This window comes from Melopsittacus undulatus, assembly GCF_012275295.1.
Source record: "Melopsittacus undulatus isolate bMelUnd1 chromosome 29 unlocalized genomic scaffold, bMelUnd1.mat.Z SUPER_29_unloc_1, whole genome shotgun sequence".
Classification (NCBI taxonomy): domain Eukaryota; kingdom Metazoa; phylum Chordata; class Aves; order Psittaciformes; family Psittaculidae; genus Melopsittacus; species Melopsittacus undulatus.
This window is the reverse complement of record NW_022993941.1, coordinates 208750-280838: the sequence shown is the minus strand read 5'-3', so window position 1 is coordinate 280838 and position 72089 is coordinate 208750. Positions and strand designations below refer to the sequence as shown.

At 54.3% G+C, this 72089-nt stretch overlaps 4 protein-coding genes and 1 long non-coding RNA gene across 5 annotated transcripts in view; 2 read left to right on the top strand and 3 right to left on the bottom strand.

Annotated features, from left to right (window-relative positions):
- The window catches only part of LOC117438153 (serine protease 33-like), a 13600-nt gene extending 6044 nt beyond the window's left edge, over positions 1 to 7556 (top strand). The window contains exons 8-10 of the mRNA XM_034073616.1: positions 1481 to 1641; positions 6152 to 6427; positions 7539 to 7556. Coding sequence (XP_033929507.1) covers positions 1481 to 1641; positions 6152 to 6427; positions 7539 to 7556 — 455 coding nt within the window. The remainder of the gene's footprint in view (positions 1 to 1480; positions 1642 to 6151; positions 6428 to 7538) is intronic.
- Positions 7557 to 9911: 2355 nt separating this feature from the next.
- On the bottom strand, positions 9912 to 11521 carry LOC117438167 (uncharacterized). Its single transcript, XR_004550657.1, has 6 exons — positions 11454 to 11521; positions 11350 to 11384; positions 11179 to 11232; positions 10500 to 10538; positions 10363 to 10406; positions 9912 to 10050 (listed from the first exon to the last, which is right to left on the bottom strand). It is a non-coding gene; the product is annotated as an uncharacterized lncRNA (long non-coding RNA).
- An 8545-nt stretch (positions 11522 to 20066) lies between these two features.
- On the top strand, positions 20067 to 25633 carry LOC117438155 (elongin-B). The gene is made up of 4 exons (XM_034073618.1): positions 20067 to 20132; positions 22352 to 22486; positions 24190 to 24298; positions 25081 to 25633. The coding sequence occupies exons 1-4, from the start codon at positions 20130 to 20132 to the stop codon at positions 25191 to 25193; spliced, it is 360 nt and encodes a 119-aa protein (XP_033929509.1). The 5' UTR covers positions 20067 to 20129; the 3' UTR covers positions 25194 to 25633.
- A 912-nt stretch (positions 25634 to 26545) lies between these two features.
- Positions 26546 to 31952, bottom strand: QPRT (quinolinate phosphoribosyltransferase). The gene is made up of 4 exons (XM_034073615.1): positions 31947 to 31952; positions 29944 to 30489; positions 28356 to 28487; positions 26546 to 26885 (listed from the first exon to the last, which is right to left on the bottom strand). The coding sequence occupies exons 1-4, from the start codon at positions 31950 to 31952 to the stop codon at positions 26643 to 26645; spliced, it is 927 nt and encodes a 308-aa protein (XP_033929506.1). The 3' UTR covers positions 26546 to 26642.
- An 807-nt stretch (positions 31953 to 32759) lies between these two features.
- On the bottom strand, positions 32760 to 71238 carry ATP2A1 (ATPase sarcoplasmic/endoplasmic reticulum Ca2+ transporting 1). The gene is made up of 22 exons (XM_034073617.1): positions 71121 to 71238; positions 70534 to 70551; positions 69006 to 69088; positions 67357 to 67461; positions 66003 to 66141; positions 64764 to 64844; positions 64582 to 64667; positions 62649 to 62946; positions 60186 to 60352; positions 58670 to 58758; positions 57527 to 57629; positions 55135 to 55266; positions 52526 to 52651; positions 50654 to 50872; positions 47282 to 47617; positions 44726 to 44946; positions 42436 to 42638; positions 39188 to 39273; positions 36672 to 36805; positions 34317 to 34434; positions 33980 to 34097; positions 32760 to 32816 (listed from the first exon to the last, which is right to left on the bottom strand). The coding sequence occupies exons 1-22, from the start codon at positions 71236 to 71238 to the stop codon at positions 32779 to 32781; spliced, it is 3018 nt and encodes a 1005-aa protein (XP_033929508.1). The 3' UTR covers positions 32760 to 32778.
- Positions 71239 to 72089: the final 851 nt, after the last annotated feature.

Genomic DNA, 72089 nt, shown 5'->3' with positions numbered 1-72089 from the left:
GGTGGTCAATGGGGGTCAATGGGGTCAATGGGGATCAATGGGAGTCAATGGCAGTCAATGGGCATCAATGGGAGTCAATGGCAGTCAATGGGGATCAATGGGAGTCAATGGGCATCAATGGCAGTCAATGGGGATCAATGGGAGTCAATGGGCATCAATGGAAGTCAATGGGGATCAATGGAAGTCAATGGGGATCAATGGGTGTCAATGGGAATCAATGGGGGTCGATGGGGATCAATGGGTATCAATGGGGGTCAATGGGTGCCCCTCACCCCCCGTGTGCTGCCTGTCTGCCTGCCCCCCCCCGGGCACCCCTTCCCCCCCCCCGGCACCCGCTGCGTCACTACGGGCTGGGGGGAGAGCGGGGATGGAGGTAAGGGGGTAATGGGATCAATGGGGATCAATAGGTATTAATAGGGGTCAATGGGATCAATTGGGATCCATGGGGATCAATGGGGATCAATGGGGGTGAATGGGGGTCAATGGGTATCAATGGGCATCAATGGAAGTCAATGGGGATCAATGGGAGTCAATGGCAGTCAATGGGCATCAATGGAAGTCAATGGGGAACAATGGGAGTCAATGGCAGTCAATGGGCATCAATGGGAGTCAGTGGGTATCAATGGAAGTCAATGGCAGTCAATGGGCATCAATGGGAGTCAGTGGGTATCAATGGAAGTCAATGGCAGTCAATGGGCATCAATGGGAGTCAATGGGGATCAATGGGAGTCAATGGGTATCAATGGGCATCAATGGAAGTCAATGGGGATCAATGGGAGTCAATGGGTATCAATGGGCATCAATGGAAGTCAATGGGGATCAATGGGAGTCAATGGGTATCAATGGGCATCAATGGAAGTCAATGGGGATCAATGGGAGTCAATGGGTATCAATGGGCATCAATGGAAGTCAATGGGGATCAATGGGAGTCAATGGCAGTCAATGGGCATTAATGGGAGTCAATGGGCATCAATGGAAGTCAATGGGTATCAATGGGGATCAATGGGGATCAATGGGATCAAAGGGGATCAATGGGGATCTATGGGAATGAATGGGGGATGAAAGGGAATGAATGGGGGTCAATGGGGACCAATGTGGTCAATGGGGGATCAATGGGAATGAATGGGGGTCAATGGGGTCAATGGGGATCAATGGGGATCAATGGGGATCAATGGGAATGAATGGGGGTCAATGGGGATCAATGGTCAATGGGGGGGCACCCAAGCTCAATAGGGGTCACAGAACCCAATATAACCCAATGGGACCCCCATTGCCCCCATGGATCCCCACTGACCCCCATTGTCCCCCATTGATCCCCATTGCCCCCCATTGATCCCCATTGCCCCCCATTGATACCCATTGATCCCCATTGACTCTCATTGATCCCCATGGACCCCCATTGATCCCCATTGCCCCCCATTGATCCCCATTGATCCCCATTGATCCCCATTGATCCCATTGCCCCCATTGCCCCCCATAGAGTCCCCCCGGCGGCTGCAGGAGCTGGAGGTGCCGGTGCTGGCGCTCAGCACCTGCAGGCGTCTCTATGGTATCGATATGGGGCAGGCGCTGCCCCCAAGGCACATACAGGAGGACATGATCTGTGCTGGGTACCCCGAGGGGCGACGGGACACGTGCAAGGTACTGACCCATAGAGGGACCCATAGAGGGACCCATAGACTGACCCATAGAGGGACCCATAGACTGACCCATAGAGGGACCCATAGACTGACCCATAGACTGACCCATAGAGGGACCCATAGACTGACCCATAGACTGACCCATAGACTGACCCATAGACTGACCCATAGAGGGACCCATAGACTGACCCATAGACTGACCCATAGAGGGACCATAGACTGACCCATAGACTGACCCATAGAGGGACCCATAGACTGACCCATAGACTGACCCATAGACTGACCCATAGACTGACCCATAGAGGGACCCATAGACTGACCCATAGACTGACCCATAGACTGACCCATAGAGGGACCCATAGACTGACCCATAGAGGGACCCATAGACTGACCCATAGAGGGACCCATAGAGAGAGCCATAGACTGACCCATAGACTGACCCATAGAGGGACCCATAGACTGACCCATAGAGGGACCCATAGACTGACCCATAGACTGACCCATAGAGGGACCCATAGACTGACCCATAGACTGACCCATAGAGGAACCATAGACTGACCCATAGAGGGACCATAGACTGACCCATAGAGGGACCCATAGACTGACCCATAGACTGACCCATAGAGAGACCCATAGACTGACCCATAGACTGACCCATAGACTGACCCATAGAGGGACCCATAGACTGACCCATAGACTGACCCATAGACTGACCCATAGACTGACCCATAGAGGGACCCATAGAGGGACCCATAGACTGACCCATAGACTGACCCATAGAGGGACCCATAGACTGACCCATAGAGAGACCCATAGACTGACCCATAGACTGACCCATAGAGGGACCCATAGACTGACCCATAGAGAGACCCATAGACTGACCCATAGAGGGACCCATAGACTGACCCATAGACTGACCCATAGAGGGACCATAGACTGACCCATAGAGGGACCATAGACTGACCCATAGACTGACCCATAGAGAGACCCATAGACTGACCCATAGACTGACCCATAGACTGACCCATAGAGGGACCATAGACTGACCCATAGAGGGACCATAGACTGACCCATAGACTGACCCATAGAGGGACCCATAGACTGACCCATAGAGGGACCCATAGACTGACCCATAGACTGACCCATAGAGGGACCCATAGACTGACCCATAGACTGACCCATAGAGGGACCATATACTGACCCATAGAGGGACCATAGACTGACCCATAGACTGACCCATAGAGGGACCCATAGACTGACCCATAGACTGACCCATAGACTGACCCATAGAGGGACCCATAGATGGACCCATAGGGAGAACCATAGACTGACCCATAGAGAGACCCATAGACTGACCCATAGACTGACCCATAGAGGGACCATAGACTGACCCATAGACTGACCCATAGATGGACCCATAGACTGACCCATAGAGAGACCCATAGACTGACCCATAGACTGACCCATAGAGGGACCCATAGACTGACCCATAGACTGACCCATAGAGGGACCCATAGACTGACCCATAGAGGGACCATAGACTGACCCATAGACTGACCCATAGAGGGACCCATAGATGGACCCATAGAGAGAGCCATAGACTGACCCATAGACTGACCCATAGAGGGACCCATAGAGGGACCCATAGACTGACCCATAGACTGACCCATAGAGGGACCCATAGACTGACCCATAGAGGGACCCATAGACTGACCCATAGAGGGACCATAGACTGACCCATAGACTGACCCATAGAGGGACCCATAGAGGGACCATAGACTGACCCATAGACTGACCCATAGACTGACCCATAGAGGGACCCATAGATGGACCCATAGAGAGAGCCATAGACTGACCCATAGAGAGACCCATAGACTGACCCATAGAGGGACCCATAGACTGACCCATAGACTGACCCATAGAGGGACCCATAGATGGACCCATAGGGAGAACCATAGACTGACCCATAGAGGGACCCATAGATGGACCCATAGGGAGAACCATAGACTGACCCATAGAGAGACCCATAGACTGCCCCATAGATGGACCCATAGACTGACCCATAGAGAGACCCATAGACTGACCCATAGAGGGACCCATAGATGGACCCATAGGGAGAACCATAGACTGACCCATAGAGAGACCCATAGACTGACCCATAGATGGACACATAGACTGACCCATAGAGAGAGCCATAGACTGACCCATAGACTGACCCATAGAGAGACCCATAGAGGGACCCATAGAGAGACCCATAGAGAGACCCATAGATGGACCCATAGAGAGAGCAATAGAGGGTGCTATAGAGAGACCATAGAGAGACCCATAGCGAGACCCATAGATGGACCCATAGACTGACCCATAGAGAGAGCCATAGGGAGCCCCATAGAGAGAGCAATAGAGAGAACCATAAAGAGATCATAGAGACCATAGAGACACCATAGAGACTATAGAGAGATCATAGAGACCATAGAGAGACCATAGAGAGACCATAGAGAGGACCATAGAGAGGATCATAGAGAGGACCATAGAGAGGACCATAGAGAGGATCATAGAGAGGACCATGGAGGACCATAGAGAGGATCATAGAGAGACCATAGAGAGACCATAGAGAGGACCATAGAGAGAGCCATATAGCGCCCCCTATCTCCGTGCTCTATAGCATCCCAATGGTGCCCCATAGTGCCCTGTATCTCTTTGCCCCATAGTTTCCCATAGCTCCCAGCCCCATAGCACCCCATTGCTGCCCCATAGCTCCCAGCCCCATAGCTCCCAGCCCCATATCTCCCCATAGCTGCCCCATTGCTGCCCCATATCTCCCAGCCCCATAGCTCCTAGCCCCATAGCTCCCCATAGCACCCATATCTCTCCATAGCTCCCAGCCCCATTTCTGCCCCATATCTCCCCATAGCTGCCCCATATCACCCTATAGCTGCCCCATAGCGCCCCTATCTCTTTGCCCCATAGCACCCCCTATCTCCCACCCCATAGCTGCCCCATAGCACCCCTATCTCCCCCTACCTCCCAGCCCCATAGCACCCCATTTCTGCCCCATAGCTCCCAGCCCCATATCTCCCCATAGCTCCAAGCCCATAGCTCCCACCCCCATAGCTGCCCCATAGCACCCCTATATCTCCCCCCTATATATCTCCCCTAGGGTGACTCTGGGGGTCCCCTGGTCTGCCTGTCCGGTGGCCGCTGGGTCCTGGCCGGGATCGTCACCTGGGGCACCATAGCTCCCCATAGCTCCCAGCCCCATAGCTCCCTGCCCCATAGCTCCCAGTCCCATAGCTCCCAGCCCCATAGCTCCCAGCCCCATATCTCCCCATAGCTCCCAGCCCCCTATCTCCCAGCCCCATAGCTCCCAGCCCCATAGCACCCCATAGTGACCCATTGCTGCCCCATATCTCCCCATATCTGCCCCATAGCTGCTCCATATCTCCCCATATCTCCCCATATCTGCCCCATAGCTGCCCCACATCACCCCCTATATCTCCCCATAGGGTGACTCTGGGGGTCCCCTGGTCTGCCTGTCCGGTGGCCGCTGGGTCCTGGCCGGGATCGTCAGCTGGGGCACCATAGCTCCCCATAGCTCCCAGCCCCATAGCACCCCATTGCTGCCCCATAGCTGCCCCATTGCTGCCCCCTAGCGCCCTTATCTCTTTGCCCCATAGCACCCTTATCTCTTTGCCCCATAGCTCCCCATACCTCCTAGCCCCATAGCGCCCCATAGCACCCATATCTACCCATAGCTGCCCCATAGCACTCCATTGGCGCGCCATAGCACCCCATATCTCTTCGCCCCACAGCTCCCAGCCCCCTATCTGCCCCATATCTCCCCATTGCTGCCCCATATCTGCCCCATAGCTCCCCATAGCTCCCAGCCCCATTTCTGCCCCATAGTGACCCATTTCTGCCCCACATCTCCCCATTTCTGCCCCATATCTGCCCCATTGCTGCCCCATATCTGCCCCATATCTCCCCATAACTGCCCCATATCTGCCCCATATCCCCCCTATATCTCCCCCTATATCTCCCCATAGGGTGACTCTGGGGGTCCCCTCGTCTGCCTCTCCGGTGGCCGCTGGGTCCTGGCCGGGATCGTCACCTGGGGCACCATAGCGCCCCCTATGTCCCTGCTCTATAGCATCCCAATGGTGCCCCATAGCACCCCCTATCTCCCAGCCCCATAGCACCCCATTTCTGCCCCATAGCTCCCCCTATCTCTCAGACCCATAGCACCCCATAGCTCCCCATAGCTCCCAACCCCATAGCACCCCATAGTGACCCATATCTCCCCATTGCTGCCCCATTTCTGCCCCATATCTCCCCATTTTCTGCCCCATAGCACCCCCTATCTCCCAGCCCCATATCTCCCCATTGCTGCCCCATAGCTCCCAGCCCCATAGCACCCCATAGTGACCCATTGCTGCCCCATATCTCCCCATATCTGCCCCATAGCTGCCCCATAGCTGCCCCATAGCACCCTATATCTCCCTATATCTCCATAGGGTGACTCTGGGGGTCCCCTTGTCTGCCTGTCTGGGGGTCGCTGGGTCCTGGCCGGGATCGTCAGCTGGGGGGAGGGGTGCGCGGTCCCCAACCGCCCTGGGGTCTACACCCGCGTGACCTCCTACGCCCTCTGGATCCGGTCACGTGCTCCGGGCGTCACCTTCGTGGCCACGCCCCCCCCGCCGGCCGCGGCCAATGGGGGCGCGGGGGGCGGGGCCTGGGGGGGCGGGGCCTGGGGGGGCGTGGTCCTCGTGGTGGCGCTGGGGGTCGTGGGGGTGGGGGGAGGGGGGGGGAGGGGGTTAAAGGGGCAATGGGGGGTGATGGGGTCTTAAAGGGGCAATGGGGTCTTAAACTATCAATGGGGTCCTATGGGATCCAATGGGGTCTTAAAGGGGCAATGGGGTCTTAAACCATCAATGGGGTCCTATGGGATCCAATGGGGTCTTAAAGGGGCAATGGGGTCTTAAACCATCAATGGGGTCCTATGGGATCCAATGGGGTCTTAAAGGGGCAATGGGGTCTTAAACCATCAATGGGGTCCTATGGGAACCAATGGGGTCTTAAAGGGGCAATGGGGTCTTAAACCATCAATGGGGTCCTATGGGATCCAATGGGGTCTTAAAGGGGCAATGGGGTCTTAAACCATCAATGGGGTCCTATGGGATCCAATGGGGTCTTAAAGGGGCAATGGGGTCTTAAACCATCAATGGGGTCCTATGGGATCCAATGGGGTCTTAAAGGGGCAATGGGGTCTTAAACCATCAATGGGGTCCTATGGGATCCAATGGGGTCTTAAAGGGGCAATGGGGTCTTAAACCATCAATGGGGTCCTATGGGATCCAATGGGGTCTTAAAGGGGCAATGGGGTCTTAAACCATCAATGGGGTCCTATGGGATCCAATGGGGTCTTAAAGGGGCAATGGGCTCTTAAACCATCAATGGGGTCCTATGGGATCCAATGGGGTCTTAAAGGGGCAATGGGGTCTTAAACCATCAATGGGGTCCTATGGGATCCAATGGGGTCTTAAAGGGGCAATGGGGTCTTAAACCATCAATGGGGTCCTATGGGATCCAATGGGGTCTTAAAGGGGCAATGGGGTCTTAAACCATCAATGGGGTCCTATGGGATCCAATGGGGTCTTAAAGGGGCAATGGGGGCGTTGAATGGGTCAATGGGGGGGCATCAATGGGTCAATGGGGGGGTTAAAGGGGCAATGGGGGTATCAATGGGGCCTTAAAGGGGGCAATGGGGGAGGTACAGGGGTCAATGGGGGCCTTAAATCATCAATGGGTCAATGGGAGGCATCAATGGGGTCCTTAAAGGGGTCAATGGGGACCTTCAATGGGTCAATGAGGGGGTTAAAGGGGTCAATGGGGTCTTTAAAGGGGCAATGGAGGCCTTAAAGCATCAATGGGGCCTTGAATGGGTCAATGGGGGGTAAAGGGGTCAATGGGGGCATCAATGGGGTCTTAAAGGGGCAATGGGGGCCTTGAATGAGTCAATAGGAGGGGTAAAGGGGGGCAATGGAGGTACCAATGGGGTCTTAAAGGGGCAATGGGGGGGGTAAGGGGGCAATGGGGGCCTTGAATGGGTCAATGAGGGGGGTAAAGGGGGGCAATGGGGGCATCAATGGGGTCTTAAAGGGGCAATGGGGGCCTTGAATGGGTCAATGGGGGGGTAAAGGGGTCAATGGGGGGGTTAAAGGGGCAATGGAGGCCTTAAACCATCAATGGGGGGCATCAATGGGGTCCTTAAAGAGGTCAATGGGGTCTTTAAAGGGGTTAATGGGGGGGTTAAAAGGGGTCAATGGGGGCATCTATGGGTCAATGGGAGCCTTGAATGGGTCAATGGGGCCATAAAGGGTCAATGGGGGCATCAATGGGGCCTTAAAGGGGCAATGGGGGCATCAATGGGGTCCTTAAAGGGGCAATGGGGGCATCAATGGGGTCCTTAAAGGGGCAATGGCAACATTAAAGGTGTCAATGGGACCTTAAAGCATCAATGGAGCCCTCAGCAGCCAATGGGAGGCCTCCAACCCCTACGGGAGCCCCGCCCCCTGGCGGTGTGGCCCCGCCCCCCCCCCCCGGTCACGTGTCGGAAATGGCGGGAAATAAACGGCCAATCAGGAAACAGAGTGTGTGGGGGCGGGGCCTGGGGGCGGGGCCGGCGCTGATTGGATGAGGGAAGGGGGCGGGGCCGAGGGGAGGGGAACACCCCCCTCAGGAGACACGTGGTACACACAGAGCCTGCCCCATAGACCCATAGCCTGCCCCATAGCTCTGCCCTATAGCAATGCCCTATAGCTTAGAACCTGCCCCATAGCCTGCCCCATAGCTCTGCCCTATAGCAATGCCCTATAGCTTAGAACCTGCCCCATTACCTGCCCCATAGCACAGAACCTGCCCCATAGCCTGCCCCATAGCCTGCCCCATAGCACAGAACCTGCCCCATAGCAATGACCCATAGCACAGAACCTGCCCCATAGCACAGAACCTGCCCCATTACCTGCCCCATAGCCTGCCCCATAGCACAGAACCTGCCCCATAGCAATGACCCATAGCACAGAACCTGCCCCATAGCACAGAACCTGCCCCATTACCTGCCCCATAGCACAGAACCTGCCCCATTACCTGCCCCATAGCCTGCCCCATAGCACAGAACCTGCCCCATAGCCTGCCCCATAGCCTGCCCCATAGCACAGAACCTGCCCCATTACCTGCCCCATAGCACAGAACCTGCCCCATTACCTGCCCCATAGCCTGCCCCATAGCTCTGCCCTATAGCAATGCCCTATAGCTTAGAACCTGCCCCATAACCTGCCCCATAGCACAGAACCTGCCCCATTACCTGCCCCATAGCCTGCCCCATAGCACAGAACCTGCCCCATTACCTGCCCCATAGCCTGCCCCATAGCACAGAACCTGCCCCATTACCTGCCCCATAGCCTGCCCCATAGCACAGAACCTGCCCCATAGCAATGACCCATAGCATAGAAACTGCCCCATAGCACAGAGCCTGCCCCATAGCATAGAACCTGCCCCATAGCACAGAGCCTGCCCTATAGCTTAGAACCTGCCCCATAGCATAGAAGCTGCCCCATAGCAATGCCCAATAGCCTGTCCAATAGCATAGAACCTGCCCCATAACCTGCCCCATAGCATAGAACCTGCCCCATAACCTGCCCCATAGCATTGAACCTGCCCCATAACCTGCCCCATAGCATAGAACCTGCCCCATAACCTGCCCCATAGCACAGAACCTGCCCCATAACCTGCCCCATAGCATAGAACCTGCCCCATAACCTGCCCCATAGCACAGAACCTGCCCCATAGCAACGCCCATAGCCCTACCCCATATCAATGCCCCATAAGTGCCCCCTCCAGCGCCTGACTTGGGGTACAGCTTTATTCAGTGGGGCAGGGGAGGGATCTATGTGTGGGTCCCAAGTCTCAGGCCTATGGGGGGATCTATGGGTCCCAGCAAGGGACCTATGGATCCCTGTGGGTCCTATGGGGGGATCTATGGGTCCAGGAGATCTCTATGTGTCTCTATGTGTCTCTATGTGTCTCTATGTGTCTCTGTCTCTATGGGTCTCTATGTGTCTCTATGTGTCTCTATGTGTCTCTATGTGTCTCTATGTGTCTCTATGTGTCTCTATGTGTCTCTATGTGTCTCTATGGGTCCCTATGGGTCTCTATGGGTCTCTATGTGTCCCTATGGGTCCCTATGGGTCTCTATGGGTCCCTATGGGTCTCTATGGGTCTCTATGTGTCTCTATGGGTCTCTATGGGTCTCTATGGGTCTCTATGGGTCTCTATGGGGTCTCTCAGGCGCCGTCAGCTCACTTGGGGGTCACAATAAATAAGGGGGGTCCAATGGGGGGGCAGCTCCAGAGACCTATGGGGAGATGGGGGTCAGAGGGGGGCGGGGCTATGGGCAAGGGGCGGGGCTAAGGGGGAGGGGCTATGGGGGAGGGGCTATGGGGAAGGGGAGGGGCTATGGGAAGGGGGAGGGGCTATGGGGAAGGGGGAGGGGCTATGGGAAGGGGGAGGGGCTATGGGGAAGGGGGAGGGGCTATGGGGAAGGGGGAGGGGCTATGGGAAGGGGGAGGGGCTATGGGGAAGGGGGAGGGGCTATGGGGAAGGGGGAGGGGCTATGGGAAGGGGGAGGGGCTATGGGAAGGGGGAGGGGCCAAGGGGGTCACGTGACCTAGAAGTTCTCGTAGTCGCCGCCATTGTCGTCGTTGTCGCTCGCTGGGGGGAGGGGTCAGAGAGGTCACGTGATGGGGGAGGGGTCACGTGATGGGGGAGGGGTCACGTGGGGGGGAGGTCACGTGGGTCACTCACCGTCATCCACGTGGAGGTTGATGTACTCGAGGCTGCTGCCTATGGGGCAGAGAGAACATAGGGGCCTATGGGGTCTATGGGTCTCTATGGGGATCTATGGGGCTCTATGGGTCTCTATGGGGCTCTATGGGTCTCTATGGGTCTCTATGGGGCTCTATGGGGTCTCTATGGGGATCTATGGGGTCTCTATGGGGCTCTATGGGTCTCTATGGGTCTCTATGTGTCTCTATGGGTCTCTATGGGTCTCTATGGGGTCTCTATGGGGTCTCTATGGGGTCTCTATGGGGTCTCTATGGGTCTCTATGGGTCTCTATGTGTCTCTATGTGTCTCTATGGGTCTCTATGGGTCTCTATGGGGTCTCTATGGGGTCTCTATGGGGTCTCTATGGGTCTCTATGTGTCTCTATGGGTCTCTATGGGGATCTATGGGGTCTCTATGGGTCTCTATGTGTCTCTATGGGGTCTCTATGTGTCTCTATGGGTCTCTATGTGTCTCTATGTGTCTCTATGTGTCTCTATGGGTCTCTATGGGTCCCTATGTGTCTCTATAGGTCTCTATAGGTTTCTATAGGTCTCTATAGGTCTCTATAGGTCTCTATAGGTCTCTATGTGTCTCTATAGGTCTCTATAGGTCTCTATGGGTCTCTATAGGTCTCTATAGGTCTCTATAGGGTCTCACCTAAGGGGCTCCTGGCTCCATCCGGGACATTCTCGTAGTCGTCACGTGGCGGCGCTGTTGGGAAACGGTCACGTGACACCAATGGCGACCAATGGGCTCCAAAGGGGGCGGGGCCTCGATCATCAATGGGGGTCACGTGGTCGGGGGTTGGGTCACGTGGTCACCACCCACCTGCGTGGTCGCTCTCCACGTCCGGGATGACGTCACTGCGGGAGGGGGAGGGGTCAGCGGGGGTCACGTGACGGGGGGAGGGGGGAGGGGGTCACGTGACTCACACGTAGCCGGTGACGTAGGGGTCGTTGGTGTAATCGTCATCACGCTCCTCGGAGGGGGGAGGGGCTCGGGGAGGGGGGGGGGAGGGGGGAGCTGTGGGGGGGGGAGGGGCACATGGAGGCAACCCTGCCCCATAGAGACCCATAGAGACCCATAGAGACCCATAGAGACCCATAGAGACCCATAGAGACACATAGAGACACATAGAGACCCATAGAGACCCATAGAGACCCATAGAGACCCATAGAGACACATAGAGACCCATAGAGACCCATAGAGACCCATAGAGACCCATAGAGACCCATAGAGACCCATAGAGACCCCATAGATCCCCATAGAGCCCCATAGAGACCCATAGGGACCCATAGAGACCCATAGAGACCCATAGAGACACATAGAGACACATAGAGACCCATAGAGACACATAGAGACACATAGAGACCCATAGAGACCCATAGAGACACATAGAGACCCCATAGATCCCCATAGAGCCCCATAGAGACACATAGAGACACATAGAGACCCATAGAGACACATAGAGACACATAGAGACACATAGAGACCCATAGAGACACATAGAGACACATAGAGACACATAGAGACCCATAGAGACACATAGAGACACATAGAGACCCATAGAGACACATAGAGACCCATAGAGACACATAGAGACACATAGAGACACATAGAGACCCATAGAGACACATAGAGACCCATAGAGACCCATAGAGACCCATAGAGACACATAGAGACCCATAGAGACACATAGAGACACATAGAGACACATAGAGACCCATAGAGACACATAGGGACCCATAGAGACACATAGAGACCCCATAGATCCCCATAGAGCCCTATAGAGACCCATAGAGACCCATAGAGACCCATAGAGACACATAGAGACACATAGAGACACATAGAGCCCCATAGAGACCTATAGGGACCCATAGAGACCCATAGAGACCCATAGAGACCCATAGAGACCCATAGAGACCCCATAGATCCCCATAGAGCCCCATAGAGCCCCATAGAGACACATAGAGACACATAGAGACACATAGAGACCCATAGAGCCCCATAGAGACCTATAGGGACCCATAGAGACCCATAGAGACCCATAGAGACCCATAGAGACCCCATAGATCCCCATAGAGCCCCATAGAGACCCATAGGGACCCATAGAGACCCATAGAGACCCATAGAGACACATAGAGACCATAGAGACCCATAGAGACACATAGAGACACATAGAGACACATAGAGCCCCATAGAGACCTATAGGGACCCATAGAGACCCATAGAGACCCATAGAGACCCATAGAGACCCATAGAGACCCCATAGATCCCCATAGAGCCCCATAGAGACACATAGAGACACATAGAGACACATAGAGACACATAGAGACACATAGAGACCCATAGAGCCCCATAGAGACCTATAGGGACCCATAGAGACCCATAGAGACCCATAGAGACCCATAGAGACCCATAGAGACCCATAGGGACCCATAGAGACCCATAGAGACCCCATAGAGACCCCATAGATCCCCATAGAGACCCATAGAGACCCATAGAGACCCCATAGAGACCCATAGAGACCCATAGAGACCCATAGAGACCCATAGAGACCCCATAGAGACCCCATAGATCCCCATAGAGACCCATAGAGACCCATAGAGACCCCATAGATCCCCATAGAGCCCCATAGAGACCCATAGAGACCCATAGGGACCCATAGAGACCCATAGAGACCCATAGAGACCCATAGAGACCCATAGAGACCCATAGAGACCCCATAGAGACCCCATAGATCCCCATAGAGCCCCATAGAGCCCCATAGAGACCCCATAGAGACCCATAGAGACCCATAGAGACCCATAGGGACACATAGAGACACATAGAGACCCATAGAGACCCATAGAGACCCATAGAGACCCATAGAGACCCATAGAGACCCATAGGGACACATAGAGACACATAGAGACACATAGAGACCCATAGAGACCCCATAGAGACCCATAGAGACCCATAGAGACCCATAGGGACACATAGAGACACATAGAGACCCATAGAGACCCATAGAGACCCATAGGGACACATAGAGACCCATAGAGACACATAGAGACCCATAGAGACACATAGAGACCCATAGATCTCCCCTGCCCCATAGAGCCCCATTGCCCCACACGTCACCCACGGGATGGTCTCAGTCGGAGGCCCCCATTGGGGCGGCTGTGGGGGGGGACCTGTGGGGAGATGTGGGGCAGAGACAGGCGATGGGGCATGGATGGGATGTGGGGCAGAGCAGCCCTATGGGGCTGGGCTATGGGGCTGGGTTATGGGGCTGGGTTATGGGGCTGGGCTATGGGGCTGGGTTATGGGGCTGGGTTATGGGGCTGGGTTATGGGGCTGGGCTATGGGGCTGGGCTATGGGGCTGGGTTATGGGGATGGGTTATGGGGCTGGGCTATGGGGCTGGGTTATGGGGCTGGTTATGGGGCTGGGCTATGGGGCTGGGTTATGGGGCTGGGCTATGGGGCTGGGTTATGGGGCTGGGTTATGGGGCTGGGGTATGGGGCAGGTTATGGGGATGGGTTATGGGGCTGGGCTATGGGGCTGGGGTATGGGGCAGGTTATGGGGATGGGTTATGGGGCTGGGCTATGGGGCTGGGCTATGGGGCTGGGTTATGGGGCTGGGCTATGGGGCTGGGCTATGGGGCTGGGTTATGGGGCAGGTTATGGGGCTGGGTTATGGGGCTGGGTTATGGGGCTGGTTATGGGGCTGGTTATGGGGCTGGGTTATGGGGCTGGGTTATGGGGCTGGGTTATGGGGCTGGGCTATGGGGCTGGGCTATGGGGATGGGTTATGGGGCTGGGCTATGGGGCATGTTATGGGGCTGGGTTATGGGGCATGTTATGGGGCTGGGTTATGGGGCTGGGCTATGGGGCTGGGTTATGGGGCTGGTTATGGGGCTGGGTTATGGGGCTGGTTATGGGGCTGGTTATGGGGCTGGGTTATGGGGCTGGGTTATGGGGCTGGGCTATGGGGCTGGGTTATGGGGCTGGCTTATGGGGCTGGGCTATGGGGCTGGGTTATGGGGATGGGTTATGGGGCTGGGTTATGGGGCAGGTTATGGGGCTGGGTTATGGGGCTGGGCTATGGGGCTGGGCTATGGGGCTGGGTTATGGGGATGGGTTATGGGGCTGGGTTATGGGGCTGGTTATGGGGCAGGTTATGGGGCTGGGTTATGGGGTTGGGTTATGGGGCTGGGTTATGGGGCTGGTTATGGGGCTGGTTATGGGGCTGGGCTATGGGGCTGGGTTATGGGGCTGGTTATGGGGCTGGGTTATGGGGCTGGTTATGGGGCTGGGCTATGGGGCTGGGTTATGGGGCTGGGTTATGGGGCAGGTTATGGGGCTGGGTTATGGGGTTGGGTTATGGGGCTGGGTTATGGGGCTGGGTTATGGGGTTGGGTTACGGGGCTGGGTTATGGGGCTGGGTTATGGGGCTGGGTTATGGGGCTGGGCTATGGGGCTGGGTTATGGGGCAGGGCTATGGGGCTGGGTTATGGGGCTGGGTTATGGGGCTGGGTTATGGGGCTGGTTATGGGGCTGGTTATGGGGCAGGTTATGGGGCAGGTTATGGGGCTGGTTATGGGGCAGGTTATGGGGCTGGTTATGGGGCTGGTTATGGGGCTGGTTATGGGGCTGGGTTATGGGGCAGGTTATGGGGCAGGTTATGGGGCTGGGTTATGGGGCTGGGCTATGGGGCTGGGCTATGGGGCTGGGTTATGGGGCTGGGTTATGGGGCAGGTTATGGGGCTGGGTTATGGGGCTGGGTTATGGGGCTGGGTTATGGGGCAGGTTATGGGGCTGGGTTATGGGGCTGGGTTATGGGGCTGGGCTATGGGGCTGGGTTATGGGGCTGGGTTATGGGGCTGGGCTATGGGGATGGGTTATGGGGCTGGTTATGGGGCTGGTTATGGGGCAGGTTATGGGGGGGGAGGGGGGGTCCCGTTTGATGACGTCACTCACATCTCTGGGGGGGGAGGACCACGAAGGTTCCTGGGGGGCGGGGCCTGAGGGGGGGGAGGGGGGAGGGGTCAAAGGTCGCCCCCATCAGAGGCCCCGCCCCCCTCCCCCCCCGCCCCTCCCCCACTCACTTGTCCAGGTCCAGGGAGGCGCCGTGACCTGGGGGAGGGGCGGGGCTGAGAGTGACCTTTGAGTGACCCCCCAGCCCCATAGACCCCCCTGCCCCATAGATCCCAACCAGCCCCATAGATCCCAACCAGCCCCATAGATCCCCCCCAGCCCCATAGATCCCTCCCAGCCCCATAGATCCCCCCCAGCCCCATAGATCTGCCCCCGCCCCATAGATCCCCCCCTGCCCCATAGATCCCTCCCAGCCCCATAGATCCCAACCAGCCCCATAGATCCCCCCCAGCCCCATAGATCCCCCCCAGCCCCATAGATCCCCCCCAGCCCCATAGATCCCAACCAGCCCCATAGATCCCAACCAGCCCCATAGATCCCCCCCAGCCCCATAGATCCACTCCAGCCCCATAGATCCCTCCCAGCCCCATAGAACCCCCCCAGCCCCATAGATCCCTCCCAGCCCCATAGATCCCTCCCAGCCCCATAGATCCCCCCATCCCCATAGATCCCCCCAGCCCCATAGATCCCCCCCTGCCCCATAGATCCCCCCCAGCCCCATAGATACCACCCCATAGATCATTCCCAGCCCCATAGATCCCCCCCAGCCCCATAGACCCCCCAGCCCCATAGATCCCCCCCAGCCCCATAGATCCCCCCCTGCCCCATAGATCCCTCCCAGCCCCATAGATCCCAACCAGCCCCATAGATCCCTCCCAGCCCCATAGATCCCCCCCAGCCCCATAGACCCCCCCAGCCCCATAGATCCCCCCCTGCCCCATAGATCCCTCCCAGCCCCATAGATCCCAACCAGCCCCATAGATCCCTCCCAGCCCCATAGATCCCCCCTGCCCCATAGATCCCTCCCAGCCCCATAGATCCCAACCAGCCCCATAGATCCCCCTCCAGCCCATAGATCCCCCCCAGCCCCATAGATCCCTCCCAGCCCCATAGATCAGTCCCAGCCCCATAGAACCCCCCCAGCCCCATAGAACCCCCCCAGCCCCATAGATCCCTCCCAGCCCCATAGATCCCCCCCAGCCCCATAGATCCCTCCCAGCCCCATAGATCAGTCCCAGCCCCATAGATCAGTCCCAGCCCCATAGAACCCCCCCAGCCCCATAGAACCCCCCCAGCCCCATAGATCCCTCCCAGCCCCATAGATCCCTCCCAGCCCCATAGATCCCCCCCAGCCCCATAGATCCCTCCCAGCCCCATAGATCCCCCCCTGCCCCATAGATTCCCCCTGCCCCATAGATCCCCCCCAGCCCCACAAGTGCCCCTCACCATGGGGCCGGCGGCACCGGGTACAAATGGCTGCCAGCAGCAGTGTGGGGGGCAGCAGGATCAGGCCCCATAGGCTGCTATGGGGCCAAGGAGCCTCCATGGGGCCTGGGGGGGGGTTGGATGTGGGGCCGGATGTGTGGGGCCCAGTTCACACCCGCCCCACATGTGATGCGCTGCGGTTGGCAATGGGCCCTGCCCCCTAAGTGTGGGGCCAGAGGCTCCTGCCCCATAGGGCAGTGTCTGCCCCATAAGTAGGAGGGCCCCAGTGTCCGTGGGCACCAGAAGCACATCCCTGCCCCATAGATCTGCCCCTTAGAACCCCATAGATCAGCCCCATAGAGCCCCATAGATCACCCCATAGATCAGCCCCATAGATCAGCCCATAGAGCCCTATAGAGCCCCATAGAGCCCCATTGATCAGCCCATATATCAGCCCCATAGAGCCCCATAGATCACCCCACAGATCAGCCTCATAGAGCCCCATAGATTACCCCATAGATCAGCCCCATAGATCACTCCATAGAACCCCATAGAGCCCCATTGGTCAGCCCATATATCAGCCCAATAGAGCCCCATAGATCACCCCATAGAGCCCCATAGATCACCCCATAGAGCCCCATAGAGCCCCATAGATCACCCCATAGAGCCCCATAGATCACCCCATAGAGCCCCATAGAGCCCCATAGAGCCCCATTGATCACCCCATAGATCACCCCATAGAGCCCCATAGATCACCCCATAGAACCCCATTGATCACCCCATAGAACCCCATAGATCACCCCATAGATCACCCCATAGAGCCCCATAGATCACCCCATAGAGCCCCATAGATCACCCCATAGATCACCCCATTGATCACCCCATAGAGCCCCATAGATCAGCCCATAGAGCCCCATAGATCACCCCATAGATCACCCCATAGATCCCCATAGAGCCCCATTGATCACCCCATAGAGCCCCATAGATCAGCCCATAGAGCCCCATAGATCACCCCATAGATCACCCCATAGATCCCCATAGAGCCCCATAGATCACCCCATAGAACCCCATAGAGCCCCATAGAGCCCCATAGATCACCCCATAGATCACCCCATAGATCACCCCATAGAGCCCCATAGATCACCCCATAGATCACCCCACATCTGCTGCAGGCGCCTCCAGCCCCAAACCCTTCCCAGGGCCCCCCGGAAGCTGCGGCCGCTGCTGTGGGGCAGGAAATGGGGAGGGGGGGGAGGGGGGGGGCAGGATGTGGGGCAGGTATAGGGTCTATAGGGAAGGCTATGGGGCTATGGGGCTGGTTATGGGGCAGGCTATGGGTCTATGGGGCTGGTTATGGGGCAGATTATGGGTCTATGGGGCTGGCTATGGGGCAGATTATGGGTCTATGGGGCTGGTTATGGGGCAGATTATGGGTCTATGGGGCTGGTTATGGGGCAGGCTATGGGGCTATGGGGCTGGCTATGGGGCAGGCTATGGGTCTATGGGGTGGGTTATGGGGCAGGTTATGGGTCTATGGGGTGGGTTATGGGGCAGGTTATGGGTCTATAGGGCAGGTGTGTGGTATGTGGGCTATGGGGCAGGTAAAGGGGCTATGGGGCAGGCAATGGGGCTGGCTATAGGGCAGGTTATGGGTCTATGGGGTGGGTTATGGGGCAGGCTATGGGTCTATAGGGCAGGTATGGGGGCTATAGGGCAGGTATGGGGGCTATAGGGCAGGTATAGGAGCTACAGGGCTGGCTATGGGGCAGGATATGGGGCTATAGGGCAGGCTATGGGGCTGGCTATGGTCTTATAGGGCAGGTACGGGGACTATAGGGCAGGCTATGGGGTTGGCTATGGGGCTATTGGGCAGGCTATAGGGCAGGTTATGGGGCTGGCTATGAGGCTATGGGGCCGGTTGTGGGGCAGGCTATAGGGCTGGCTATGGGGCAGGTATAGGGGCTATAGTGCAGTCTATGGGGTTGTCTATAGGGCTGGCTATGGGGCTGGCTATGGGGCAGATTATAGGCCTATGGGGTTGGTTATGGGGCTGGTATAAAGGCTATAGGGCAGTCTATGGGGTAGTCTATGGGGCTGTCTATGGGGCTATAGTGCAGTCTATAGGGCAGTCTATAGGGCAGTCTATGGGGCAGTCTATGGGTCTATAGGGCAGTCTATAGGGCTGTCTATGGGGCTGTCTATGGGGCAGTCTATGGGTCTATAGGGCAGTCTATAGGGCTGTCTATGGGGCTGTCTATGGGGCAGTTTATGGGGCTATAGTGCAGTCTATAGGGCAGTCTATAGGGCAGTCTATGGGGCAGTCTATGGGTCTATAGGGCAGTCTATAGGGCTGTCTATGGGGCAGTCTATGGGGCAGTCTATGGGTCTATAGGGCAGTCTATAGGGCTGTCTATGGGGCTGTCTATGGGGCTGCCTATGGGGCTATAGGGCAGTCTATAGGGCAGTCTATAGGGCTGTCTATGGGGCAGTCTATGGGTCTATAGGGCAGTCTATAGGGCAGTCTATAGGGCAGTCTATAGGGCAGTCTATAGGGCTGTCTATAGGGCTGTCTATGGGGCAGTTTATGGGGCTATAGTGCAGTCTATAGGGCAGTCTATAGGGCAGTCTATGGGGCAGTCTATGGGTCTATAGGGCAGTCTATAGGGCTGTCTATGGGGCTGCCTATGGGGCAGTCTATGGGTCTATAGGGCAGTCTATGGGGCTGTCTATGGGGCTGTCTATGGGGCAGTCTATGGGTCTATAGGGCAGTCTATAGGGCTGTCTATGGGGCTGTCTATGGGGCTGCCTATGGGGCTATAGGGCAGTCTATAGGGCAGTCTATAGGGCTGTCTATGGGGCAGTCTATGGGGCTATGGGGCTGTCTATAGGGCTGTCTATGGGGCTGCCTATGGGTCTATAGGGCAGTCTATAGGGCAGTCTATAGGGCAGTCTATAGGGCAGTCTATGGGGCAGTCTATGGGGCTATAGGGCAGTCTATAGGGCAGACTATGGGGCTGTCTATGGGTCTATAGTGCAGTCTATAGGTCAGGCTATGGGGCACATATAGGATCTATAGGGCAGTCTATGTGCCTATACCACACTCTATACCCCCCCATAGCCCCGCCCCCTCCATCATGGCCGCGCCCACTCCCCCCGTCGCTCTCACCGCGCATGCGCGCTCCTCCCCCCGCCCCTCCCCTCCCCCCGCGGTGCATTGTGGGACCTCGGCGGACCCGGAGCGAGGCTGACGGCAGCGGAGCCATGGTGGGAACGGGGGAGGGGGGAGGGGGGGGGAGGGGGGAGGGGTCGATATATACCTATAGGCTATGGGTCTATAGGGGGAGGGGGGAGGGGGAGGGGGGGGGAGGGGTATAGAATGTGATATAGACCTATAGATTATGGGTCTATAGGGGGAGGGGGAGGGGGGGGGAGGGGGGTGGGGCAGAGGGGTCAATATAGACCCATAGACTATGGGTCTATAGGGGGAGGGGGGAGGGGATAGAATGAGATATAGACCTATAGATTATGGATCTATGGGGGGGGAGGGGGGGGGGAGGGGCATTGAATGCGATAGAGACCTATAGATTATGGGTCTATAGGGGGGGAGGGGAGGGGAGGGGGAGGGGGAGGGGAGGGGGGGGGAGGGGTATTGGACCCATAGACTATGGGTCTATAGGGGGAGGGGGCAGGGGGAGGGGCATAGAGTGTGATATAGACCTATAGATTATGGGTCTATAGGGGGAGGGGAAGGGGGGGGAGGGGCATAGAGTGTGATATGGACCCATAGAGTATGGGTCTATAGGGGGAGGGGGGGAGGGGCATAGAATGAGATAGAGACCCATAGACTATGGGGGGAGGGGAGGGGGGAGGGAGGGGGGAGGGGTATTAGACCCATAGACTATGGGTCTATAGGGGGGGAGGGGGAGGGGGAAGGGGGGTGGGGTATAGAATGTGATATAGACCTATAGATTATGGGTCTATGGGGGGGAGGGGGGAGAGGGGTATTAGACCCATAGACTATGGGTCTATAGGGGGAGGGGTATAGAATGCGATAGAGACCCATAGATTATGGGTCTATGGGGGGAGGGGGAGGGGAGGGGAGGGGGAGGGGTATTAGAGCCATAGAGTATGGGTCTATAGGGGAGGGGGGAGGGGGGAGGGGGGGGAGGGGGGAGGGGGATAGAATGTGATATAGACCTATAGATTATGGGTCTATAGGGGGGGGAGGGGGGGGGAGGGGGGAGGGGTATTAGACCCATAGACTATGGGTCTATAGGGGGAGGGGCATAGAGTGATATAGAGACCCATAGACTATGGGTCTATGGGGGGGGGGAGGGGGGAGGGGTATAGAATGTGATATAGACCCATAGACTATGGGTCTATAGGGAGGGGAGGGGGGAGGGGGGGGAGGGGTATTAGACCCATAGACTATAGGTCTATAGGGGGAGGGGGGGGGGGAGGGGCATAGAGTGTGATATAGACCTATAGATTAGGGGTCTATGGGGGGGAGGGGGGAACAGCCCAGACGCCATTACCGCCTCTCCCCCCTCCCCCCGGGGGTGGTGGGTCAGGGAGGCCACGCCCACTGGCGGTGGGGACACGCCCACTTATCGGATTAAGCCACGCCCCCTGTGGGGCTCCCGTTGACAGCCATTGAGACCCATAGAGACACATAGGGACCTATAGACCCCTTGAGGCCACGCCCCCTACCTAACAGCCACGCCTCTTCCCCTTAAGCCACGCCCCCTGCCAGCCTCCCATTGACATCCATAGACCCCAATAGAGACCCCCATACACCCACATAGACCCCCTATAGACCCCCATAGATTCCCCATAGATTCCCCATAGATCCCCTATAGACTCCACATAGACACCCTATAGAGCCCCCATATCCCCCCCATATCCCCCTCATAGACCCCCTATAGACCCCCATAGATCCCCCATAGTCCCACATAGACCCCCCATATTCCCCCCCATAGACCCCCATAGATTCCCCATAGACCCCCCATAGACCCCCATAGGACCCCCCCATAGACCCCTCTATAGACCCCATAGACCCCCCATAGACCCCCATAGGAACCACCATAGACCCCTCCATAGACCCCCATAGAGACCCCATAGGGACCCATAGACCCCCATAGACCCACATAGACCCCCCATATCTCCCCATAGACCCACATAGCCCCCCTTAGACCCCCTATATCCCCCCCATAGGGTTCCATAGACCCCCATAGAGACCCACAGGACCCACATAGACCCCCATATCCCCCCTGTAGACCCCCATAGGACCCCCCCATAGACCCCAATAGAGACCCCATAGAGACCCATAGAGCTTCATAGACCCCCATAGACCCCCATAGACCCTCCATAGACCCCATAGACCACAATAGAGACCCATAGAGACCCCATAGAGCCCCATAGAGACCCCATATCTGCCCCATATCTGCCCCATAGCTGCCCCATAGACCCCATTGTCCCCCCAGGACGTGTTCCTCATGATCCGCCGCCACAAAACCACCATCTTCACTGAGGCCAAAGAGTCCAGCACAGTCCTGGAGCTCAAGCGCATCGTGCACGGGATCCTCAAGCGCCCCCCTGAGGAGCAGCGGCTCTATAAGGTGCCTATGGGGCTCTATGGGGTGGATATGGGTCTCTATGGGGCAGCTATGGGGTGATATGGGGGGTATATGGGGCTCTATGGGGCAGATATGGGGCTCTATGGGGCAGCTATAGGGCGGATATGGGTCTGTATGGGGCAGATATGGGGTGATATGGGGGGGATATGGGGTTCTATGGGGCAGCTATGGGTCTCTATGGGGCAGATATGGGGTGCTATGGGGTGGATATGGGTCTCTATGGGGTGGATATGGGTCTCTATGGGTCTCTATGGGGCAGCTATGGGTCTCTATGGGGTGGATATGGGTCTCTATGGGGCAGATATGGGGCTCTATGGGGCGGATATGGGGCTCTATGGGGCGCTATGGGGGTCGAGCACGGTGCTGGAGCTCAAGCGCATCGTGCACGGGATCCTCAAGCGCCCCCCTGAGGAGCAGCGGCTCTATAAGGTGTCTATGGGGCTCTATGGGGCAGCTATGGGGCAGATATGGGTCTCTATGGGGCAGCTATGGGGTGATATGGGGGGTATATGGGGTTCTATGGGGCAGATATGGGGCTCTATGGGGCAGCTATAGGGCGGATATGGGTCTGTGTGGGGCAGATATGGGGTGATATGGGGGGGATATGGGGTTCTATGGGGCAGCTATGGGTCTCTATGGGGCAGATATGGGGTGCTATGGGGTGGATATGGGTCTCTATGGGGTGGATATGGGTCTCTATGGGGCAGCTATGGGTCTCTATGGGGTGGATATGGGTCTCTATGGGGCAGATATGGGGCTCTATGGGGCGCTATGGGGGTCGAGCACGGTGCTGGAGCTCAAGTGCATTGTGCACGGGATCCTCAAGCGCCCCCCTGAGGAGCAGCGGCTCCATAAGGTGGCTATGGGGCAGCTATGGGGCAGATATGGGTCTCTATGGGGCAGATATGGGGCTCTATGGGGCGGATATGGGGCTCTATGGGGCAGATATGGGGCTCTATGGGGCGGATATGGGGCTCTATGGGGCGCTATGGGGGTCGAGCACGGTGCTGGAGCTCAAGTGCATTGTGCACGGGATCCTCAAGCGCCCCCCTGAGGAGCAGCGGCTCTATAAGGTGTCTATGGGGCAGCTATGGGGTGGATATGGGGTTCTATGGGGCGCTATGAGGCAGCTATGGGGCAGATATGGGGTTCTATGGGGTGGATATGGGGCTCTATGGGGCGCTATGGGGCAGATATGGGGCGCTATGGGTCTCTATGGGGCAGATATGGGGCTCTGTGGGGCAGCTATGGGGCAGATATGGGGTGCTATGGGGCAGATATGGGTCTCTATGGGGCAGATATGGGGTGATATGGGGGGGATATGGGGTCCTATGGGGTCCTATGGGGCAGATATGGGGTTCTGTGGGGTGAAATGGGGTGAAAAAGGGGTTCTATGGGGCTCTATGGGGCTATATGGGGCGCTATGGGGGGGATATTGGGTCCTATGGGGCTCTAGGGTGGGTCTATGGGGAGCTATGGGGGCCTGTGGGGGGGTCTATGGGGTCCTATAGGGTTCTATGGGGGGATATGGGGGATCTATGGGGCTCTATGGGGGTTATGGGGCCCCATCCTTATAACTGTGCAGCCAGGAGAGGGGGCGTGGCCTCAGTCAGGGGGGCGTGTCCTCTGGGGGGGGGCGTGGCCTCCACCCCCTCTACCCCCATCTCTATGATCCCCCCCCCCAGGAGGACCAAGTCCTGGAGGACTCCCGGACCCTTGGGGACTGTGGGTTCACCAGCCAAACAGCCAGACCCCAAGCACCAGCTACAGTGGGGCTGGCACTGAGGACAGCAGGTGAGCCCCATAGAGACATATAGAGACCTATAGAGACACATAGAGACCCATAGAGACACATAGAGACCCATAGAGACACATAGAGACACATAGAGACACATAGAGACACATAGAGACCCATAGAGACACATAGAGACCCATAGAGACCCATAGAGACCCATAGAGACACATAGAGACCCATAGAGACCCATAGAGACACATAGAGACCTATAGAGACCCATAGAGACCATAGAGACACATAGAGACACATAGAGACACATAGAGACACATAGAGACACATAGAGACACATAGAGACACATAGAGACCCATAGAGACCCATAGAGACCCATAGAGACACATAGAGACACATAGAGACCCATAGAGACACATAGAGACCCATAGAGACCCATAGAGACCCATAGAGACCCATAGAGACACATAGAGACACATAGAGACCCATAGAGACACATAGAGACACATAGAGACCCATAGAGACACATAGAGACCCATAGAGACACATAGAGACACATAGAGACACATAGAGACCCATAGAGACCCATAGAGACCATAGAGACCCATAGAGACACATAGAGACACATAGAGACCCATAGATCCCCATCCTCCCCCCTCCCCCTCCCCTCATTGCCATTCCTCCCCCCCCCCCCATTTTGGCCTCAATTTGGGTGTTTTTGGGTCATTTTGGGTGTTTTTGGGCTCATTTTGGGGGTTTTCGGGGTCGCCGGACCCGTTTTTGGGGGTCCCGAGCCCGATTTTGGGCTGAATTCCTGTGTTTTTGGGTCAGAGGAGCCCTTCGAGCCCCTGCGCATCGACCCCTTCTCCTCCCCCCCCGAGCTCCCGGATGTGATGAAGCCACAGGACGCGCCCGGAGCCGCCCCCGAGGCCCCCCTGCCCTGAGGGGGTCACGTGACCGTCACGTGACCACCCCATGGGCGTCATGTGACCCTTCCTGTGTGTGGTATGGGTGTATTACATGGGTTACATACATGTACATGGGTGTTCTATGGGTGTTATATGGGGAACATGCCTGTTACATGTGATAACATGGGGTACATATATGAACATACGTGTTCTATGTGTGTTATATGGGTGGACATGTGTGTTACATGTGATAACATGGGGTACATACGTGAACATGTGGGTTATATGGGTGTTACATATGGGAACATGTGTGTTACATGCGATAACATGGGGTATATACATGAACATGGGTGTTGTATGTGTGTTATATGTGTGTTACATGTGATAATATGGATGTGTATGGACTATATGGGTGTCCTGTATGTGTTATGTATGGGAACATGTGTGTTACATGCGATAACATGGGGTACATACATGAACATGGGTGCTATATGGGTGTTATATGGGTGGACATGTGTGTTATGGGTGTGTTATATGGGGGATCATATGTGTTACATGCAATAACATGGATGTGTATGGGCTATATGGGTGTTCTGTATGTGTTATGTATGGGAACATGTGTGTTACATGTGATAACATGGGGTACATACATGAACACACATGTCCCATATGTGCTATATGGACAGTTACACACCTTACACTGCTCATTATGGGCTACATACATGAACACGTGTGTCTCATACATGTCCCATACGTGTCCCATATGTGTTCCCATGTGTTCCATACACAAACGTGTGTTCTATACGTGTCCCATACATCCCATAAACAAACACGTGTGTCCCATAGATGTCCCATACGTGTCCCCATGTGTCCCATACACCAACACACATATTCCATACATTAACATGTGCTTTACATACATGATCACACATGTTCCATTCATAACCATTGCCCCATTCATGTCTATGGGGGGGTTGTTCCCACGGGGAGGGGGCGTGGCCTCCATCGCCCCATTCATGCCTATGGGGGGGGTGGTTCCCACGGGGGGGGGGGGCGTGGCCTCCATAGCCCCATTCATACCTATGGGGGGGGTGGTCTCTATCGCCCCATTCATGCCTATGGGGGGGGTGGTTCCCACGGGGGGGGGGGCGGTTCCCACGGGGAGGGGGCGTGGCCTCCATAGCCCCATTCATGCCTATGGGGGGGGTGGTTCCCACGGGGAGGGGGCGTGGCCTCCATAGCCCCATTGATGCCTATGGGGGGGGTGGTTCCCACGGGGGGGGGGGGCGGTTCCCACGGGGAGGGGGCGTGGCCTCCATCGCCCCATTGATGCCTATGGGGGGGGTGGTCTCTATCGCCCCATTCATGCCTATGGGGGGGGTGGTCTCTATCGCCCCATTCATGCCTATGGGGGGGGTGGTTCCCACGGGGGGGGGGGCGGTTCCCACGGGGGAGGGGGCGTGGCCTCCGTAGCCCCATTCATGCCTATGGGGGGGGCTGTTCCCACGCCTCCATTGCCCCCCATTCATCCCCCCCTTGCTCGCTATGGGGCAGGACCTTGAGGGCGAAGTCCAGGGCAGGGGCGCTGTGGGTCAGGCAGCCCATGGAGACCACGTCGATGTGGGGCCCCAGGAAGTGGGGCAGGGAGCTCAGGGTGATGCCCCCACTGGCTTCAACCAGGACGTGGGGCCAGGAGGCCTTGACGGCGGCCGCGGCCTTGTGCAGGGCCTGCAATGGGACCCATAAGTGGTCAGTGGGACCCATAAGTGGTCAGTGGGGCCATAGGGGGCAATGGGACCCATAAGTGGTCAGTGGGGCCATAGGGGGGCAATGGGACCCATAAGTGGTCAGTGGGGCCATAGGGGGCAATGGGACCCATAAGTGGTCAATGGGGCCATAGGGGGCAATGGGACCCATAAGTGGTCAGTGGGACCCATAAGTGGTCAGTGGGGCCATAGGGGGCAATGGGACCCATAAGTGGTCAGTGGGGCCATAGGGGGCAATGGGACCCATAAGTGGTCAATGGGGCCATAGGGGGCAATGGGACCCATAAGTGGTCAGTGGGACCCATAAGGGGTCAATGGGGCTGTAAGGGGGCAATGGGGGGCGTAAGGGGGCAATGGGACCCATAGGTTCTTAATGACCCCATAGGCGCTCAATGGGCCCCATAAGTGGTCAGTAAGGGGGCAATGGGACCCATAAGTGGTCAGTGGGGCCCATAAGGGGGCAGTGGGGCCCATAAGGGGGCAATGGGGGGCGTAAGGGGGCAATGGGACCCATAAGGGGGCAATGGGGGGCATAAGGGGGCAATGGGCCCCATAGGTTCTCAATGATCCCATAGGCACTCAATGGGTGCCATAAGTGATCAATGGCCCCATAAGTGATCAATCAGCCCCAAATGTTCCCAATTGCACTATAGGCATTCAATGGGACACATAAGTGATCAATGGGCCCCATAAGTGATCAATGGGTCCCATAGGCACTCAATGAGCCCCATAAGTGATCAATGGGTCCCATAGGCACTCAATGAGCCCCATAAGTGATCAATGGGTCCCATAGGCACTCAATGGCCCCATAAGTGATCAATGGATCCCATAGGCACTCAATGGCCCCATAAGTGCTCAATGGCCCCATAAGTGATCAATGGGCCCCATAGGTTCTCAATGGCCCTATAGGCACTCAGTGGGACACATAAGTGATCAATGGGTCCCTTAGGCCCCCAATGGCCCCATAGGTGCTCAATGGGCCCCATAAGTGATCAATGGGTCCCTTAGGTCCCCAATGGCCCCATAGGCCCTCAATAGCCCCATAGGCCCTCAATGGGCCCCATAGGCACTCAATGGGCCCCATAGGCCCTCAATGGGCCCCATAGGCACTCAATGGGCCCCATAGGCCCTCAATAGCCCCATAGGCACTCAATGGGCCCCATAGGCACTCAATGGGCCCCATAGGCCCTCAATAGCCCCATAGGCCCTCAATGGGCCCCATAGGCCCTCAATGGGCCCCATAGGCACTCAATGGGCCCCATAGGCCCTCAATAGCCCCATAGGCCCTCAATGGGCCCCATAGGCCCTCAATGGGCCCCATAGGCACTCAATGGGCCCCATAGGCCCTCAATGGGCCCCATAGGCCCTCAATGGGCCCCATAGGCACTCATTGCCCCCATCCCCCCCCTGCCCCCCAAGTGTGGGTCAGCACCTCGGGGCTGAAGTTGTCCATGAGGACGATGTCGGCTCCGGCAGCAGCAGCAGCAACAGCAGCAGCCTCAGAACTGACCTCAATGGAGACTCGACGCCAGAAACCAGCAGCAGAGCGAGCGGCAGAGACCAGCTGGGAACCATAGAGACATAGAGAGACCATAGAGACCATAGAGACCATAGAGACCAGCTGGGAACCATAGAGAGACCATAGAGACCATAAAGAGACCATAGAGACCAGCTGGGAACCAGAGAGAGACCATAGAGACCATAGAGAGACCATAGAGACCAGCTGGGAACCATAGAGACCATAGAGACCAGCTGGGAACCATAGAGAGACCATAGAGAGACCATAGAGACCATAGAGACCAGCTGGGAACCAGAGAGACATAGAGAGACCAGAGAGACCATAGAGAGACATAGAGACCAGCTGGGAACCATAGAGAGACCATAGAGACCAGCTGGGAACCATAGAGACATAGAGAGACCATAGAGACCATAGAGAGACCATAGAGACCAGCTGGGAACCATAGAGACCATAGAGAGACCATAGAGAGACCATAGAGACCATAGAGACCAGCTGGGAACCATAGAGACCATAGAGACCAGCTGAGGCCCATAGAGAGACATAGAGAGACCATAGAGACCAGCTGGGAACCATAGAGACCATAGAGAGACCATAGAGACCATAGAGACCAGCTGGGAACCATAGAGACCATAGAGACACATAGAGACACATAGAGACACATAGAGACACATAGAGACACATAGAGACCCATAGAGACCATAGAGACACATAGAGACACATAGAGACACATAGAGACCCATAGAGACACATAGAGACCATAGAGACACATAGAGACACATAGAGACCCCATGGAGACACATAGAGACACATAGAGACACATAGAGACCATAGAGACCCATAGAGACACATAGAGACACATAGAGACACATAGAGACCATAGAGACACATAGAGACACATAGAGACACATAGAGACACATAGAGACCCATAGAGACCCATAGAGACACATAGAGACACATAGAGACACATAGAGACACATAGAGACCCATAGAGACCCATAGAGACACATAGAGACACATAGAGACACATAGAGACACATAGAGACACATAGAGACCATAGAGACCCATAGAGACCCATAGAGACACATAGAGACACATAGAGACACATAGAGACACATAGAGACACATAGAGACCCATAGAGACACATAGAGACACATAGAGACACATAGAGACACATAGAGACACATAGAGACACATAGAGACACATAGAGACACATAGAGACACATAGAGACCATAGAGACACATAGAGTCCCATAGAGCCCCATAAAGACCCCATAGATCCCCATAGAGACCTATAGATCCCCCCTAGAGACCCATAGATCCCTATAGATACCCATAGAGCCCCATTGAGACCCACAGATCCCTATATAGACTCATAGAGCCCCATACAGACACCATAGAGACCATAGATACCATAGAGTCCCATAGATCCCCATAGAACCCCCATAGAGACCATAGAGACACATAGATACCATAGAGACCATAGAGCGCCCCCCCCACCTCCTCCACGCCGCCCCCGTGCAGCACCACGTGATTATCCTTGACCAATAGCAGCGCGTCCGTCCCCCAGCGGTGCTCCTGGGCCCCGCCCACCATCAGCGCGTACTTCTCCGCCAACCGGAAGCCGGGGGTCGTCTTCCGGGTCCCGGCGACCAATCCGGTCCAGCCTTGTTGCCTCGCCACCCCATTGGCTGCCGCGGCCATAGAGGCGACGCCGCTGCAGCGGCCTAGGCAGTTGAGGGCCGGGCGCTCACCGGCGAGTAGGCCCCAGGCGGGACCATAGAGTTCGGCGACTACAGAGCGGCTTCCGGTGAGGGCGGAGCCTTCCGGGAGGAGGGGCCGGAAGTGACATCGGAGCTCCCGGAAGACGGCCTCGGCGAAGGGGAGGCCTGCGAGGACACCTGAGGCCTTGCTGAGGAGCTGGGCCCGAGCCGGGGCCTGGCCCGAGAGGGCAGAGGTGGGGTCAAAGGGCGTGGAGTCCTCCTGCAGCCAATGGAGGGCGAGGAGGCGGAGGGTGGGCGGGGGCAGGACCGGAAGTGGGCGGGGCTAAGGGGAGATAGAGAGGAGGCGAGATAGATAGGCAGTGCCGGAGGACTGGGAGTAGTGAGGCCTACAAGGCCTCTATCGGCGTCCCTATGGTAACAGAGTCCTCCAGAGCCGCTCTATCCCCGTCTCTATGGTAACAAAGTCCTCCAAGACCACTCTATCCCCGTCTCTATGGTGCCGGAGTCCTCCAGGGCCGCTCTAACCCCGTCTCTATGGTAACAGTCCTCCAGAGCCGCTCTATTTCCGTCTCTATGGTGCCGGAGTCCTCCACAGCCGCTCTAGCTACATGTCTATGGTGCTGGAGTCCTCCAAAGCCTCTCTATCCCACTCTATCCCCGTCTCTATGGTGCCATAGTCCTCCAAGGTTTCTAGGCCTCACCTCTATGATACTAGAGAACGCTCTACCCACTTCTCTATGGTGCCATAGTCCTCCAATGCCTCTCTATCCCCATCTCTATGGTAACAGTCCTCCAGGGCCGCTCTATCCCCCTATAGATGCATCTCTATGGTGCCAAGGTCCTCCAAGGTGTCTAGGCCTGACCTCTATGATACTAGTGGCCGCTCTAGCCACTTCTCTATGGTAACAGAGTCCTCCCAGGCCTCTCTGTGCCTCCTAAGCCCATCTCTATGGTGCCATAGTCCTCCAAGGCCTCTCTATGCCCCCCTAAGCCCATCTCTATGGTTCTATACTTGGGGGCAGGGGGCTAAAGGACCATAGAGATGGGTTAGAGAGGCACCAACCTATGGGTCCAGCCCCATAGACCCACCCCCCACCCCACATTCTGCCCCATAGAAGCCGCCAGCCCCATATCCAACCCCTATAGATCTCCCCCAGCCCCACAGACAACCCCTAATCCATGGGTCCAGCCCCATAGATCCCCCCATCCAGCCCCATAGAATGCGCCAGCCCCACATCTAGCCCCTATAGACTTCTCTCAGCCCCACAGACCCCCATAATTCATGGGTCCAGCCCCATAGATCCCCCCCAACCTATGGGTCCAGCCCCATACACCCCCCCTTTACCTCACACCCAGCCCCATAGACCCCTGTAATGTATGGGTCCAGCCCCATAGACCTCCCCCCAGCCCCATAGACCCCCCCCAATCTATGGGTCCAGCCCCATAGATCCCCCCCACTGCCCCCATTCAGCCCCATAGATGCCCCCAACCTATGGGTCCAGCCCCATACACCCCCCCTCTACCTCACATCCAGCCCCATAGACCCCCCCAATCTATGGGTCCAGCCCCATAGACGCCCCCAGTCTATGGGTCCAGCCCCATAGATCCCCCCCCCGCCCCCATCCAGCCCCATAGCGCTCCCCATCCCCTCCCCCCCCCATGTCCATAGGGGTCCAAAGTCCGCCCTCCATTGGCCACATCTCCCATTGCCCCTCCCCCCCCCATTGACCCCCAAGTGGGGCTGGACCCACATCTATGGGGCAGGAGGTTCCCACTCACCTCCATGGCAGCCACTTAGGGGGCAAATGAGCCCCTATGGGGGGGTTGGGGGGGGGTCTTGAGTAGGGGGGAGCCCCCCCCCCCAAGCTCCACCCCCTCGCTCTGATTGGCTGCCCCACAAGTGGCTCCGCCCCCCGTTAAAGACACAGGAGGCCGAGAGGGAGGGGGGGGGATTCCCTTTAATGGCAATAAATAAGCGACGCTGTGGGGTGCCCCATAGCGCTATGGGGCTGCCCCATAGCATTAGGGTGCCCCATAGGGCTTATGGGGTGCCCCATAGCAATAGGGTGCCCCATAGCATTGGGGTGCCCTATAGAGCTTAGGGGGTGCCCCATAGCATTAGGGTGCCCCATAGCAATAGGGTGCCCCATAGCATTGGGGTGCCCTATAGAGCTTAGGGGGTGCCCCATAGCATTAGGGTGCCCCATAGCACTTGGGTGTCCCATAGCATTAGGGTGCCCTATAGCGCTATGGGGCTGCCCCATAGCACTTGGGTGTCCCATAGCACTTAGGGGCTGCCCCATAGCATTAGGGTGCCCCATAGCACTTGGGTGTCCCATAGCATTAGGGTGCCCTATAGCGCTATGGGGCTGCCCCATAGCATTAGGTTGCCCCATAGCAGTAGGGTGCCCCATAGCATTGGGGTGCCCCATAGAGCCTAGGGGTTGCCCCATAGAGCCTAGGGGTTGCCCCATAGCACTAGGGTGCCCCATAGCACTAGGGTGCCCCATAGCACTAGGGTGCCCCATAGCACTAGGGTGCCCCATAGCTCTATGGGGCTGCCCCATAGCAAAGGGGGGGGTGGGGGGGGAGCCTTGGAGCAGTTTTGGGGTCACTTCTTCTTCTTGTGGGAGTCGACGACATCAGGTGCTGATTGGAGGAGAGGTGGTGACGTCACCACGTGACGTCATAGGTCACGGCCCGCCCCACAAGTGCCCCCCCCTTGAACCCATGGGGGGTCTATGGGTCCCTATGGGTCTCTATGGGTCCCTAAGGGTCCATATGGGTCTCTATGGGTCTCTATGGGGTGTCTATGGGTCTTTATGGGTCTCTATGGGTCCCTCTTGGTCCCTATGGGTCTCTATGGGTCTATATGGGGTCTCTATGGGGTGTCTATGGGGTGTCTGTGGGTCTCTATGGGGTGTCTATGGAGTGTCTATGGGGTGTCTATGGGTCTTTATGGGTCTCTATGGGTCCCTCTTGGTTCCTATGGGTCTCTATGGGGCCTATATGGGATCTCTATGGGGTCTCTATGGGTCTCTATGGGTCTCTATGGGTCGCTATGGGATCTCTATGTGTCTCTATGGGATCTCTATGGGTTGCTATGGGTCTCTATGGGTCTCTATGGGGTCCCTGTGGATCTCTATGGGTCTCTATGGGGTCTCTATGGGTCTCTATGGGGTCTCTATGGGTCCCTATTGGTCCCTATAGGTCTCTATGGGTCTCTATGTGTCTCTATGGGTCTCTATGTGTCTCTATGGGTCTCTATGTGTCTCTATGGGTCCCTATGTGTTTCTATGGGTCTCTATGTGTCTCTATGTGTCTCTATGGGGTCTCTATGTGTCTCTATGGGTCTCTATGGGTCTCTATGTGTCTCTATGGGGTCTCTATGTGTCTCTATGTGTCTCTATGTGTCTCTATGGGTCTCTATGGGTCTCTATGTGTCTCTATGGGTCTCTATGGGTCTCTATGTGTCTCTATGGGTCTCTATGGGGTCTCTATGTGTCTCTATAGGTCCCTATGGGTCTCTATGGGTCCCTATTGGTCCCTATAGGTCTCTATAGGTCTCTATAGGTCTCTATGTGTCTCTATGGGTCTCTATGGGTCTCTATGTGTCTCTATGTGTCTCTATGGGTCTCTATGGGTCTCTATGGGTCTCTATGGGTCCCTATGTGTCTCTATGGGTCTCTATGTGTCTCTATGGGTCTCTATGGGTCTCTATGGGTCTCTATGTGTCTCTATGGGTCTCTATGGGTCTCTATGGGTCTCTATGGGTCTCTATGGGTCTCTATGGGTCCCTATGGGTCCCTCACCCTCCAGGTAGTTCCTGGCGATGAACTTAAGGGCCTCGTCCAATAGGATGACAGGCAGGGAGATCTTCAGGACCATCAGCCAATGGGTGAAGGTCAATGGGGTCAGCTTGAAGATCATCTATGGGGCAGAGAGGGATGAGCCCCATGGCTGCCCCATGGCTGCCCCATAGCCCCTATGGGCCCCTATGGGGGGTAAGGGCAATGGGGAGACAGCCAATGGGAGAGAGGCAATGGGGGATTGACCAATGGGGATCACCCAACGCCCATCGCCCAGCACCCATTGACCAATGAGGAGGCAGCCCCGCCCCCGGCCCCGCCCCCGGCCCCGCCCCCTTACAGGCAGTGGGTCAATGTAGAGGATGACGAAGTGCAGGGACATGGAGAGACAAATGGAGCCCAAGAGCCAGATATTGACCCACGGAGGCATCCGAGCCAGGGACTGGTTCTCTGAGAGGCTGCAGTGGGGCAGGATGTGGGGCAGGATGTGGGGCAGGATGTGGGGCAGGATGTGGGGCAGGATGTGGGGTGGGATGTGGGGAGGGATGTGGGGCAGGATGTGGGGCAGGATGTGGGGCAGGATGTGGGGCAGGGTGTGGGGCTGGATGTGGGGCAGGATGTGGGGCAGGATGTGGGGCAGGGTGTGGGGCAGGGTGTGGGGCAGGATGTGGGGCAGGATGTGGGGCAGGATGTGGGGCAGGGTGTGGGGCTGGATGTGGGGCAGGATGTGGGGCAGGGTGTGGGGCAGGATGTGGGGCAGGATGTGGGGCAGGATGTGGGGCAGGATGTGGGGCAGGATGTGGGGCAGGATGTGCGGTGGGTGTGGGTCAGGATGTGGGGCAGGATGTGGGGCAGGATGTGGGGCAGGGTGTGGGGCAGGGTGTGGGGCAGGATGTGGGGCAGGATGTGGGGCAGGATGTGGGGCAGGATGTGGGGTGTGGGGCAGGATGTGGGGCAGGATGTGGGGCAGGATGTGGGGCAGGATGTGGGGCAGGGTGTGGGGTGTGGGGCAGGATGTGGGGCAGGGTGTGGGGCAGGGTGTGGGGCAGGGTGTGGGGCAGGATGTGGGGCAGGATGTGGGGCAGGGTGTGGGGCAGGGTGTGGGGCAGGATGTGGGGCAGGATGTGGGGCAGGGTGTGGGGCAGGATGTGGGGCAGGGTGTGGGGCAGGATGTGGGGCAGGGTGTGGGGTGTGGGGCAGGATGTGGGGCAGGGTGTGGGGCAGGGTGTGGGGCAGGATGTGGGGCAGGATGTGGGGCAGGATGTGGGGCAGGATGTGGGGCTGGATGTGGGGCAGGATGTGGGGCAGGATGTGGGGCAGGGTGTGGGGCAGGATGTGGGGCTGGATGTGGGGCAGGATGTGGGGCAGGATGTGGGGTGTGGGGCAGGATGTGGGGCAGGATGTGGGGCTGGATGTGGGGCAGGATGTGGGGCAGGGTGTGGGGCAGGATGTGGGGCAGGATGTGGGGCTGGATGTGGGGCAGGGTGTGGGGCAGGATGTGGGGCAGGGTGTGGGGCAGGATGTGGGGCAGGATGTGGGGCAGGGTGTGGGGTGTGGGGCAGGATGTGGGGCAGGGTGTGGGGCAGGGTGTGGGGTGTGGGGCAGGATGTGGGGCAGGATGTGGGGCAGGGTGTGGGGCAGGGTGTGGGGCAGGATGTGGGGCAGGATGTGGGGCTGGATGTGGGGCAGGGTGTGGGGCAGGGTGTGGGGCAGGATGTGGGGCAGGGTGTGGGGCAGGGTGTGGGGCAGGGTGTGGGGCAGGGTGTGGGGCAGGATGTGGGGCAGGATGTGGGGCAGGGTGTGGGGCAGGATGTGGGGCAGGGTGTGGGGCAGGGTGTGGGGCAGGGTGTGGGGCAGGTTGTGGGGTGTGGGGCAGGATGTGGGGCAGGATGTGGGGCAGGGTGTGGGGCACGGACCCACAGACCCACGGGTGGGGTCTATGGATCCAGTGATGGAGCCTATGGACCCATTGGAGGTCCCATTGACCCATTGAAGGACCCCATTAAAAAACCCCTTTGCCCCATTGAAGGTCCCATTGCCTCATTGAGGACCCCTCTGCCCCATTGAAAAACCCCATTACCCCATTTAAAGACCCCATTACCCCACTGGAGGTCCCTTTGCCCCATTGGAGGACCCCATTACCCCCTTGGAGGACCCAATTACCCCCTTGGAGGACCCCACAGCCCCATTGGAGGACCCCATTACCCCCTTGGAGGACCCAATTACCCCCTTGGAGGACCCCACAGCCCCATTGGAGGACCCCATTACCCCCTTGGAGGACCCAATTACCCCCTTGGAGGACCCCACAGCCCCATTGGAGGACCCCATTACCCCCTTGGAGGACCCCATTACCCCCTTGGAGGACCCCACAGCCCCACTGGAGGACCCCATTACCCCCTTGGAGGACCCCATTACCCCATTGAAGAACCCCATTACCACATTTAATGACCCCATTACCCCCTTGGAGGACCCCACAGCCCCTTGGAGGACCCACAGCCCCTTGGAGGACCTACAGCCCCTTGGAGGACCCACAGCCCCTTGGAGGACCCCCAGCCCCTTGGAGGACCCCATTACCCCCTTGGAGGACCCACAGCCCCTTGGAGGACCCACAGCCCCTTGGAGGACCCAATTACCCCCTTGGAGGACCCAATAACCCCCTTGGAGGACCTACACCCCCTTGGAGGACCCCGGGTACCTGTTGAGCGCGTTGCACATCTCTATGGTCACCAGCACAGACAGGGCCATGGTCATGGGCACTGGGGACTCGAAGATCTCACACTCCAGGCCCTCGAAGTCCACATTGTGCTCCCCACACTGCATGAAGTGGGTCTGGGGGGGCAATGGGGTCACTATGGGGTCACCATGGGGTGGGGTGGGGGGTAATGGGGTCACAATGGGGTAACCCATAGGCAATGGGGTCCCATTGATCAACCCATGGGCAGTGGGGCCCTATTGGGTAACCTATGGTCAATGGGGTCACCATGGGGTGGGGGGGGGGTAATGGGGTCACAATGGGGTAACCCATAGGCAATGGGGTCCCATTGATCAACCCATGGGCAGTGGGGCCCTATTGGGTAACCTATGGTCAATGGGGTCACCATGGGGTGGGGGGGGGGGTAATGGGGTCACAATGGGGTAACCCATAGGCAATGGGGTCCCATTGATCAACCCATAGGCAATGGGGTTCAGTCAATCAACCCATCGTCAATGGAGCCCCATTGATCAACCATGGGCAGTGGGGCCCTATTGGGTAACCTATGGTCAATGGGGTCACTATGGGGTCACCATGGGGTGGGGGGGGGGGGGTAATGGGGTCACTATGGGGTAACCCATAGGCAATGGGGTCCCATTGATCAACCCATAGGCAATGGGGTTCAATCGATCAACCCATCGTCAATGGAGCCCCATTGATCAACCATGGGCGGTGGGGCCCTATTGGGTAACCTATGGTCAATGGGGTCACCATGGGGTGGGGGGGGGGTAATGGGGTCACAATGGGGTAACCCATAGGCAATGGGGTCCCATTGATCAACCCATGGGCAATGGGGTTCAGTCAATCAACCCATCGTCAATGGAGCCCCATTGATCAACCATGGGCAGTGGGGCCCTATTGGGTAACCTATGGTCAATGGGGTCACTATGGGGTCACCATGGGGTGGGGGGGGGGGTAATGGGGTCACAATGGGGTAACCCATAGGCAATGGGGTCCCATTGATCAACCCATGGGCAATGGGGTTCAGTCAATCAACCCATCGTCAATGGAGCCCCATTGATCAACCATGGGCAGTGGGGCCCTATTGGGTAACCTATGGTCAATGGGGTCACTATGGGGTCACCATGGGGTGGGGAGGGGGGTAATGGGGTCACAATGGGGTAACCCATAGGCAATGGGGTCCCATTGATCAACCCATGGGCAATGGGGTTCAGTCAATCAACCCATCGTCAATGGAGCCCCATTGATCAACCATGGGCAGTGGGGCCCTATTGGGTAACCTATGGTCAATGGGGTCACTATGGGGTCACCATGGGGTGGGGGGGGGGGTAATGGGGTCACAATGGGGTAACCCATAGGCAATGGGGTCCCATTGATCAACCCATGGGCAATGGGGTTCAGTCAATCAACCCATCGTCAATGGAGCCCCATTGATCAACCATGGGCAGTGGGGCCCTATTGGGTAACCTATGGTCAATGGGGTCACTATGGGGTCACCATGGGGTGGGGGTGGGGGTAATGGGGTCACAATGGGGTAACCCATAGGCAATGGGGTCCCATTGATCAACCCATGGGCAATGGGGTTCAGTCAATCAACCCATCGTCAATGGAGCCCCATTGATCAACCATGGGCAGTGGGGCCCTATTGGGTAACCTATGGTCAATGGGGTCACTATGGGGTCACCATGGGGTGGGGAGGGGGGTAATGGGGTCACAATGGGGTAACCCATAGGCAATGGAGCCCCATTGATCAACCATGGGCAGTGGGGCCCTATTGGGTAACCTATGGTCAATGGGGTCACCATGGGGTGGGTAACACATGGGTAATGGGGTCCTATTGGGTAACCTATGGGCAGTGGGGCCCCATTGGGTAACCTATGGGCAATGGGGTCCCATTGCTCAACCCATGATCTATGGGGTCACCATAGGGTGGGTAACCTATGGGCAATGGGGTCCCATTGCTCAACCCATGATCTATGGGTTCCCATTGCTCACCCCATGGTCTATGGGGCCCCATTGCTCAACCCATGATCTATGGGTCCCCATTGGCCAACCCATGATCTATGGGGCTCCATTGGCCACCCCATGATCTATAGGGCCCCATTGCTCAACCCATGATCTATGGGTCCCCATTGGCCAACCCATGATCTATGGGTCCCCATTGGCCAACCCATGATCTATGGGTCCCCATTGGCCAACCCATGATCTATGGGTCCCCATTGGCCAACCCATGATCTATGGGTCCCTATTGGCCAACCCATGATCTATGGGTCCCCATTGCTCACCCCATGATCTATGGGGCTCCATTGGCCAACCCATGATCTATGGGTCCCCATTGGCCAACCCATGATCTATGGGTCCCCATTGGCCAACCCATGATCTATGGGTCCCCATTGGCCAACCCATGATCTATGGGTCCCCATTGGCCAACCCATGATCTATGGGTCCCCATTGCTCACCCCATGGTCTATGGGGCCCTATGGGGCTGTGGGTCTCACCAGTTGGTGGTAGCTGACATTGGGGCCGTCCTCAGCAAACAGGAACCACCAGGCGGCTGCACCGACGGTGGCGGCACCGACGTAACCTATGGGGAGAGGAGATAACATGGGGTCTATGGGGTGGGACTATGGGGTCTATGGGGTGGAACTATGGGGGTCTATGGGGAGACAACATGGGGTCTATGGGGTGGGACTATGGGGTCTATGGGGAGAACCATGGGGGTCTATGGGGTGGAACTATGGGGGTCTATGGGGAGACAACATGGGGTCTATGGGGTGGAACCATGGGGGTCTATGGGGTGGAACCATGGGGGGCTATGGGGAGAACCTATGGGGTCTATGGGGAGACAACATGGGGGTCTATGGGGTGAACCATGGGGTCTATGGGGAGAACCATGGGGTCTATGGGGTGGAACTATGGGGTCTATGGGGAGACAACATGGGGGTCTATGGGGAGAACCATGGGGTCTATGGGGAGAACCATGGGGTCTATGGGGAGAACCATGGGGGGCTATGGGGAGACAACATGGGGTCTATGGGGTGAACCATGGGGGGCTATGGGGAGACAACATGGGGGTCTATGGGGAGGACCATGGGGTCTATGGGGTGGAACTATGGGGTCTATGGGGAGAACCATGGGGTCTATGGGGAGACAACATGGGGGTCTATGGGGAGGACCATGGGGTCTATGGGGTGGAACTATGGGGTCTATGGGGAGACAACATGGGGTCTATGGGGTGGAACTATGGGGTCTATGGGGAGAACCATGGGGTCTATGGGGAGGACCATGGGGTCTATGGGGAGACAACATGGGGGTCTATGGGGAGGACCATGGGGTCTATGGGGAGGACCATGGGGTCTATGGGGAGAACCATGGGGGGCTATGGGGAGACAACATGGGGGTCTATGGGGAGGACCATGGGGTCTATGGGGTGGAACTATGGGGTCTATGGGGAGACAACATGGGGTCTATGGGGTGGAACTATGGGGTCTATGGGGAGACAACATGGGGTCTATGGGGAGACAACATGGGGTCTATGGGGAGGACCATGGGGGGCTATGGGGAGAACCTATGGGGTCTATGGGGAGACAACATGGGGTCTATGGGGAGAACCATGGGGGGCTATGGGGAGAACCTATGGGGTCTATGGGGAGACAACATGGGGGTCTATGGGGAGGACCATGGGGGTCTATGGGGTGAACCATGGGGGTCAATGGGGTGGAACTATGGGGTCAATGGGGTGGGACTATGGGGGTCTATGGGGAGACAACATGGGGGTCTACAAGGGATCATGATGGGCACCTCCAATGCTCTACAATGAGCACCTCCAACACCAACCAATGACCATCCATGATGCTCTATGGTGGACACCATGTCCAACACCCCCAATGACCACCTCCAATGACCACCTCCAACACCCTTCAATGACCATCTACAATGGTCTATGGTGAGCACCTCCAACACCCCCCAATGGCCACCTCCAATGACCATCTATGGTGGTCAATGACAACCACCTCCAACACCCTCCAATGACCACCCCCAATGCTCTCCAATGACCATCCATGATGCTCTATGATGGACATCATGTCCAACACCCCCCAATGACCACCTCCAATGACCATCTACAATGGTCTATGGTGAGCACCTCCAACACCCTCCAATGACCATCCATGATGGTCAATGACAACCACCTCCAACACCCCCCAATGGACACCTCCAATGGACACCCCCAATGGACACCCCCAATGGACACCTCCAACACCCCCCAATGACCACCTCCAATGGTCTATGGTGACCACCTCCAACACCCCCCAATGGACACCTCCAATGACCATCTATGGTGGTCTATGACAACCACCTCCAACACCCTCCAATGACCATCCATGATGCTCTATGGTGGACATCATGTCCAACACCCCCCAATGACCACCTCCAATGGACACCTCCAATGACCATCCATGATGCTCTATGATGAGCACCTCCAACACCCTCCAATGACCATCCATGATGCTCTATGGTGGACATCATGTCCAACACCCCCAATGACCACCTCCAATGGACACCTCCAATGACCATCCATGATGGTCTATGGTGGACATCATGTCCAACACCCCCAATGACCACCTCCAATGGACACCTCCAATGACCACCTCCAACACCCTTCAATGACCATCTACAATGGTCTATGGTGAGCACCTCCAACACCAACCAATGACCATCCATGATGGTCTATGGTGGACACCATGTCCAACACCTCCAATGGACACCCCCAATTGGTGTCCTGATGCTCTACAACAACCACCTCCAACACCCCCCAATGATCTCATCTCATGGCTCCCATCCCAATGACTGCCATCCCAGTCCCTCCCAGTGCCTCCCAGTGCCTCCCAGTGCTCACCCCCTATGGCCAGGTACCGGAAGAAGAGCCAGCCACTGATGAGGGGCTCCTTGGGGCTCCGGGTTAGTGCTCACCCCCAATGCCTCCCAGTGCCTCCCAGTGCCTCCCAGTGCCTCCCAGTGCTCACCCCCTATGGCCAGGTACCGGAAGAAGAGCCAGCCGCTGATGAGGGGCTCCTTGGGGCTCCAGGTTAGTGCTCACCCCCAATGTCTCCCAGTGCCTCCCAGTGCCTCCCAGTGCCTCCCAGTGCCTCCCAGTGCCTCCCAGTGCCTCCCAGTGCCTCCCAGTGCTCACCCCCCATGGCTCCCAGTGCCTCCCAGTGCCTCCCAGTGCCTCCCAGTGCCTCCCAGTGCCTCCCAGTGCTCACCCCCTATGGCCAGGTACCGGAAGAAGAGCCAGCCGCTGATGAGGGGCTCCTTGGGGCTCCGGGTTAGTGCTCACCCCCAATGCCTCCCAGTGCCTCCCAGTGCCATCCCAGTGCCTCCCAGTGCCTCCCAGTGCCTCCCAGTGCCTCCCAGTGCCTCCCAGTGCTCACCCCCTATGGCCAGGTACCGGAAGAAGAGCCAGCCGCTGATGAGGGGCTCCTTGGGGCTCCGGGTTAGTGCTCACCCCCAGTGCCTCCCAGTGCCTCCCAGTGCCTCCCAGTGCCTCCCAGTGCCTCCCAGTGCCTCCCAGTGCCTCCCAGTGCTCACCCCCTATGGCCAGGTACCGGAAGAAGAGCCAGCCGCTGATGAGGGGCTCCTTGGGGCTCCGGGTTAGTGCTCACCCCCAATGTCTCCCAGTGCCTCCCAGTGCCTCCCAGTGCCTCCCAGTGCCTCCCAGTGCCTCCCAGTGCCTCCCAGTGCTCACCCCCTATGGCCAGGTACCGGAAGAAGAGCCAGCCGCTGATGAGGGGCTCCTTGGGGCTCCGGGGGGGCTTGTCCATGATGTCCAGGTCGGGGGGGTTGAACCCCAATGCGGTTGCTGGTAACCCATCGGTCACCAGGTTAACCCATAGGAGCTGGACTGGGATTAGGGCCTCGGGGAGGCCCAGGGCGGCGGTCAGGAAGATGCTGGGGGGGCAATGGGGGATAATGGGATATAATGGGGGACAATGGGATACAATGGGATATACAGTGGGATACAATGGGGTATAATGGGATACAGTGGGATACAATGGGATAGAGTGGGATACAATGGGATAGAATGGGATACAATGGGATACAATGGGATACAATGGGATACAGTGGGATAGAATGGGATACAATGGGATACAATGGGGTGTAAGTGGGATACAGTGGGATACAATGGGGTATAGTGGGATAGAGTGGGATACAATGGGATACAATGGGATATAAGTGGGATAGAGTGGGATACAATGGGATACAATGGGATATAAGTGGGATAGAGTGGGATACAAGGGGTATAAGGGGGATAGAGTGGGATACAGTGGGATAGAGTGGGATATAATGGGATAGAGTGGGATAGGGTGGGATATAATGGGATATAATGGGGTATAATGGGGGACAATGGGATACAATGGGATATACAGTGGGATATACAATGGGATACAATGGGATATACAGTGGGGTATAATGGGATATAATGGGATAGAGTGGGATACAATGGGATACAGTGGGATACAGTGGGATACATTGGGATAGAGTGGGATACAGTGGGATATACAATGAGGTATAATGGGATAGAGTGGGATAGGGTGGGAAACAGCGGGGTATAATGGGATACAATGGGATATAATGGGATACAGTGGGATAGAGTGGGATATACAGTGGGATAGAGTATGATAGAGTGGGAAACAGTGGGGTATAATGGGATACAATGGGTTATAGTGGGATACAGTGGGATGAGGTGGGATAGAGTGGGATAGAATGGGATACAATGGAGTATAATGGGATACAATGGGATACAATGGGGTAGAGTGGGATAGGGTGGGATACAATGGGATACAGTGGGGTATAGTGGGATACAATGGGGTATAAGTGGGATAGAGTGGTTTATAGTGGTCTATAGTGGTCCATAGTGGTCTATAGAGATCCATAGTGGTCTATAGTGGTCTATAGTCATCTACGTCTCTACTGGTCTATCAAGGTCTCTACTGGTCCATAGTGGTCCAGATTGGTCTACAGAGTCCTATAGTAGTCCATACTGGTCTATACTGGTCCATACTGGTTTATACTGGTCCATAGTGTTCTATAGAGATCTATAGTCACCTACACCTCTACTGGTCTGTCGAGGTGTCTACTGGTCCATAGTGGTCCATACTGGTCTATACTGGTCCATACTGGTTTATACTGGTCCATACTGGTTTATAGAGATCTATAGTCATCTACATCTCTACTAGTCTATTGAGGTATCTACTGGTCCATACTGGTCCATACTGGTCTATACTGGTCCATACTGGTTTATACTGGTCCATACTGGTTTATACTGGTCCATACTGGTTTATAGAGATCTACTGGTCTATACTGGTCCATACTGGTCCATACTGGTCTATACTGGTCCATACTGGTCCATACTGGTTTATACTGGTCTATACTGGTTTATAGAGATCTATGGTCATCTACATCTCTACTGGTCTATAGAGGTCTCTACTGGTCCATACTGGTCTATACTGGTCCATACTGGTGCATACTGGTCTATACTGGTCCATACTGGTTTATACTGGTCCATATTGGTTTATAGAGATCTACTGGTCTATACTGGTCCATACTGGTCCATACTGGTTTATACTGGCCCATACTGGTTTATACTGGTTTATACTGGTCCATACTGGTTTATAGAGATCTATAGTCATCTACATCTCTACTGGTCTATAGAGGTCTCTACTGGTCCATACTGGTCTATACTGGTCCATACTGGTGCATACTGGTCTATACTGGTCCATACTGGTTTATACTGGTCCATAGTGTTCTATAGAGATCTACTGGTCTATACTGGTCCATACTGGTCCATACTGGTTTATACTGGCCCATACTGGTTTATACTGGTTTATACTGGTCCATACTGGTTTATAGAGATCTATAGTCATCTACATCTCTACTGGTCTATAGAGGTCTCTACTGGTCCATACTGGTCTATACTGGTCTATACTGGTCTATACTGGTTTATACTGGTCCATACTGGTTTATACTGTGCTCACCAGACGACCTCGCCCACGTTGGAGGAGATGAGGTACCGGATGAACTGCTTCATGTTGTTGTAGATGGCTCTGCCCTCCTCGACGGCCGCCACGATGGTGGAGAAGTTGTCATCCGCCAGCACCATCTCCGAGGCCGTCTTGGCCACGGCTGTGCCGGAGCCCATGGCGATGCCGATCTCGGCCTTCTTGAGGGCTGGGGCGTCGTTGACGCCGTCGCCGGTCTGGGATGGGGGAGAGGAGATGGGTATGGAATGGGTGGGGGTGGGTCTAGAATGGGTCTACAGTGGGCAAAAATGGGTCTAGAATGGGTGAAAATGGGTGAAAATGGGTCTAGAATGGGTGAAAATGGGTGAAAATGGGTCTAGAATGGGTGAAAATGGGCATAGAATGGGTGAAGATGGGTCTAGAATGGGTGAAAATGGGGCTAGAATGGGTGAAAATGGGTGAAAATGGGTCTAGAATGGGTGAAAATGGGCATAGAATGGGTGAAAATGGGGCTAGAATGGGTGAAAATGGGTCTAGAATGGGTGAAAATGGGGCTAGAATGGGTGAAAATGGGTGAAAATGGGTCTAGAATGGGTGAAAATGGGCATAGAATGGGTGGAGATGGGTCTAGAATGGGTCTAGAATGGGTGGAAATGGGTCTGGAATGGGTGTACAATGGGTGAAAATGGGTCTAGAATGGGTGGAAATGGGTCTGGAATGGGTGGAAATGGGTCTGGAATGGGTGTACAATGGGTGAAAATGGGTCTAGAATGGGTGGAAATGGGTCTGGAATGGGTCTAGAATGGAGGATGATGGATGGTGATGGGTCTAGAATGGGTAGAAATGGGTCTAGAATGGGTGGAGATGGGTCTAGAATGGGTCTACAATGGGTGGAAATGGGTCTAGAATGGGTGGTGATGGGTCTACAATGGGTAGAGATGGGTCTAGAATGGGTGGGATGGGTGCAGATCGGTCTACAATGGGTGGAGATGGGTCTATAATGGTCTAGAATGGGTGGAGATGGGTCTAGAATGGACAATGATGGGGGGTGATGGGTCTAGAATGGGTCTAGAATGGGCACAGATGGGTCTACCATGGAATGCAATGGGTCTACCATGGATAACAATGGCTCTATCATAGATAACAATGGCTCTACCATGGATAACAATGGCTCTATCATAGATAACAATGGCTCTACCATGGATAACGATGGCTCTATCATAGATAACAATGGCTCTACCATGGATAACAATGGCTCTATCATAGATAACAATGGCTCTACCATGGATAACGATGGCTCTACCATGGAACACAACTGATCTACCATGGATAACAATGGTTCCTTATGGATAACGACAGCTCTACCTTGGAATGCAATGGCTCTACCATGGATACTGATGGCTCTACCATGGATAACGATGGAACACAATGGCTCTACCATAGCTAACAATGTCTCTACCATAGATAACAATGGCTCTACCATGGATAACAATGGCTCTACCATAGATAACAATGGTTCTATCATAGATAGCAATGGCTCTACCATAGATAACAATGGCTCTACCATGGATAGATGGGTCTATCTAGATAATGGGTCTACCGTAGATAGCAATGGCTCTACCATGGAACACAATAGCTCTACTATGGCTAATGATGGATATACCATGGGTAACAATGGCTCCCCCATGGATAACTATGGCTCTACCATGGAATGCAATGGCTCTACCATAGACAACAATGGCTCTACCATGGATAACGATGCCTCTACCATGGAATGCAATGGCTCTACCATGGATAACAATGGCTCTACCATGGAATGCAACAGCTCTACCATGGAATGCAATGGATCTACCATGGATAACAATGGCTCTACCATGGATAATGATGCCTCTACCATGGAATGCAATGGATCTACCATGGATAACAATGGCTCTACCATGGATAATGATGTCTCCCCATTGATAACAATGGATCTACCATAGATAGCAATGGCTCTACCATGGAATGCAATGGCTCTACCATAGACAACAATGGCTCTACCATGGATAACGATGCCTCTACCATGGAATGCAATGGATCTACCATGGATAACAATGGCTCTACCATGGATAATGATGTCTCCCCATTGATAACAATGGATCTACCATAGATAGCAATGGCTCTACCATGGATAACAATGTCTCTACCATAGATAACAATGGCTCTACCATAGATAACAATGTCTCTACCATAGATAACAATGTCTCTACCATAGATAACAGTGGCTCTACCATAGATAACAGTGGCTCTACCATAGATAACAATGTCTCTACCATAGATAACGACAGCTCTACCATGGAATGCAATGTCTCTACCATAGATAACAATGGCTCTATCATGGATAACAATGGCTCTATCATGGTTAATGATGTCTCTACCATAGATAACAATGGCTCTACCATGGTTAATGATGGCTCTACCATAGATAACAATGGCTCTATCATGGTTAATGATGGCTCTACCATAGATAACAATGGCTCTATCATGGTTAATGATGGCTCTACCACCCCCCCCCCCCCATCCCCCCCTCACCATCGCCGTAATCTCATCAAACGACTGCAGGAACTCCACAATCTTGGACTTGTGCGTCGGTTCCACCCTGGCAAAGCAGCAGGCTCTACGACAGGCCTCCCTCTGCTCCGTGGGGGGCAGGTCATCGAACTCCCTGCCCGTGTAGGCCCTGCCGGACACCTCCTCGTCCTCGCCGAAGATGCCGATGCGCCGGCAGATGGCGATGGCCGTGCCCTTGTTGTCACCCGTGATCATGATGACGCGGATGCCGGCGTCGCGGCACAGCCGGATGGAGCCCATCACCTCCTTGCGGGGGGGGTCCAGCATGCCCACGCAGCCCACGAAGGTCAGGTCCACCTGGGGGGGGGGGAGACAGGGTTGATGACATGAGACACATTAATGTATGGATGTATATGGTTGATATGGCACCAAAACCTCATTGAGATGACATCAACCATCGTTGATGACCCAAAACCCATCAATATATGGATATCTATGGTCCATATGGATCTAAGTCCCCATTGAAGACCCAAATCCATCAATAGATGGGTGTCTATGGTTGATATGGCATCAAAACCCCATTGAGATGGTGTCAATCATCATTGATGACCCCAAATCCATCAATAGATGGGTGTCTATGGTTGATACAGCACCAAAACCTCATTGAGATGGTGTCAACCATCATTGATGACCCCAAATCCATCAATAGATGGGTGTCTATGGTTGATACGGCACCAAAACCCCACTGAGATGGTGTCAACCATCATTGATGACCCCAAAGCAATTAATATATGGATATATATGGTATATATGGCACCAAAACCCCATTGAGATGGCATCAATCATCATTGATGACCCCAAATCCATCAATAGATGGGTGTCTATGGTTGATACGGCACCAAAACCCCACTGAGATGGTGTCAACCGTCATTGATGACCCCAAAGCAATTAATATATGGATATATATGGTATATACGGCACCAAAACCCCATTGAGATGGCATCAATCATCATTGATGACCCAAATCCATCAATAGATGGATATCTATGGTCCATATGGATCTAAGTCCCCATTGAAGACCCAAATCCATCAATAGATGGGTGTCTATGGTTGATGTGGGTCCAAAATCCCATTGAGGTGGCATCAACCATTGTTGATGACCCAAAACCCATTAATATATGGATATATATGGTTGATATGGCATCAAAACCCCATTGAGATGGCATCAACCATCGTTGAAGACCCAAAGCTCATTAATATCATGGTATCTATGGTCCATATGGCACCAAAACCCCATAGGGATGGCATCAACCATCATTGAAGACCCAAAAACCATCAATAGATGGATATATGTGGTATATATGGCACCAAGAACCCCATTGAGATGGCAACAACCATCATTGAAGACCCATAACCCATTAATATATGGATATCTATGGTCGATGTGGCATCAAAACCCCATTGAGATGGCATCAAACATCGTTGAAGATCCAAAAACCATCAATACATGGATATCTATGTCCCATATGGGTCCATATCCCCATATCGCCCTATGGCAGCCCCATATCTCCCTATAGGACCCCTTATAACCCTATATCCCCCTATAGGACCCATACCTCATAGTCCACGAACTTGGCCGAGTCCTCCAGCACCATGTCCTCATTGATGACCCAACCCCACCAATACATGGATCTCTATGTCCCATACGGGTCTATACCCCCATATCTCTCTATAGGACCCCCATATCTCCCTATAGGACCCCCACATCTCCCTATATGACCCATACCTCATAGTCAACGAACTTGGCCGAGTCCTCCAGCACCAAGACACCATTGAGATGCCATCAACCATCATTGACGACCCAAACCCACCCATACATGGATACCTATGTTCCATAGGGGTCCATATCCCCATATCTCCCTATAGGACCCCCATATATCTCCCTATAGGACCCCCATATCCCCATATAACCCTATAGGACCCCCATATCTCCCTATATGCCCCATACCTCATAGTCAACGAACTTGGCCGAGTCCTCCAGCACCATGTCCTCATTGATGACCCAACCCCACCAGTATATGTCTGTCTATGGTCGATATCCCTATATGCCCCTATGTCAGCCCCATATCTACCTATGGGACCCCCATATCCCCATATCTCCCTATGTCAGCCCCATATCTCCCTGTGGGACCCCCATATCCCCATATCTCCCTGTAGGACCCCCATATCTCCCTATAGGACCCCCATAGCCCCATATCTCCCTATAGGACCCCCATATATCCCTATAGGACCCCCATACATCCCTATATGCCCCATACCTCATAGTCCACGAACTTGGCCGAGTCCTCCAGCACCATGTCCTCATTGATGACCCAACCCCACCAATATATGTCTATGTCCCACATGGGTCTATAGCCCCATATCCCCCTATAGGACCCCCATATCTCCCTATAGGACCCCTATACATCCCTATATGCCCCATACCTCATAGTCAATGAACTTGGCCGAGTCCTCCAGCACCATGTCCTCATTGATGACCCAACCCCACCAATATATGTCTATGTCCCACATGGGTCTATAGCCCCATATCCCCCTATAGGACCCCCATATCTCCCTATAGGACCCCCATACATCCCTATATGCCCCATACCTCATAGTCAATGAACTTGGCCGAGTCCTCCAGCACCAACATCCCATTGATGACCCAAAACCCATCAATACATGGATATCTATGGTTGATATGGGTCCATATCCCCATATCCCCCTATAGGACCCCCATATAACCCTATAGGACCCCCATACATCCCTATATGCCCCATACCTCATAGTCAATGAACTTGGCCGAGTCCTCCAGCACCATGTCCTCATTGTGACCCAATCCCACCCATACATGGATCTCTATGTCCCATACGGGTCTATAGCTCCATATATCCCTATAGGACCCCCATACATCCCTATATGCCCCATACCTCATAGTCAACGAACTTGGCCGAGTCCTCCAGCACCATGTCCTCATTGATGACCCAACCCCACCCATACATGGATACCTATGTCCCATATGGGTCCATATCCCCATATCCCCCTCTGTCAGCCCCATATCTCCCTATTAGGACCCCTTATAACCCCATATCTCCCTATAGGACCCCTTATAACCCCATATCTCCCTATTAGGACCCCTTATAACCCCATATCTCCCTATAGGACCCCTTATAACCCCATATCTCCCTATTAGGACCCCTTATAACCCCATATCTCCCTATAGGACCCCTTATAACCCCATATCTCCCTATTAGGACCCCTTATAACCCCATATCTCCCTATAGGACCCCTTATAACCCCATATCTCCCTATTAGGACCCCTTATAACCCCATACATCCCTATATGCCCCATACCTCATAGTCAATGAACTTGGCCGAGTCCTCCAGCACCATGTCCTCCCTCTTGGGGGGGGTGTCCCTTGTGGCCAGCGCCAGGCACCTCAGGGTGTCCCTGCCCGTGCCCCACTCCTTGATTAGGGTCAGGATGCGCTCCTTGACCGCGGCGCTCAGCGGGACCCGCGCCGTGCCCACGCGCACGTAGCTGCAGCGGTCAATGACACCCTCCGGGGCACCCTATAGGGGATATAGGGTATATAGGGTATGGTATATATGGGTTATATGGGATATAGGGGATATGGGATATATGGGATATATGGGGTATATGGGGCGCTCAGCGGGACCCGCGCCGTGCCCACGCGCACGTAGCTGCAGCGGTCAATCACACCCTCCGGGGCACCCTATAGGGGATATAGGGTATATAGGGTATGGTATATATGGGTTATATGGGATATAGGGGATATGGGATATATGGGGTATATGGGGCGCTCAGCGGGACCCGCGCCGTGCCCACGCGCACGTAGCTGCAGCGGTCAATGACGCCCTCGGGGGCGCCCTATAGGGGATATAGGGTATAGGGTTATATAGGGTATATGGGATATAGGGTATAGGTTATATGGGGTATAGGGTATGGGATATATGGGGCGCTCAGCGGGACCCGCGCCGTGCCCACGCGCACGTAGCTGCAGCGGTCAATGACACCCTCCGGGGCACCCTATAGGGGATATAGGGTATGATATATATGGGTTATATGGGGTATAGGGGGTATAGGGTATGGGTTATATGGGATATAGGGGATATGGGATATATGGGGTATATGGGGCGCTCAGCGGGACCCGCGCCGTGCCCACGCGCACGTAGCTGCAGCGGTCAATGACACCCTCGGGGGCGCCCTATAGGGGATATAGGGTATGATATATATGGGTTATATGGGGTATATGGGGTATATGGGGTATATGGGGTATGGGGGGTATAGGGGATATGGGGTATATGGGGCGCTCAGCGGGACCCGCGCCGTGCCCACGCACACGTAGCTGCAGCGGTCAATGACGCCCTCCGGGGCGCCCTATAGGGGATATAGGGTATAGGGTTATATAGGGTATATGGGATATAGGGTATAGGTTATATGGGGTATAGGGTATGGGATATATGGGGCGCTCAGCGGGACCCGCGCCGTGCCCACGCGCACGTAGCTGCAGCGGTCAATGACGCCCTCGGGGGCGCCCTATAGGGGATATAGGGGATATAGGGTATAGAGGGTATGGGATATAGGGGATATAGGTGATATAGGGTATGGGATATATGGGGGATATATGGGATATATGGGGTATATAGGATATAGGGGATATGGGATATATAGAATATATAGAATATATGGGATATATAGGATATATGGGATATATGGGATACATGGAATATATGGAATATGGCATATTATGGAATATATGGGATATATAGAATATGGGATATTATGGGGTATATGTGATATATGGGACATTATGGGATATAGGATATATGGGATATATGGGATATGGCATATATGGGATATATGGGATATATAATATATATGAGATATATGGAATATGGCATATTATAGGATATATGGGATATATAAGATATATGGGATATAGAATATAGGATATACAGGAGATATGGCATATATAGGATATATGGGATACAGCATATATGGGACATATGGGATATATTGGATATGGGATATTATGGGATATATGGTGTATGGAATATATGGGATAAGGGGTATACAGAATATATGGGATATGGGACATATGGGGTATGGGTTATATGGGATATATGGGGTATATGGGATATGGGACATATGGGGTATGGGTTATATGGGATATATGGGGTATTATGGGATGCGGGTCCCACCTTGACGAACATCTTGTTGCCCACGGCTGCACGTGAGGCCTTGGCTGGGGAGCAGTAAACAGACATGGACTTCCTGTCCCGAGAGAACTCCAGGGTGAACTCCTTCTTCATCAGCTGCTTGATCACCTGAGGGGGGTAATGGGGTCAATGGGGTCTGTGGGGTCTGTGGGGTAATGGGGGCTATAGGGTCTGTGGGGTCTGTGGGGTCTGTGGGGGCAATGGGGGCTATGGGGGCTATAGGGTCTGTGGGGTCTGTGGGGTCTGTGGGGGCAATGGGGGCTATGGGGGCTATAGGGTCTGTGGGGTCTGTGGGGTCTGTGGGGTCTGTGGGGTCTGTGGGGGCAATGGGGGCTATGGGGGCTATAGGGTCTGTGGGGTCTGTGGGGGCTATGGGGGCTATGGGGTCTGTGGGGTCTATGGGGGCTATAGGGTCTGTGGGGTCTGTGGGGGCTATGGGGGCTATGGGGTCTGTGGGGTCTGTGGGGTCTGTGGGGTCTGTGGGGTCTGTGGGGTCTGTGGGGGCAATGGGGGCTATGGGGGCTATAGGGTCTGTGGGGTCTGTGGGGGCTATGGGGGCTATGGGGTCTGTGGGGTCTGTGGGGGCTATAGGGTCTGTGGGGTCTATGGGGTCTATGGGGGCTATAGGGTCTGTGGGGTCTATGGGGCAATGGGGGCTATAGGGTCTGTGGGGTCTGTGGGGGCTATGGGGGCTATAGGGTCTGTGGGGTCTGTGGGGGCAATGGGGGCTATAGGGTCTGTGGGGTCTGTGGGGTCTATGGGGGTAATGGGGGCTATGGGGTCTGTGGGGTCATGGGGGCAATGGGGGCTATAGGGTCTGTGGGGGCAATGGGGGCTATAGGGTCAGTGGGGTCTATAGGGTCTGTGGGGTCTGTGGGGGCAATGGGGGCTATAGGGTCTGTGGGGTCTGTGGGGTCTGTGGGGGCAATGGGGGCTATGGGGTCTGTGGGGGCAATGGGGGCTATAGGGTCTGTGGGGTCTGTGGGGGCAATGGGGTCTGTGGGGTCTGTGGGGTCTGTGGGGGCAATGGGGGCTATGGGGTCTGTGGGGTCTATAGGGTCTGTGGGGTCTATAGGGTCTGTGGGGTCTGTGGGGGCAATGGGGGCTATAGGGTCTGTGGGGTCTGTGGGGGCAATGGGGGCTATAGGGTCTGTGGGGTCTGTGGGGGCAATGGGGGCTATAGGGTCTGTGGGGGCTGTGGGGGCAATGGGGGCTATAGGGTCTGTGGGGTCTGTGGGGGCTATGGGGGCTATAGGGTCTGTGGGGGCAATGGGGGCTATAGGGTCTGTGGGGTCTGTGGGGTCTAGGGGGTCTGTGGGGGCAATGGGGGCTATAGGGTCTGTGGGGTCAATGGGGGCTATAGGGTCTGTGGGGTCAATGGGGTCTGTGGGGTCTATGGGGGCAATGGGGGCTATAGGGTCTATGGGGTCTATGGGGTCTGTGGGGTCTGTGGGGGCAATGGGGGCTATAGGGTCTATAGGGTCTGTGGGGTCAATGGGGGCTATAGGGTCTGTGGGGTCTATGGGGGCTATAGGGTCTGTGGGGTCTGTGGGGGCAATGGGGGCTATAGGGTCTGTGGGGTCTGTGGGGGCAATGGGGGCTATAGAATCAATGGGAGTAATGGGGTCTATGGGGTAATGGGGGTAATGGGGGTAATGGGGTAATGGGGGTAATGGGGTAATGGGAATGGGGGTAATGGGGGTAATGGGGGAATGGGGGGAATGGGGGTAATGGGGGAATGGGGGGAATGGTGTAATGGGGTCAATGGGGTAATGGGGGTCAATGGGGTAATGGGGGTAATGGGATCTATGGCACCCAATGGGATCAATCTATAGGGTTCCATAAGGCTCCTATAGGGTTCTATAGGGTTGTATAGGGCTCTATAGGACTCCTATAGAGTTCCTATAGGGTTCTATAGGGCTCCTATAGGGTTCTATAAGGCTGCTATAGGGTCCTATAGGATTCCTATAGGGCTCTTGGGGTTTCTATGGTCTCTATGGGTCTCTATGAATCTCTATGGGTCCCTGTGAGGTATCTATGGTTCCCTATGTATCTCTATGTATCTCTATGGGTCTCTATGAATCTCTATGGGTCTCTATAGATCTCTATGGGTCTCTATAGATCTCTATGGGGTTCCTATGGGTCTCTATGGTATCTCTATGGGATCTCTATGGGTTTCTATGGGTTGCTATGGGGTCCCTATGCATCTCTATGGTTCCCTATGGATCTCTATGTGTCTCTATGTGTCTCTATGTATCTCTATGTGTCCCTATGTATCTCTATGTATCTCTATAGGGTCTCTATGTGTCTCTATGGTTCCCTATGGATCTCTATGTGTCTCTATGTGTCTCTATGTGTCTCTATGTATCTCTATGTGTCTCTATGTGTCTCTATGTGTCTCTATGTGTCTCTATGGGTCTCTATGTGTCTCTGTGTGTCTCTATGTGTCTCTATGTGTCCCTATGGGATCTCTATGGGTTTCTATGTATCTCTATAGGGTCTCTATGTGTCCCCATGTATCCCTATAGGGTCTCTATAGGGTCTCTATAGGGTCTCTATAGGGTCTCTATAGGGCTCCATGTATGACTCACCCCATTGCAGGCATTGGCTCTCTCCACCTTGGACAAGCCCCTGACGTCCGTGTTGAACACGTTCATCTTCTCCACCAGGCAGGTCAGAGCTGTCTCTGTGGCCTCCCCGACCTTCTCATACACCCCCTTGGACTGGGGCATTATGGGATGTCAGTGGGGCAGGGGGGGGGAGATGTGGGGCAGGTGTGGGTCAGTCTATGGGGTGTGTGTGGGTCAATCTATGGGTCAGTCTATGGGGCGTGTGTGGGTCAATGTATGGGTCAGTCTATGGGGTGTGTGTGGGTCAATCTATGGGGCAGTCTATGGGGTGTGTGTGGGTCAATCTATGGGTCAGTCTATGGGGCGTGTGTGGGTCAATCTATGGGTCAGTCTATGGGGCGTGTGTGGGTCAATCTATGGGTCAGTCTATGGGGCGTGTGTGGGTCAATGTATGGGTCAGTCTATGGGGCGTGTGTGGGTCAATGTATGGGTCAGTCTATGGGGCGTGTGTGGGTCAATCTATGGGTCAGTCTATGGGGTGTGTGTGGGTCAATGTATGGGTCAGTCTATGGGGTGTGTGTGGGTCAATCTATGGGTCAGTCTATGGGGCGTGTGTGGGTCAATCTATGGGTCAGTCTATGGGGCGTGTGTGGGTCAATGTATGGGTCAGTCTATGGGGTGTGTGTGGGTCAATCTATGGGTCAGTCTATGGGGCGTGTGTGGGTCAATCTATGGGTCAGTCTATGGGGTGTGTGTGGGTCAGTCTATGGGTCAGTCTATGGGGCGTGTGTGGGTCAATGTATGGGTCAGTCTATGGGGCGTGTGTGGGTCAATGTATGGGGCGCATGTGGGTCAGTCTATGGGGCAGGTGTGGGTGAATCTATGGGTCAGTCTATGGGGTGCATGTGGGTCAATGTATGGGGTGTGTATGGGGCAGGTGTGGGTCAGTCTATGGGTCAGTCTATGAGTCAGTCTATAGGGCAGGTGTGGGTCAATCTATGGGTCAGTCTATGGGGCAGGTGTGGGTCAATCTATGGGTCAATCTATGGGGCAGGTGTGGGTCAGTCTATGGGGCAGGTGTGGGTCAGTCTATGTGTCAGTCTATGGGGTGTATGTGTCAGTCTATGGGGCAGTGTGTGGGTCAATCTATGGGTCAATCTATGGGGTGTATGTGTCAGTCTATGGGGCAGGTGTGGGTCAATCTATGGGTCAGTCTATGGGTCAGTCTATGTGTCAGTCTATGGGTCAATCTATGGGTCAGTCTATGGGGTGTGTGGGTCAGTCTATGGGGTGTGTATGGGTCAGTCTATGGGTCAGTCTATGGGTCAGTCTATGGGTCAATCTATGGGTCACTCTATGGGTCAGTCTATGGGTCAATCTATGGGTCAGTCTATGGGTCAATCTATGGGTCAATCTATGGGTCAGTCTATGGGGTGTGTGTATTAGCCTATGGGGTGTGTATGGGTCAATCTATGGGTCAGTCTATGGGTCAGTCTATGGGGTGTGTGGGTCAGTCTATGGGTCAGTCTATGGGTCAATCTATGGGGCAGGTGTGTGTCAGTCTATGGGTCACTCTATGGGTCAGTCTATGGGTCAATCTATGGGTCAGTCTATGGGTCAATCTATGGGTCAGTCTATGGGGTGTGTGGGTCAGTCTATGGGTCAGTCTATGGGTCAATCTATGGGGCAGGTGTGTGTCAGTCTATGGGTCACTCTATGGGTCAGTCTATGGGTCAATCTATGGGTCAGTCTATGGGTCAATCTATGGGTCAGTCTATGGGGTGTGTGGGTCAGTCTATGGGTCAGTCTATGGGTCAGTCTATGGGGTGTATGGGTCAGTCTATGGGTCAGTCTATGGGTCAGTCTATGGGTCAGTCTATGGGTCAGTCTATGGGGTGTGTGGGTCAGTCTATGGGTCAATCTATGGGTCAGTCTATGGGGTGTATGGGTCAGTCTATGGGTCAGTCTATGGGTCAGTCTATGGGGTGTGTGGGTCAGTCTATGGGGCAGGTGTGGGTCAGTCTATGGGTCAGTCTATGGGGTGTGTGTGTCAGTCTATGGGTCAATCTATGGGTCAGTCTATGGGTCAGTCTATGGGTCAATCTATGGGTCAATCTATGGGTCAGTCTATGGGTCAGTCTATGGGTCAATCTATGGGTCAATCTATGGGTCAGTCTATGGGTCAGTCTATGGGGCAGGTGTGGGTCAGTCTATGGGTCAGTCTATGGGTCAATCTATGGGTCAATCTATGGGTCAATCTATGGGTCAGTCTATGGGTCAGTCTATGGGTCAGTCTATGGGGTGTGTATGGGTCAGTCTATGGGTCAGTCTATGGGTCAGTCTATGGGGTGTGTGGGTCAGTCTATGGGTCAGTCTATGGGTCAGTCTATGGGTCAGTCTATGGGGCACTGACCTCATTGTAGTCCAGGGATGAGTCATTGCACAGGGCACAGATCGTCGCCAGCTCCACCAACCCATCGAACTGTCCTGCCTTGACCGGCCGGTCCTGCTTCAGCCTGGGTATTATGGGATGGCAGCGGTCACATGGGGGGGGGAATGGGGTAATGGGGTAATGGGGTCAATGGGGGTAATGGGGTAATGGGGTAATGGGGGTAATGGGGGATAATAGGGGGTAATGGGGGTAATAAGGGGGTAATGGGGGCATTATGGGGTAATAGGGGTAATATGGGCATTATGGGGTAATGGGGGTAATAGGGGGTGATGGGGGGCAATAGGGGGTATTATTGGGTAATGGGGGGTAATGGGGGTAATAGGGGGTGATGGGGGGCAATAGAGGGTGTTATGGGGTAATGGGGCATAATAGGGGGTGTTATGGGGTAATAGGGGGTAATGGGGGTAATAGGGGTAATGGGGTAATGGGGGTAATGGGGGTAATAGGGGGTGATGGGGGGCAATAGGGGGTATTATGGGGTAATGGGGGTAATAGGGGTAATATAGGGGTATTATGGGGTCATGGGGGTAATAGGGGGCAATGGTTGTAATAAGGAGTATTATGGGGCAATAGAGGGCATTATGGGGTAATAGGGGGTAATGGAGTAATAGGGAGTATTATGGGGTAATAAGGGGTAACGGGGGGTAATGGAGGTAATAGGGGGTAATGGGGGTATTATGGGTTATGATGGGGTGATATGGGGATATATGGGGGAATATGGGGTATTATGGGATGTCATGGGGTATTATGGGGCAATATGGGCTATTATGGGGTAATAAGTGGTGATAGGGGTTATTATGGGGTATCATAGGGTAATATGGGGTGTATATAGGTTATTATGGGTATTCTGGGTTATTATGGGGTGTATATGGGGTATTATGGGCTGTATATGGGTTATTATGGGATATTATGGGGTGTATATGGGTTATTATGGGGTGTATATGGGTTCCTATGGGTTATTATGGGGTGTATATGGGGTATTATGGGGTGTCTATGGGTTCCTATGGGTTATTATGGGGTGTATATGGGGTATTATGGGGTGTCTATGGGTTCCTATGGGTTATTATGGGGTGTGCAGGGGTATTATGGGATGGCAGCACTGACACTTCGCCCTCGGGTGCGTAGGTGGAGCCGGTGATGGAGAACTCATTGAGGGAGCAGACGTCACCATCCACCTTGTCCACAATGAACATCTGGGGGGGCAGGGACAGTGGGACCCCATGGAACTCAATGGGACTCAATGGAGACCAATGGGACCCCATGGAACCCAATGGGACTCAATGGGACCCCATGGAACACAATGGGACTCAATGGAGACCAATGGGACCCCATGGGACTCAATGGGACTCAATGGGACCCCATGGAACACAATGGGACTCAATGGAGACCAATGGGACCCCATGGAACCCAATGGGACTCAATGGGACCCCATGGAACACAATGGGACTCAATGGAGACCAATGGGACCCCATGGAACCCAATAGGACTCAATGGAACCCAATGGCACCCAACACACCCAATGGCACCTAAGGGACTCTATGGCACCCAATGGCACCCAACACACCCAATGGCACCCACTGGCACCCAATGACACTCAATATCCCCCAATGGAAGTCAATGACACCCAATGGCACCCAATGGGACCTAAGGGACCCAATGGCACCCAACACACCCAATGGCCCCAATGGCACCCAATGACACTCAATGGCACTCAATGGCACCCAACACACCCAATGGCACCCAATGGCACCTAAAGGACTCTATGGCACTCAATGGCACCCAATGGCCCCCAATGGCACCCAATGGCACCCAACACACCCAATAGCCCCCAGTGGCACCCAGTGGAACTCAATGGAACTCAATGGCCCCCAGTGGCCCCCATGACACCCAATGGAAGTCAATGGCACCCAATGGCCCCAATGACCCCCAATGGAAGTCAATGGCACCCAATGGCCCCAATGACACTCAATGGCACCCAATGGCACCTAAAGGACTCAATGGCACCCAATGACACCCAACACACCCAATGGCCCCAGTGACACCCAATGTAAGTCAATGTCCCCCAGTGTCCCCAGTGCCCCCAGTGCCCCCAGTATAAACCAGTATAAACCAGTATAAACCAGTGCCCACCTTGCAGACAGACATCTGGTTGGTGGTCAGGGTGCCAGTCTTGTCGGAGCAGATGACTGAGGTGCAGCCCAATGGCCCCAGTGCCCCCCAGTGCCCCCAGTATAAACCAGTATAAACCAGTGTAAACCAGTATAAACCAGTATAAACCAGTATAAACCAGTATAAACCAGTATAAAGCAGTGCCCACCTTGCAGACAGACATCTGGTTGGTGGTCAGGGTGCCAGTCTTGTCGGAGCAGATGACTGAGGTGCAGCCCAATGTCCCCAGTGCCCCCAGTATAAACCAGTATAAACCAGTATAAACCAGTATAAACCAGTATAAAGCAGTGCCCACCTTGCAGACAGACATCTGGTTGGTGGTCAGGGTGCCAGTCTTGTCGGAGCAGATGACTGAGGTGCAGCCCAATGGCCCCAACACACCCAATGTCCCCCAGTGCCCCCAGTATAAACCAGTATAAAGCAGTATAAAGCAGTATAAAGCAGTGCCCACCTTGCAGACAGACATCTGGTTGGTGGTCAGGGTGCCAGTCTTGTCGGAGCAGATGACTGATGTACATCCCAAGGTCTCCACCGAGGGCAGGCTCCTGACTATGGCGTTCTTCTTGGCCATGCGGCGTGTGCCCAGGGCCAGGCAGGTGGTGATGACAGCAGGGAGGCCTGGGGGAGGGGAAGGAGGGCTTGAATAGACCCAAAATGGGCAGAAATAGACCCAAAATGGGCACGAAATGGGCACAAATGGACCCAAAATGGGCAGAAATAGACACAAAATGGGCAGAAATAGACACAAAATGGGCAGAAAGACACAAATGGACCCAAAATGGGCAGAAATAGACACAAAATGGGCAGAAATAGACACAAAATGGGCAGAAATGGGCACAAAATGGGCAGAAATAGACACAAAATGGGCAGAAATAGACCCAAAATGGGCAGAAATAGACACAAAATGGGCAGAAATAGACACAAAATGGGCAGAAATGGGCACAAAATGGGCAGAAATGGGCACAAATAGACCCAAAATGGGCACAAATGGACCCAAAAAGGGCTAAAATGGACCCAAAATGGGCAGAAATGGGCACGGAATGGGCACGAATGGACCCAAAATGGGCACAAATAGACCCAAAATGGGCAGAAATGGGCACAAAATGGGCACAAATAGACCCAAAAAGGGCTAAAATGGACCCAAAATGGGCAGAAATGGGCAGAAATGGGCACGAATGGACCCAAAATGGGCAGAAATAGACCCAAAAAGGGCTAAAATGGACCCCAAATGGGCAGAAATAGACCCAGAATGGGCAGAAATGGGCACAAAATAGGCACAAATGGGCACAAATGGACCAGGAACTCAAGTACCCCATAGGACCCCCATTATCAACCCAACATCCCCCATTATCAACTCAACATCCCCCATTATCAACCCAACATCCCCCATTATCAACCCAACATCCCCCATTATCGACTCAACAACCCCATTATCGACTCAATGCCCCTATAGGACCCCCATTATCAACTCAACCTCCCTCATTATCGACTCAATGCCCCCATAGAAGCCCCATTATCGACTCATTGCCCCCATAGGACCCCCATTATCGACTCAACCTCCCCCATTATCAACTCAATGTCCCCATTATCGACTCAAAGACCCCATAGGACCCCCATTATCAAGTCAACCTGCCCCATTATTGACTCAACAACCCCATTATCAACTCAATGTCCCCATTATCGACTTAACAACCCCATTATCAACTCAACGTCCCCCATTATCAATTCAATGCCTCCCATTATGGACTCAATGCCCCTATAGGACCCCTATTATCGACTCAAGCACCCCATTACTCCATTCCCACCCCATTATCCCCATTCCCACCCCATTACCCCCATATCCCACCCCATAGGACCCCATTACCCCATTCCCACCCTCAGGAATGGCCGCCACCGCCAGCGCCACGGCTATCTTGAAGTAGTAGATGGCTCCTCTGATCCAGGACCCCATTACCCCATTATCCCCATTACCCCATTATCCCCATTATCCCCATTCCCACCCCATTATCAACTCAACATCCCCCATTATCGACTCAAAGACCCCATAGAAGCCCCATTATCGACTCAATGCCCCCATAGGACCCCCATTATCAACTCAACCTCCCCCATTATCGACTCAAAGACCCCATAGGACCCCCATTATCAACTCAAAGACCCCATAGGACCCCCATTATCAACTTAAGCACCCTATTATCGACTCAATGCCCCCATAGGACCCCCATTATCGACTCAAAGACCCCATAGGACCCCCATTATCAAGTCAACCTACCCCATTATCGACTCAACCTTCCCCATTATCAACTCAATGCCCCCATAAGACCTCCATTATCGACTCAACCTCCCCCATTATCAACTCAACAACCCCATTATCGACTCAATGTCCCCATTATCACCTCAACCTCCCCCATTATCAAATCAATGCCTCCGTAGAAGCCCCATTATCGACTCAAGCACCCCATTATCAACTCAAAGACCCCATAGGACCCCCATTATCAACTCAAAGACCCCATAGGACCCCCATTATCAACTTAAGCACCCTATTATCGACTCAATGCCCCCATAGGACCCCCATTATCAACTCAAAGACCCCATAGGACCCCCATTATCGACTCAATGTCCCCCATTATCGACTCAATGCTCCCCATTATCAACTCAACCTCCCCCATTATCAACTCAATAACCCCATTATCAACTCAATGTCCCCATTATGGACTCAATGTCCCCATTATCAACTCAAGTACCCCATTATCGACTCTATGCTCCCCATTATCAACTCAATGCCTCCCATTATCGACTCAAAGACCCCATAGGACCCCCATTATCCCCATTATCCCACCCCATTCCCAGTCTATTACCCCATTACCCCCATTCCCACCCCATTACACCCCATTACACCCCATTACCCCATTCCCACCCTCAGGAATGGCCGCCACCGCCAGCGCCACGGCGATCTTGAAGTAGTAGATGGCTCCTCTGATCCAGGACCCTCCATGCACTGGGTCATTGAAGTGCCCGATGTTGATAAGCCAAACGGCCACACAGATAAGGGAGATGACCTTGGACAGCTGCTCCCCGAACTCATCCAGCTTCTGCTGCAGGGGAGTCTTGTCCTGCTCCGTCGCTGCCATCTCGTCCCTGATCTTGCCTATCTCGGTGCTGACGCCTGTGGCCACCACGATGCCGACGGCTTTGCCGGCCCCGATGTTGGTGCCCTGGGGGGGGGGGATGGGATAGGGGATAGGGAGTGTATGGGGTATAGGGGATAGGGGATATGGGATAGGGAGTGTATGGGGTATATGGGATAATGGAGATGGGATATATGGGATATGGGATATGGGGTATGGGGTATGGGATAGGGGATATATGGGATAGGGGATATGGGGGATAGGGAGTGTATGGGATATATGGGATAATGGAGATGGGATATATGGGGTATGGGATATATGGGATATGGGGTATGGGATAGGGGATATATGGGATAGGGGATATGGGGGATAGGGAGTGTATGGGATATATGGGATAATGGAGATGGGATATATGGGATATGGGGGATATGGGATATGGGGTATGGGATATATGGGATAATGGAGATGGGATATATGGGATATGGGGGATATGGGATATGGGGTATGGGATATGGGATATATGGGATAGGGGATATGGGGGATAGGGAGTGTATGGGATAGGGGGTATGGGATATATGGGGTATGGGATATATGGGATAGGGGGGATATGGGATAATGGATATATGGGATATGGAATATATGGGGTATATGGGATATGGGATAATAGATATGGGATATATGGGATAATGGAGATGGGATATATGGGATAGGGGATATGGGGGATATGGGATAATGGAGATGGGATATATGGGATAGGGGATAATGGAGATGGGATATATGGGATAAGGGATATAGGGGATATGGGGGATATGGGATAGGGGGTGTGGGATGATGGAGATGGGATATATGGGAGATGGGGGATATGGGGGATATGGGATATATGGGATATGGGGGATATGGGGGATAGGGGATATGGGATATGGGGTATGGGATATATGGGATAATGGAGATGGGATATATGGGATAGGGGATATGGGGGATATGGGATATATGGGATATGGGGTATGGGATATATGGGATAGGGGATATGGAGTGTATGGGATAGGGGGTATGGGATAATGGAGATGGGATATATGGGATATGGGGGATATGGGGGATATGGGATATATGGGATAGGGGGTATGGGATATATGGGATAGGGGATATGGGGGATATGGGGGATATGGGATAGGGGGTATGGGATAATGGAGATGGGATATATGGGATATGGGATATGGGATAATAGATATGGGATATATGGGATAATGGAGATGGGATATATGGGATATGGGGTATTGAATATATGGGATAATGGAGATGAGATATATGGGATAGGGGATATGGGTGATATGGGGGATATGGGATAATGGAAATGGGATATATGGGACGGGGGATATGGAGTGTATGGGATAGGGGGTATGGGGTAGTGGAGATGGGATATATGGGATAGGAGATATGGGGGATATGGGGGAGATGGGGGATATGGAATGTATGGGACAGGGGGTATGGGATAATGGAGATGGGATATATGGGATAGGGGGGATATGGGAGATATGGGATATGGGATAATGGATATATGGGATATGGAATATATGGGACGTGAGATATATGGGATATATGGGATATAGGGTATGGGATATATGGGATGATGGGGATGGGATAATGGAGATGGGATGATGGAGATGGGATATATGGGGTATATGGGATATATGGACGTGGATATGGGATGCCTGGCACACTCACAGAGAACAGCATGTTCTTCTTGTCCTGGTTGACAGCCCGTGGGTCTGGCACTGGGTCCGTGTGCTTGATCACCGACACCGACTCACCTGGGACCAGTACAGACCAGTATGGACCAGTACGGACCACTATGGACCAGTACGGACCAGTATGGACCAGTATGGACCAGTATGGACCCCCCGTACCGGTCAGGATGGACTGATCCACCCGCAGTGTTGTGGACTTGATGGAGATGATGCGGATGTCGGCCGGGACCTTGTCTCCCACTGGGGGGAAACTGGGAATTACTGGGATGCATGCCCATAGCCCATAGCCATCTATCCCATATCCATATATACCATATCCCATGTCCATCTATCCCATATCCATCTATCCCATATCCCATATCCATCTATCCCATATCCCATATCCATCTATCCCATATCCCACATCCCATATCCATATATCCACATCCATATACATCTCATAGCCCATATCCATCTATCCCATCTATCCCATATCCCTATATCCCATATCCATACCCATATATCCTCTATCCATCTCCATCTATCCCACCCATCCCATACCCCATCTCCATCTATCCCATATCCCATATATCCCATATACCCCATATCCCATCTATCCTATATCCCATCCATTCTGTCTCCTGTATCCCATCTATCCCATCTAACCCATATCCCATCTATCCCATCCCATCCATCCCATCTCCTGTATCCCATCTATCCCATCTAACCCATATCCCATCCATCCCATCTATGCCATATCCCTATATCCCATCTATCCCATTCATCCTATGAATCCCACGCATCCCATCTCCTGCATCCCATCTATCCCATATCCCATCTATCCCATCTATCCTATATCCCATCCTTCCCATCCATCCCGTCTCCTGTATCCCATCTATCCCATATCCCATCTATCCCATATCCCATCTATCCCATATCCCATGAATCCCACCCATCCTGCCTCCTGTATCCCATCAATCCCACCCATCCCATCTCCTGTATCCCATCTATCCCATATCCCATCTATCCCATCTATCCTATATCCCATCTATCCCATCTATGCCATATCCCTATATCCCACCCATCCCATCCCATATCCCATGACTCCCACCCATCCCGTCTCCTGTATCCCATCTATCTCATATCCCATCCATCCTGTCTCCTGTATCCCATCCATCCCATCTACCCCATATCCCCCCCATCCCATCCCATCTATCCCATATCCCTGTATCCCATCCCATATCCCATACCCCATATCCCATCCATCCCATATCCCCTATCCCATATCCCTGTATCCCATCCCATATCCCATACCCCATATCCCATCTACCCCATATCCCATATCCCATCCATCCCATATCCCATATCCCATATCCCATATCCCATATCCCATATCCCCTATCCCATAGGCTGGCTCACCGGCCACCTCAGCGATGTCTCCAGGCACCAGGTCTCGAGCCTTGATCCTCTGCACACTCTTCCTATCAGCCCTATAGACTTTACCCATCTCAGGCTCATATTCCTTGAGGGCCTCGATGGCGTTTTCAGCGTTCCGCTCCTGGGAATGGGGTTGGGAATGGGGTGGGAATGGGGTGGGAATGGGGTGGGAATGGGGAGGGAATGGGGGGGAATGGGGGGGGAATGGGGTGGGAATGGGGTGGGAATGGGGTGGGAATGGGGTGGGAATGGGGGGGAATGGGTGGGAATGGGGTGGGAATGGGGTGGGAATGGGGTGGGAATGGGGTGGGAATGGGGTGGGAATGGGGAGGGAATGGGGGGGAATGGGGGGGGAATGGGGTGGGAATGGGGTGGGAATGGGGTGGGAATGGGGTGGGAATGGGGGGGAATGGGGGGGAATGGGGGGGGAATGGGGTGGGAATGGGGGGGGAATGGGGTGGGAATGGGGTGGGAATGGGGGGGGAATGGGGGGGGAATGGGGTGGGAATGGGGGGGGAATGGGGGGGAATGGGGGGGGAATGGGGTGGGAATGGGGGGGGAATGGGGTGGGAATGGGGGGGAATGGGGTGGGAATGGGGTGGGAATGGGGGGGAATGGGGTGGGAATGGGGTGGGAATGGGGTGGGAATGGGGTGGGAATGGGGTGGGAATGGGGGGGAATGGGGGGGAATGGGGTGGGAATGGGGTGGGAATGGGGTGGGAATGGGGGGGGAATGGGGTGGGAATGGGGTGGGAATGGGGGGGGAATGGGGTGGGAATGGGGTGGGAATGGGGGGGAATGGGGGGGAATGGGGGGGAATGGGGTGGGAATGGGGTGGGAATGGGGTGGGAATGGGGGGGAATGGGGGGGGAATGGGGTGGGAATGGGGGGGGAATGGGGGGGGAATGGGGGGGGAATGGGGGGGGAATGGGGTGGGAATGGGGGGGAATGGGGTGGGAATGGGGTGGGAATGGGGGGGAATGGGGTGGGAATGGGGTGGGAATGGGGGGGGAATGGGGTGGGAATGAGGGGGGAATGATGTGGGAATGATGTGGGAATACAATGGGAATGGGGTGGGAATAGAATGGGAATGACATGGGAATGATACAGGAATACAATGGGAATGACATGGGAATGGTGTGGGAATGACATGGGAATACAATGGGAATGTCATGGGAATAGAATGGGAATAGCATGGGAATGGTGTGGGAATAGCATGGGAATGGCGTGGGAATAGAATAGATTGTATCCCATCATATCCCTGTATCCTGTATTCTGTATCCCAGTGTATCCCAGTGTATCCCAGTGTATCCCAGTCTATCCCAGTATCCCTCACCTGCCAGACTCCCACCACAGCATTGGCCACCAGGATGAGCAGGATCACAAAGGGCTCCACAAAGGCTGTGATTGTCTCCTCGCCCTCCTCGAACCAGGCCAGCACCTGGGAATGGCACCAACGACAGCCCATAATATACCAGACAGCCCATAATATACCATATATCCATTATCCCATACCCTATATCCCATATCCCATGTCCATTATCCCATATATCCCATAATATCCCATGTATCACATAATATCCCATATCTCATATATCCCATATATCCATTATCCCATATCCCATATATCCCATAATATCCCATATATCCATTATCCCATACCCCATATCCCATATCCCATGTCCATTATCCCATATCCCATATGTCCATTATCCCATATCCCCTATCCCATACCCTATACCCCATATCCCATATATCCATTATCCCATATCCCATATATCTCATAATATCCCACCTATCCCATATGTCCATTATCCCATACCCCATATCCCCTATCCCATACCCTATACCCCATATCCCCTATATCCATTATCCCATATATCCATTATTCCATATCCCATATAACCCATAATATCCCATATACCCCATAACATCCCCTATATCCATTACCCCATAACATCCCCTATATCCATTACCCCCATATCCATTACTCCCTACCCCATATATCCCATAATATCCCGTCCATCCCATAATACCCCGTATCCCGTATCCCACACCCCCCCCCTTCCCATGTCCCGGCAGCTGCAGACACTTGAGATGTCACCGGATCCTGTTCCAAGGTCAGCGCAAGGACCCCATCCCCCACATCCCATCATACCCCAATATATCCCATAATATCCCAATATATCCCAATATATCCCAGTATATCCCAGTATATCCCAGTATATCCCAGCATATCCCAATATATCCCAATATATCCCAATATATCCCAATATATCCCAGTATATCCCAATATATCCCAATATATCCCATTATCCCAACATATCCCATTATCCCAGCATATTCCAATATATCCCAATATATCCCATTATCCCAGCATATCCCATTATCCCAACATATCCTAATATATCCCAATATATCCCAGCATATCCCAGTATATGCCATTATCCCAACATATCCCACATATCCCAGTATAACCCAATATATCCCAATATATCCCATTATCCCAGCATATCCCAGCATATCCCAACATATCCCGACATATCCCAACATACCCCATTATCCCAACATATCCCAATATATCCCAGCATATCCCAGTATATCCCAGCATATGCCAACATATCCCAGCATATCCAGTTATCCCAGTTATCCCATTATCCCATTATCTCAACATATCCCAACATATCCCATTATCCCAACATATCCTATTATCCCAGTTATCCCATTATCCCATTATCCCAACATATCCCATTATCCCAACATAAACCCTTATCCCAGTTATCCTGTTATCCCAACATATCCCATTATCCCAACCTATCCCACATATCCCACTATCCCACATATCCCGTTATCCCAGTTATCCCGTTATCCAAACATATCCCACATACCCCATTATCCCAGTGATCCCAGTGATCCCAGTGATCCCAGTGATCCCAGTGATCCCAGTGATCCCATTATCCCATGATTCCCTATGGAAGCACTCACGAAGGAGATGCAGGCAGCCAGCAGCAGGATCCGCACCAGCAGGTCCTCGAACTGCTCCACAACCAGCTCCCAGATGGATTTGCCTTGGGATAGTGGGAATGGCATTGGGATCCCATTGGGAATGGCATTGGGATCCCCATTGGGAATGACATTGGGATCCTCATTGGGAATGGCATTGGGATCCCATTGGGAATGGCATTGGGATCCCCATTGGGAATGCCATTGGGATCCCATTGGGAATGCCATTGGGATCCCATTGGGAATGACATTGGGATCCCCATTGGGAATGGCATTGGGATCCTCATTGGGAATGGCATTGGGATCCCATTGGGAATGGCATTGGGATCCTCATTGGGAATGGCATTGGGATCCCATTGGGAATGACATTGGGATCCCATTGGGAATGGCATTGGGATCCTCATTGGGAATGGCATTGGGATCCCATTGGGAATGGCATTGGGATCCTCATTGGGAATGACATTGGGATCCCCATTGGGAATGACATTGGGAATGACATTGGGATCCCCATTGGGAATGGCATTGGGATCCCATTGGGAATGGCATTGGGATCCTCATTGGGAATGGCATTGGGATCCCATTGGGAATGACATTGGGATCCCATTGGGAATGGCACAGGGAATGGCATTGGGATCCCATTGGGAATGACATTGGGATCCCCATTGGGAATGGCATTGGGAATGACATTGGGATCCCATTGGGAATGACATTGGGATCCCCATTGGGAATGGCATTGGGAATGACATTGGGATCCCATTGGGAATGACATTGGGATCCCATTGGGAATGGCATTGGGAATGACATTGGGATCCCATTGGGAATGGCATTGGGATCCCATTGGGAATGGCATTGGGATCCCATTGGGAATGGCATTGGGAATGACATTGGGATCCCCATTGGGAATGGCATTGGGATCCCCATTGGGAATGACATTGGGATCCCATTGGGAATGGCATTGGGAATGACATTGGGATCCCCATTGGGAATGGCATTGGGAATGCCATTGGGAATGACATTGGGATCCCATTGGGAATGACATTGGGATCCCATTGGGAATGGCATTGGGAATGACATTGGGAATGGCATTGGGAATGCCATTGGGATCCCCATTGGGAATGACATTGGGATCCCATTGGGAATGGCATTGGGATCCCCATTGGGAATGGCATTGGGAATGGCATTGGGAATGCCATTGGGATCCCCATTGGGAATGACATTGGGATCCCATTGGGAATACCATTGGGAATGACATTGGGAATGACATTGGGATCCCATTGGGAATACCATTGGGAATGACATTGGGAATGACATTGGGATCCCATTGGGAATACCATTGGGAATGACATTGGGAATGGCATTGGGATCCCCATTGGGAATGGCATTGGGAATGGCATTGGGAATGGCATTGGAATGGCATTGGGAATGGCATTGGGAATGACATTGGGAATGGCATTGGGATCCCATTGGGAATGGCATTGGGAATGCCATGGGGGCAGTACAAGGCACTCACCCTCCTCAGCCGGGAGCTCTGTGGGGGAGAGACAAGGGAGGTCAATGGGGACACTCTCATATCCCATATATCCCATAACATCCCATATATCCATTATCCCATATCCCATATATCCCCTGTATTCCATATAACCCATATATCCCATGTATTCCATATATCCCATATATCCCATATACCCCATATATCCCATTTCCTATAAAACCCATATACCCCATATCCCATATATCCCATATCCCCTATATCCCATACATCCCCTATATCCCATATCCCCCATATCCCCTATATTCCATATATCCCATATCCCATAGATCCCATATACCCCACCTCCCAATCCCATATATCCCATACCCCATATATCCCACATACCCCATATACCCCCTATATCCCATATATCCCCTATATTCCATATCCCCTATATCCCTTATATCCCATACCCTATATCCCATATATCCCATAACCCCTATATCCCCTATACCCCATAACCCCCATATCCCCTATATCCCCCATATCCCATATCCGACCCCTATACCCCATATTCCCTATACATCCCCCATACATCCCCCCCATCCCATAACCCCATAGCTCACCATTGTACCCATACTTCTCCAGGCTCCTCTTCACCTGCTCCGGGGACAGCCCCACATTCTCGGTCACCCCAAAGTAGGCCAAGCACTCCTCGATGCTCTTGGTATGGGCGTTCTCCATAGCGCCCTATAGCGCCCTATAGCACCCTATAGACCCCTATGTGCCCTATAGCCGCCTATGTGCCTTATAGCCCTCTATGTGCCCTATAGCTCCCTGTGCGCCCTATAGATCTCTATGCGTCCTATAGCCCCCTATGCACCCTATAGCCCCTATGCACCCTATAGCCCCTATGCGCCCTATAGCCCCTATAGCGCCCTCCAAGCACCGCAAAGGGGGGGGCTCGGCCACCCTCGCGGGGGGGGGTTCTTGTGTGGGGGCTTATGAGGGGGCCACCCCATAGAGGCCCAACCCACCCCCCCCCCCCGCCCCCTATGGGACCGCCCCCTATGGGGGGGGACACGTTGGTACGGCCCATACTGCCCCCCCCACCACCCATAGGGTTCTATGGGGCACTATAGGGTGGCATTGGTGGCGCACCCCCCATAGGAGACTATGGGGCACTATGGGACCCCATTGGTGTCGCCCCCCCCATGGGACCCCATTGGTAGCCCCCCTATAGGACCCCATAGGTGTGTCCCCCCCCATAGGATCCTATGGGGCCCTATGGGACCCCATTGATGTCGCCCCCCCCATAGGAACCCACTGGTACCCCCCTCCCATAGGACCCCATTGGTGTCACCCCCCCCCCTTAGGACCCCATTGGTGTCGCCCCCCCCCATAGGACCCCATTGGTGTCACCCCCCCCCATAGGATCCTATGGGGCCCTATGGGACCCCATTGGTGTCACCCCCCCCCCCCATAGGACCCCATTGTTGCCCCCCCCATACGACCCCATTGGTGTCACCCCTCATAGGATCCTATGGGGCCCTATGGGACCCCATTGGTGTCACCCCCCCCCCCCATAGGACCCC

Bases quoted from the DNA above. Each gene is read 5' to 3' on its own strand.
- LOC117438155 (XM_034073618.1), top strand. The intron at 22,487-24,189 runs GTGCCTATGGGG...CCCCCCCCCCAG, and splicing joins AGGAGCAGCGGCTCTATAAG to GAGGACCAAGTCCTGGAGGA. The intron at 24,299-25,080 runs GTGAGCCCCATA...TTTTTGGGTCAG, and splicing joins GCTGGCACTGAGGACAGCAG to AGGAGCCCTTCGAGCCCCTG.
- QPRT (XM_034073615.1), bottom strand. The intron at 28,488-29,943 runs GTGGGGGGGGCG...TATGGTTCCCAG, and splicing joins ACGGGGGCGGCGTGGAGGAG to CTGGTCTCTGCCGCTCGCTC. The intron at 26,886-28,355 runs GTGCTGACCCAC...GTCCCATTGCAG, and splicing joins TGGACAACTTCAGCCCCGAG to GCCCTGCACAAGGCCGCGGC.
- ATP2A1 (XM_034073617.1), bottom strand. From the start codon at position 71,238: ATGGAGAACGCCCATACCAAGAGCATCGAGGAGTGCTTGGCCTACTTT. The intron at 64,668-64,763 runs GTACGGGGGGTC...TACTGGTCCCAG, and splicing joins GGATCAGTCCATCCTGACCG to GTGAGTCGGTGTCGGTGATC. The intron at 60,353-62,648 runs GTGGGAATGGGG...CCCCTCCCCCAG, and splicing joins GGTGGCGGCCATTCCTGAGG to GCCTCCCTGCTGTCATCACC.